The following is a 72,089-nucleotide window of genomic DNA, read 5'->3' as shown; positions in this document are numbered from 1 at the left end:
TATTCCGGTAAAGGTGCTACCAGTTCAGATATAATCATTTTTACTATCGGTTCCTTCTCATAAACTCTAATTTGACTTCTATTTAGCTCATCTACTTTGACATTAGCACTTTCCACAATTCTCTGCAATCTCTTGTTATAACATCTATATGCTTTTCTTTCATTAGAATACCTAAGAAATATGCCTTCATGACATCTAGAATCAAATTTCCCAATGATATCATCTCTCCTAATGTAACATTTACTAACAAAAATTCTAAAATACTTAACTATAGGTGTATTGCCAAACAATAATTCATAAGGTGTCTTATCAATTTCTCCTATGATATGTACTCTATTGAATGTATAAACCATTGTGTTGACTGCTTCTCTCCAGTCAATATGAGGTAGACTAGTTTCCATCATAATTGTTCTAGCAACATCCAAGATAGTTTTGTTCTTCCTTTCGACAACTCCATTTTGCTGAGGTATCCGAGGAGCAGAAAATTGTCTTCTTATACCATGCTTCTCACAAAAGATATTAAACTCACTGGATGTTAATTCTCCACCATGAGATAACCTTAAATATTTATTCTTCAATCCTTTCTCAGTTTCCACTTTAGCCTTAAAGATTTTAAACTTTTCAAATGCTTTAGATTTTTGTTTTAAAAAAGTAACCCACAACATTCTAGAATAATCATCAATGATTAGCATGAAATATCTATCACCTTGAAAACTCTTAACTATAGAAGGGCCACACAAATCAGTATGAATAAGATCAAGAACATCATTAGATTTATCTTGTATACTCCTAAAAGAGGTTCTAACCTTTTTACCCATTTCACATTCTTTACATACCGGATTATAGGGCTTCATAATATTACATATATCCCTAACTGCCTTAGTTTAACCGATCTTCACAATGCAATCAAAATTAATATGACTCAACCTTTTATGCCATAGCCAACTTTCATCAATCTGTGTAATCAAACATGTCTTATCACTGGAGTTCAAATGATATATATTACCTTTTGTATATGTACCAGTTGCAATCTCCAAACCAGATTTGTTAAAGATTTTGCATTTTCCATCCTTGAACTATAATTGAAATCCCTTATCTACCAATTGTCCTACACACAAAATATTATGCCTTAAACATTCAACATAATAAATACTGCTAGTATTGTTTTTACCATCCAATGATATATTTCCTTTTCCTTTGATCATACATGCTTTGTCATCTCCAAATCTAACTAGACCGCCATCAAATTCTTGCAAAGATAGAAACTTCCCTTTTTCTCCAGTCATATGATGTGAACAACCACTATCAATTACCCATTCATCCTTGTCTCCAATTTTAGCAACATGTGCCTTCTCTTCAAGTACATTCTCTTCCAGTACCGGATCATCTTCTTTGATATCCAGGAACACCCATTCCTTCCCATTGCTGAAACCACTAGCAGAGTCTTTTGCTAGTTCATCATTGAAATCAGTAATGCCTTCCTCATTCGATATGTAGCATGATTTGTCTCTATTTTTCTTTTACTTATACTTGTTCTGATATCCAGGGTTAGGCTTAAATGATCTTCTAACTCCTTCAAATCTAGGACATCTAGATGCAAAATGACCAATCTTTTTGCATGCAAAACATTTAAAAGGTTCTTTTCCTTCATATTTACTTCCTACCCGTCCTTTTGGTAGTCTTCTAGCAAATAGTGCTTCAAGTTTTTCAAACTCATCTTCTTTCATCATATCTTCCAATTCCTTTGCATATAAAGCTTTCCAATCTTCCTTACCGGTTGTAGATGTAGATGCATAAAAAGTAGGTTCAGACTTTACAGCTCCTGAAGGTCCAAATTCTTCAAGCTCAAAAGAAGATAGTTTCCCAACCAAAGTATCTATGTCGATAGATGTATTAGCCATTGTTCTCAACTCATTAATAATGATAGCCTTCATTTTTTAAGCCAGTGGTAGGGCTCTCATGACTTTAGAAATAATTTCATCTTTGCTCAGATTTCCAGCACAACATTGAATTTGCTAGGAACCGAGAAGGACAACTAAGAGGGGGGGGGGGGTTGAATCAGTTGTGAACCAATTGTCAATAAATTATAAATCAAAATAGATTATTCCAACTTAAAATTAGTGTCGGTAAACCAAACTTAAGTGTCGGTAAAACATATTAACAGTTATAGCAGTATTGGTTTAACTCAATGCATGAAACATAAAGAGAAACAACATCCACAACACATGAAATAGAGATTTTGATGTGAAACCCAGTAAGGGGAAAAACCACGGTGGGAAACCTTACCCACAATCAGATGATACTATTGTAGATAGTAAGTGTAAACAAATTAGGTCTGCACATCCTGAAAGGCCAACCGCCTAGAGCTCACTACTCAATCACAAAATAGGAGTCACATTGACTACAATTGGATGGTTAAATCCAATGATAATGTAGTGCTCAAAATAGCATCTACAATGTTCGATTCAGTACCAGTTTAAGCTCTGAACATGAGTGCCAAACACCTTCATAACCTTCCTTCAACCTTCAAATAATGTCTGTGTGATTCGCACAAGGATCTACTTATTTTCGCTCTTCAATATTCAAACACACTCATACCATATATGATCTTCAATAATATCTTACAATCATATATACAAAACCTAAGACCAAATGTATAGGTCAACTCACCAAACATATTACAATTAAATCAATTACAAATAAGTCTTTATGTGATACAACATGTCGACTCAATACATTTACCATATTATCCAATCAATAAACCATTTCCAAAACATGTCGTGCTGATCTGAAATAGATATCATGTACCGATCCATAACCTAGACATATCTGTTGGCAAAGGCAAATCTATCAAACCAATTAGACCAATAAGAAAAACAACAAATACAAACTTCCAATACATTTCTTTGACATAACCAAATGATCTCTAGATGATAACAAGGTATCATCATTGTTGGTGAAAATATAACCTGTTGGTGAACATATACCAGTGACTATGCATAAGCCACTAACCATACTGGTGAACATAATGTAGACCTCCAAGAAGAAAAAAGTTGACATCAATGACAAAACCAATGCAACACATGAATAAGTCATCCATAATACCAACAATCTCCCCCTTTGGCATTGATGGCAACAGTAGATGGAAAAACATCTAAGTGCCAAAAACAGAATGCCAAAAACCAATAAACCAACAATCTCCCAAATATAGATCAATACAAATTTCTGTAATAGAAACATAAATCAAAACCAAAAATACATATATCCAAAGAGTATATCTCTCCCTCAAGCTATAATGTTTTTCCATAGACATCTCTCCCCCTTGGACATCAAATGCCAAAGTAGTTAAGAATTAAAAACATAACATTTAGCCAACTACTCCCCCTGAGAAGTGGCTCTCCTCCATCAAAGCCGAAAAAAGATTTTTTTATTAGTCCCTATTAGTTTGATGCCAATATTCAACATCTAAGTCTCTGCCGATGGGGAAATTACCCCAAGCTGCTCTCTGAGATATTCAAATGTTTCCTTAGGCAAAGGCTTTGTAAAGATATATGCAATTTGCTCTTTAGTATTCACATAAACCAATCTCACTTCATTTACTTCAACATTCTCTTTCAGAAAATTGTACCTAATAGAAACATGCTTTGTTTGAGAGTGAAATACCAGATTCTTTGATATATCAATTGCTGCTTAATTATCACAATAAATAATTATTGGTTCTGTTCATTTTACCTTTATATCCTTCTACATTTGTTTGATCCATAATACCTGAGTGCAATTAGTTGCTACTGCAACATATTTTGATTATGTTGTAGATAATGATGTACAAGTTTGCTTCTTGCTTATCCATGAAATCATTCTTCTACCAAGAAAGAATACATCAACAGTGGTACTCTTTATGTCATCTACATTTCCTACCCAATTTGCATCGGTGTATGCACATAAATAAAAATTTTCATTTTTAGGATACCATAAACCAAGGTTTGTTGTACCTTGTAGGTACTGGAAAATCCTTTTAGATGTTGATTCATGAATTTCTTTAGGATTTCTTTGAAATCTTGATACTATACATACTGCATTCATTATATCAGGCCTGGTTTGTGTCAAATACAGTAAACCTCCAATCATAGATTTGTATCTTGTTGGATTAATAGGAGCTGAATCATCCTTCAATGCCAATTTATTAGTTGTAGTCATAGGAGTACCAGTTTGGAATTTTCCATACCAAATTTCTTCAAGAGTTCCTTCAAGTCCTTTGTTTGACATATGAATATACCTTTATTTGTTTCTTAAATCTGCAAACGTAGAAAGTTTTTTATCTCTCCAATCATAGACATTTCAAATTCTTTTTGCATCTGGTTAGCAAAGTCCTTACATAATCCATCTTCACCTCCAAAAATGATATCTATAGACACCTAAAAAATGTCTCATTGATCATGTACAAACTATTCCTCTAATTGATTAAATAATTCTTTAATTATTTAATCAAGCTAATTACATATTCTTCTAGTTTCATGTTTCCTCATCATCTTATTAATTATTCTATTTCCTATTCTATCATCATTTAATCATTTTATAAATATTAATTAAATATTTATTATTTAATTAATTCTTTTTAATTACCCAATTTAAATAATCTTTATTATTTAAATTATTTTGTTCTCAATTTCTATCTCTAACCATCTAATCATTAACCCTTTTCTAAATATTAATTAAATATTTATTATTTAATTAAGTTCCATTTCTAGCATAATTAAATAGTTTCTTTAAAATATTTAATTAGCTAATTAATTCTTCCATTTCCAAATCCCCAGATTCTAATTTCATATTCTTCTAATTTCATTTAATTTCATATTCTTCTAAATTCTTCCAAATTCAAATACATGTGCATGATTTCAAAAATCAAATTGAAAATCAAAGTCAAGTTCTAAATATATTCAAATGCTAATTTGAATTAAATAAATTCAATTATTTGAATAAATTTCATGCAAAGATTAAATTGAAAATCTAAGTTAAAGTGCAAGCACATGCTAAATTAATTAATTAAATCACTTATCTCTCTAGTCTCTATTTTCATCTGTTAGTTCTCTTGGTCATCTTCTTTATTTCTTCCAATCATTCTTTTTCTTCATTCAGATAGCTTTTTCTCAATCAGTTGACTCAATTAATCTATTCAATCTATTATGTTTCACCTCCAAGTCAACAGTTCAACTATCAATCAGCATGTGAGCTCACCTGAGTTCCACCTCTTGATCAATCTGTTCCAGTTTTCAACCAATCTCATCCAAAAATCTCTAAATTGAGCATTCAATCTCCATTTTCACTCCTCCTGAATCCTGGACAATTACTCTAGATGACGAACTTTGAATCTTTGTGTCAATTGCAGGTTGACAGTGCAATATCTGAGAGCCATCATACAACAAAGAGAAGAAGAACAATGGAAGCCATGATGCACAATAGGGAGTTTCATATTGATTAATTAAATTATGTTTTGCATCTATTTCATTGGTTTTATGTTTGAATTGCTTAGATAGCTAAGGAATTCATGATTGTCCTTATTTCCTATTTAGCAATGGTGTATTTGAGCATAGCACATTTTGGTGAACCTGACGTGAACAACAACTAATTAATCTTCTCTATTTTCTGTGTTGTTTTTGTACATACAAATTTTTTCCTTTTTTGCATGTTTTGCACAGATTTCAAGATAGACCTCTTCATCATGCAATCAACCATACATGATCACACAATCACCCTTATAGGATCATGCAATTGATCTGATACTGTCATGCATTCATTTTGGATTGTTTTGTTATGATAATTTTATTTTCACTCTTTTTCTATTCTCTGATTTGTTTAATTCTCCATGAAATTGAGTAAATCTAGAAACAAATTATTTTTATTGCATGTTTTGGTTTTAACAGTTTATGGCACGTAAGGTACAATTCAGGATTTCAGGTGCTAGAAGGACAAAGGAACAAAGAAGACATGCCAAATGCTATCAAAGGGTTCTCCAAGCAAAAAAGAAGTTACAAGATTGGGAAGATCAACTAGCCTTCGATAGATACAACAACTTAGTTCTCTCATATCAAGTTAAATATGATTTAATTAACATTGAATGGATGATGAGAGATCTAGCTAGGGCCTCACAATTGGTTTTGCAGGTTTCTGATCGGATTTAGTTTCATTTTTTATTTTTTTGTGTTATCTGCTTGTTTGTCATGCAATCTTCATGTTATGATTACGCAATCGATCAATTAGTTTCATGCATTCGCTCTGTCAGGATTATGCATTCGCCCTGTCAGGGTCACATAATTGAGTAGGTATTGTCACGCATTCACATCTGTCATTTTTTTTATTCTCTATTTTCTGTTGATTTGATTTTACTGCTAATCATCTGTTTGCAGCCTGTGGTGAATTTACAGATAGGACTGGATTAGTATTAGATCAATTGCACTCATAATCTCACACTTCATCTTTTGGTGCTTAAAATGAACAATGGTTAAAATGGACATGCATGCACAATCTCACACTTCATCTTTTCGTGCTTAAAATTAACATTGGTTAAAATTGACATGCATGTATAACACTTCAATTTGGGCTTAAAATCAACAACGGTTAAAATTGACATGCATGCCTTCACATTTCAATTTGGTGTTTAAAAAGGACATGCACATGCATATTCAACACCTCAATTTGGGCCTTAAAATGAACGTGAATCAGGCTGCATTAGATTAAATCACATTTGATTTTCTTAAGGGAAATAATCTTTTATCGTGTTTGGGGTGGACCTATTGTTGCATTAAATTAACTTTCCACCCACCATCAGGGTCTTGGGAGAAATGAAGGAGGTGACAATGACACCCAATTTTATTTTATTCCACGTAGTGAGTGTTGGCAAATGCACACTCCAATGAGACATTGTAGGTGATTGAAGGTTTTGTCATTGATGGCAACCTTACAATCCTATATCACAGGCAAGGCAATCCACCAACACTAGCAAAGTTAGATTCTACACTGGCACATAGACCACCGACACTGGCAGTAAAAGGAAGCACACCGACACAGAAGCCGACAAGAACTTTGTTGTTAATATATTTTGTTTATTATTTAAAAATCATTGTAAGCTGACTTGGCAAGTTGTAAAATGACTCTTATATAAGAGAGATCATTGTAAAACAAATATGTAAGGATTGAGGAATGTAATTAGGTGAAATAAGGCAGACCTATTATATGAAATATAGGTTAAGGGTTTATGTAAGAAGCGGAGCAGAAATTGGTACTAGATCTGGCATTATAGATGCTATTGTGAAGCAATACAAGACATTAGATTTATATAATCCATTTTGTAAGTCAGTGAGACTTCCTATTTTGTATTTGAGTAGTGAGCTCTAGGCACTTGGCCTTCCTGCATGTGTAGGCCCCTCTTGTAGCAGTAATATTCTCTTATTGGCCAGTAAGTGAATATTGTGGGTCACAAATCCCACCAAGGTTTTTCCCACACCGGGTTTCCTCATTAAAATATTGTGTTATGGTGTGTTTTTCATGTGGTTGTTTTTATCTCTGTTTATTGCATTACTTTCTGTTTACCGGTACATAGTATTAATATTCTCTACATGTTTTAAGTAAGAAAATCTTATTATTGGTTAGATACTGATTCACCCCCCCCTCTCAGTATCTGTGGGAATCCTAACAATTGGTATTAGAGCTTGGTCCTCTATTTTCAGAAGCCTAACTACTTGAGGAAGATCTTGACACCAGTAGAGATGGAAAACTTGATGAAGCAACTTGAAGTAGCTCTCTCAAACTATGATAGAGAAAAATTGAAAAATATCAAACTTGAAGATGACCTAAAAGCAGCTCAGGATATTATTCAAGCACTTCAAGAAAATCTTACTATTTCAAGAAACAAGAGAAGAGAACTTTGTGAAAAGATGCAAAATGAGAATGATGAAAAAGAAACTCTTAATGATATGATAAACAAACTGAAGCAAGAGAACATGACAACAAAGAATGAGATGCAGGATATGACTATGAGATTCTGTAAAGAAATTGAAGATAGAAAGAAGAATGAAGAAGATTTTACTAGAAGACTAAGTGATGCTACAAATGAAAACACAAGACTCAGTTATAAGTCTGGTGCACACCCAGAATGACTCAAATGAACTGATGAGGTAGAAATAAGTCTTACAAAGAGAACTAGATACTACAAATCAGCATAAAGAGAAATTCAATAAAAGCTCAGAAGAACTTGGTAACTTGCTGAAGAAGAAAAACCTAAAGGTGACACTTGTGGAATTGGCTTTGAAGTTGGTGAAAGCTCTGGTACTGCAAACACACAGGATCATAGAAAACTGGTAAGACAACCTACTGCTTATAAATTCAATGGAAAATGCTTTAACTGTAACAAGTATGGTAATAGAGAAAATCAATGTAGATCTAGAAATAATTAGAATACCAATGCACCCACTGGTCAATGTTCAAAATGCAACAAAATTGGTCATAACTATGAAAACAGATCTGGTGCACACCCAAAATGACTCAAATGAACTGATGAGGCAGAAATAAGTCTTACAAAGAGAACTAGATACTACAAATCAGCATAAAGAGAAATTCAAGAAAAGCTCAGAAGAACTTGGTAACTTGCTGAAGAAGAAAAACCTAAAGGTGACACTTGTGGAATTGGCTTTGAAGTTGGTGAAAGCTCTGGTACTGCAAACACACAGGATCATAGAAAACTAGTAAGACAACCTACTGCTTATAAATTCAATGGAAAATGCTTTAACTGTAACAAGTATGGTCATAGAGAAAATCAATGTAGATCTAGAAATAATCAAAATACCAATGCACCCACTGGTCAATGTTCAAAATGCAACAAAATTGGTCATAACTCTGAAAATTGCAGAATAAATGTAAGATGTTATGTTTGTGGAAGATTTGGACACTTATCTAATCAATGTAGAAAACAAATTGGTATAGGTTATGGGAAGGCTATTCAGAAAAATAATGTGACTTGTTATGCTTGTAACAAGATTGGACATATTGCAAAATTTTGTAGAAGGCACCACTGACAGACAACAAAGGTTCTAGTTTGAAAGGAAAAGAAAAGGTTGAAGAAGTTAAGCAAGAATTCTCAAAACAATGGATTAGAAAGTCAAACCTAAATGGTGTTGGGAATACTCCTCCACCAGTAGAACCAATCAACACTCCACCAATAGAAAAAAGTAGCACTCCACCGGTAGGAGTCTCTTCATCTAATTGAAGAAAATTATTTTGAGGGTTTAGCAATCAAATGAGAAATATGCTATTACTCCCTCGGTTGATGGTAAGAAGTTGAAATTACTTCTATACCGACAGATATGTTAAGTAATTACTTAATCGGAAAGCATTAAATGTGGTAGTTGGAAGATTGACATTATAAATTAGTGTTTTTGGCTCCATTTCACTTCACCGAGCATTCAAACATTCAAAGAGCGCGAAATCTCCAGAGCTAAGGCATTTCAAGCAAAGTGGCAAAGCATTTCAGAAATCAATCTTTCCAAAGGCAGAAAAAGGTATTTATAATCATGGCATCCTCTTTTGTACTTCAATTCATAGCAATTTCTACTGTAGTCGAGGTAATCAAATGCCCTAGGCCCGTATTTCAGCTAGTTCCCAAGAAAGCTAAAAAGGATGATAATGTTGGTGCATTTTCCCAAATCCCCAAAGGAGTTGTTTTTGCAGAAGACCCTAGAATATACATCCATTGCCACATAGAAGAATTAGGTTTTGAGGAAATCAAGAACATGTACAAAACTGTTATATGTGATGATTCCTGTAATGTGAAACCTGAACACAAAATAATTGAAACCCTAGGATTCACAGAAATTCTCTGCATTCTGGAATTTCCCTAATGAAGTTATTAGGATAGTATTGAGCAAGGTACATGGTGCTTTCTTTTGGCTAGATTCGATTCATAAAATTACCAAGGAAGCTGTGAAAGCTCTAACAAGGTTACCTTCCATCGGTAACAGACCAAACAAGACAAAGAAGGTCTCAAATGACCTGGTAATGAACCTAACAGGTGCAACATCCGACAAAAGGTCTATAAGGGTGAATGATGTAATTGACATAAATGTGAGATTTATTAGCATGATTTTAGGTTACAAAACAACTTATGCAAATAGACTTAACTCAGTTTCCAGCTTATGCATAAAAAGTGCTCATGATATGGTTAAAGATAATGTGAAAATTGATGTATGTGAATGGTTAAAGGATGAAATTGACAATCTAGGAAAGATCAAGAAGGACACGAAAGGGACATTCAGATTTGGTAACTTACTTGTTTTCTTAATGCTACATATAACCAAACAGGTGCCCGGTATAGGTAACAAGAACCTTGGATTTGACATACCGGTAGGCAAACAGTTATCTGACTTATTGAACAACATGGGGGAAAACAGAGAAAGGAATATTAATGGATACTTTCAAGAATTAAAGGCTAGAATGAACACTAGAGTAAGATTATCACAAGAAATTGAAGATTAATATAAGGATGGCATATGCTTTGTGATTAAGAAGGATGAGATCTGGATGGAAGTAGTTATCCCAAGAACAATTTGGGTTACTGAAATGGGTTATGAGATAGATGATCACATCATTGAAACATATGCTAAAGCCCTTCTAGAAGCACCCAATGAACCTAAGGAAGAGGTATTCAATAGTGCTGAAACCATTGAAAATCAAATTCAATCCAAAAAGAGAGTGGAGAAAGTAGAAGCAACAGTGAGGAGAGGTTCAAGGCAAGTTAAGGCCATAAAAGAAGATGTACTAAAACAAACCAGTATCACTGAAGATGAGTTACAAGCACAACAACCAGAAACTCACCTTTCTTCGGTAGCAACTTCTTCAAAGAGTGATATGCCTACTACATTTAAAAGAGTTGTAAGGAAAAGGGAACCTTCACTAGTATCCACACCTTCACCTAGAAGAACTAGGCAAAAACAATAGGCAGTGAGGTCCCCGGTCAAGAAGTCTACTCCTAAGAAGAAAAAGTTGGTACCAAAGAAAAGGACTCAACAAAATATTGCTCCAATTGACAAAATTTTTGATGAAATAACAGAGGAAGGATAGCTTAAGAACATTAACAAACTATATGATAGATTATCAATTGATGACAAGGAGAAAGTTGAAAATATTGTAATTCTACACTTGGATATCTACAATAAATTTTTGATGCAAATTATAGATGAAGTACCGGTAGAACTATTTAAGACACTTGAAGCTAGAAGGAAAGTTGTTATAGAGATTGACAAGAAAATAAAGATTGAGAAACTACTTGCTATCTACCCAGTTAACTCTCTGAAAGAAATAGATGATCTAATTGCAGAGGCTAACCGATCATTATTCTCTACTGCACACTGACATATTTCACTAATGGTTGGAAGAGTAAATGAGGTTGTAGAGGAAACTGAAAAATGCATGGGATATATTCCTTGTTGAGAACAAAAAATAGGAAGAGTATAGAAACCCTAAACCAATCAAGGTATATCAGAAAGACAAGGATAAGGGAAAAGGAAAGGTTGGTGGACCTCCAAGCATCAAAATAAGAGATAATTTATCCCCACCACCCCAGGTTACTCCACCGGTAACAACAATTGAAGATTAACCGGCTAATGAGAGTATGGATGTATTAGAAGAGGATACAAATCCTAATTCTAAGGTACTATACACAGTTGATGTTGATACTTAGAAAGTCAACATTATGATAGACAAGGACATAACCGGTAAGACAGATATGGCTATTGAGCCACCAATAACTGATAACACAGATAACACTGAAAGTAAACCAGTAGATGGGAAAACAGAACAACAAACAAAACAACAAATAGAGCAACAAGTAGAGCAACATGCTCCAGCACAGGAACATGTTAATACAGAATCAGCGCCACTGACAACTACTGAGCAAAACAAACCATTGCTTAAGGAAATGGAAACATAGACTGACCTACTAGAGGTCACTGCACGTAAGGATATTGCTCCCACCAGTGGAATTCAGAATGTTAGCTCCTCAATTGCAGGATCTAAATCAACAAATGTAATTGAAGTTCTTTTAGATTCTATAAAGAAAATAACAGATTGTAGTTCACAGGCATATAAAGCTATAGATGACACAATTCCAATTTTGAAGATGATAGCTCCAAAATGCAATGTAGATAATAGGAATTCTTTGAGTCAACTTGACACTTTGTCTAAATATATTACTGACAACACAATGACAGTTGAGCAAATAAAGGAAGAAGTATTCAAAGAGAGGTTAGAAAAAGAAAAAGAAAAATTCTTTGAGGAACAAATAAAGAAGTGTACAAGGTAGTTTGACACACTTCTACCAGAACTGTGCAACAGACTTAAGGAGTTCAAAACTTTGTACAGAGATAGTTGTAAGACAAAATTTTTGACAATTGACATAGACAAGAAAATGAGCAAGATACAGGAGGAAATTAATAAGCTAGCTGACAATTTTATTAATTCATCTGATTCATTATCAATTTTTGAGAAAAAGATAACATGTTTTGAGGAAGAGTTACTAAAGCTAGAAAGAGAAAAGGAGAAAATAAAAAGTAAGGCTAAGGATCTGAAATGGAGATTAAGTATAAAGTTGGACTACCTCGCATGTTTAAGGAAAGAAATATCTGATGCATTAGTACAAGGATAGAAAACACCGGCAAAGCAAATGCAACACCTCACTAGTATAGTTCAAAGAATAGAGGCAGCAATAAAAGATAGCAAAAAGTTCATTGAGAACTTGAATTTGGTTCTGGCAAAACTTTTTCAAATTGTAACCAACCGGTTACAAGGTTGAGATAGGAAACTACACTCTATTGACACTTTGACAACCTTTGTCATTGATGCCAAAGGGGGAGTATTGGTATGAGAAAATAATTAGCTAAAGACTCATCTACTCAGGGGGAGTTCACACATTTTTGGTAACATATTTTTGGACTACACTTTTTTAATTTTCTCATGAGTGTTGCCATCAATGCCAAAGGGGGAGATTGTTGGAAAATGCACACTCCAATGAGACATTGTAGGTGATTGAAGGTTTTGTCATTCATGGAAACCTTACAATCCTATGTCACCAACAAGGCAATCCACCGACACCAGCAAAGTTAGATTCTACACCGGCACATAGACCATTGGCACTGGCAGTAAAAGGAAGCATACCGGCACAGAAGCCGACAAGAACTTTGTTGTTAATATATTTTGTTTATTATTGTAAAATAATTGTAAGCCAACTTGGCAAGTTGTAAAATGACTCTTATATAAGAGAGATCATTGCAGAACAATTATGTAAGGATTGAGGAATGTAATTAGGTGAAATAAGGCATACCTATTATATGAAATATAGGTTAAGGGTTTATGTAAGAAGCAGAGTAGAAACCAGTACTGGATCTGGCATTATAGATGCTATTTTGAAGTAGTACAAGACACTAGATTTATATAATCCATTTTGTAAGTCAGTGAGACTTCTTATTTTGTATTTGAGCAGTGAGCTCTAGGCACTTGGCCTTCTTGCATGTGCAGGCCCCTCTTGTAGTAGTAATATTCTCTTATTGGCCAGTAAGTGAATATTGTGGGTCACAAATCCCACTAAGGTTTTTCCCACACCGGGTTTCCTCATTAAAATATTGTGTTATGGTGTGTTTTTTCACGTGGTTGTTTTTATCTCTGTTTATTGCATTACTTTCTGTTTACCGGTACACAGTATTAATATGCTCTACATGTTTTAAGTTAAGAAAATCTTATTACCGGTTAGATACTGATTCACCACCCCCCTCTCAGTATCTGTAGGAATCCTAATAGTGAGGGGTATCTTTGACTAGGGATTTCATCACCCCATAGAGGTACCTCAAATTGGGATGCGTTGGGGATATCATCTCTCCCATTGTACTCTCAAGCGGGTTTTTTGAGCCGCTATATAAATATACTGGTTAGGAGTGTTGAGTGAATTTGACATATGTGGGGGCCTTCCCTATACCGATAAGCTCAACTAAAGTCTTAAGTGGCTTGCTCTGAGAATCCATCGTTGGATCAAGATCCCTCAAAATTTTACAATAAGAACCAACTTAGTAGCCCAAAACCCTACATTTAGTGATTATGGGAGTGCGGATCATACCCCATAGATACCCTTCATGTACCTTGCATTATGATACAAAAATCCCTCAATTATAAGATCTTCGGATCTTCAGGGTAACAGAGACTAGCATGCCCGAAAAGTGTGTGCTATGGAGTGGAGCCAGTGCTGCCACTCTCTATCTGTTCATTTTGTTTTGATATTTCATAAGGGCCTCATTGAATGGTTTCCAATTTCCAGCCTAAGCTTGTCTTCTGTGTCTTTTTATGTATCATTGTATCAGACTAGTATTGAGTCAGTTATTTGGGCTATTTCAGGCCCTATCCTGTGTATCTTTGAATTCTCTGAGATTGTTTGAAAAATGAGTTCAGTCAGCTATATCTACCTCCAAACAATTGTTCTCAGACTTGGAAAACCCAAAAACTTGTCCTACACATAATTACTAAAAATGAAGTTTTTTTTTTTGAAACGTGAAAACTCAAAAGTTTATACACTTGTGACCATTGGTAGTCCTTGCATAGTCCTCATTTACATCCTTACTATCATCCTAATTCCTTGCATAGTCCTCATTTAGATCCTCACTATCGTCCTAAGTCCTTGCATAGTCCTCATTTACATCCTTACTATCATCCTAAGTCCTTATATAGTCCTCATTTACGTCTTTACTATCATCGTAAGTCCTTACACAGTCCTCATTTACGTCCTTACTATCATCCCAAGTCCTTGCATAATCTTCATTTGTGTCCTTATTATCATCCATAGTCCTTGCATAGTCCTCATTTACATCCTCATTATTGTCCTAAGTCCTTGCATAGTCCTCATTTACATCCTCATTATCATCCTAAGTCCTTGCATAATTTTCATTTATGTCCTTATTATCATCCTTAGAAGTTGCATAGTCTTTATTTATGTCCTCATTATCGTCCTCATATATGTCCTTCTCTAGACCTCATATACGTCTATCTTAGTTCATCATCATTTTCATAATCATCCTAGAAAGTCCTACCCCAAATGTCCAAATCACAATCAGAGGATCAATCAAACTTAACCTCAACTCAAACAAGATTGTCAAGTTCAACAAATCAAACATTGTCACATTCAGAGAAATGGAGAAATCATCTTACATGTTGTGATCCTAGGTCCAAGCCAATCAAGAAAACATCATGGATTTGTATTATACATTTCATAGGGAAGGTGGAGGATTCATCCCTTCCATTCCAATTCCATCGCCATCCATAGAAACCTTAGCTCAATAGATCAAAACTTTGCAACAACAAGTGATAGACATGACCAGTCCTGACAACCATAGAGGTTGGTTAGAAAACATGATGAGAGAAATGATGACCATGAGGGGATCAGTATCAAGCCAACCTTCTTCTTCTTGTGAGACCATTCAAACATTCCAACCTTCATTCTTCAACAAAATCATTCCTACCTTAGTTCAACAAACATTAGAGTCATGTAAACCTTCTTTTTTTAACCCACTATATGAATCATACCAATCACACCAACCCAACATTCAAAACTCTTTCAACCAAAATCAAACCTCTTTCACCCAAAATCATACCCCTTTCAACCAAAGTCAAATCCCTTTCAAACAAACCCCAAATCAACCATATCTATCCACCATTTCATCATCCACTGAAGTCACACAAGAGAAGTCCACACCATATTTATCCAATAACACAACTTCCCAAGGACTATCCATAATACCATTCCAATCTAATCCAAGTCATGATTCAGAGAGTCTTGTTCAAGATCCTTTCTCATCAAGTCAAAAGGTTGAAACATTCCTAGAATCTCCCATGCATTTCCAAACTCCTTGCCCATGTCAAGAGGATGATCCAAAATAAGAAGAAATGAGTCTTGAAACAAATAAAGATCAAGAACAACCACTTCCATCCTATCCAATTTTTGGTCAAGATCTCACCAACCAAGAATCTTATGATGATCCCCTCGCTCTTTTCTATTCCATTCATAATGACACCCTTCCATCTCAAGAAAAAAGTATCATTTCAAGTCCCATCCAACATCCACCTCCTAAGAAAGATTAGGACCTCCCTTCTATCCTTCATAATAATCCATTTCCAAGACAAGATCAAAGCATACCTTTACCTTCATGTCCTAAAAAAGAACCCATTATTTCTCCAAATCCTAATCAAGGTCCCTCTATCCCTTCATTTCCATGTCATAATCCTCCATGTTCTTCACAATATTCCCTCTCAAATGAACTTACCATTTCTCCTCACAATCCCAATCCCTCTACACAAGTTGTTCGTGAACCCCTTATCAAAGAAATCACCAATCCAGATCATACTATACAGAGCAACTTGTCAACAATTGTATGTATGCAATCATCAAATGCTAATTTAGTGACAAAAATAAGCATAAAACCAACTAATGATATCGACACCTGGTTGACTTCATTTCCATGTCATAATCCTCCATGTTCTTCACAATATTCCCTCTCAAATGAACTTACCATTTCTACTCATGATCCCAATCCCTCTACACAAGTTATTCGTGAACCCCTTATCAGTGAAATCACCAATCCAGATCATACTATACAGAGCAACTTGTCAACAATTGTATGTATGCCATCATCAAATGCTAATTTAGTGACATAAACAAGCATAAAACCAACTAATGAGATCGACACCTGGTTGACTTCATCATCCTCTTCAAGTACACCAATAGAAACAAGCATAACACCTGCTCATGTCACAACTTCAGAACTAGAATCTATTTGCCTCATATACCCACACTTGAAAGACTGGGGGTAAGAGAATCTACTATAGTTGGATTGCATTGATAATGATAAGGCTATAGCTGAATTCAGAGGTTCCAGAGATGGATTTCCATCCGATGATCCACAAAATCCAAAAACTAAGGAAATCAACATTGGAGATGTTGAACATGTACACTTAGTCGAGTCCTTATATCCTATTGAAAAAGACATCTTTATCCAACTTTTCAAACAAAGGCCAATGAACTACCTACACAAAACTCTCTGACCCTATGAACAACATGCACCTTAAACGATATTATATCTAAGGAATGGGTTAGTTTAGGTTTTATCTTCCACATTGCATATCATTTTATTCAAAGGACTGCATATAGTTTCTACATTGGCATATATTAGCACCAATAAAACAAGACAACTGTCCAATTTAATCATCTATTTGCATTTAAGAGAAGCAAAGGTCATCTCCTTTCTTAGATATTCAGACATGAAGTCTTCGAGGTCCTAAGGTCATTCATTTTCAAAATCACCCCGTGATGATGCTTTACTTATGGTTGGGTAGTGATTTCACTATTTATGACTTGTTAACCAAAAGCTATCAATTGCTATATCTCAAACACAATAAATCTCTAATTCATTCTAGACACATAGTTGATCATATGACTAGTGAAAAACCTAAAATTATACTTTAGCGTTGCTATAATTGTGACACCCAAGTAGGTTTCATTACATATAAGTCAAGGCAAGAAAATAATAAAAGAAAAAGAGCTATGCCCAATTCATCTCAAGGCAAAAGAGCAATGATATATAATTGAAATATCACACATGCAAAGTGCAACAAAAAGCTTGACTATGGGAACATGTGAGTAACTCCATCAAGGCTATGAACGCCTATTGGAAATGGAGCAATATTTTAGAAATTATAGTCTATAACCTCGTCAGAGCTCTAAAAGCTTGCTGGCAGTGAGGCTCTATTCGGGATGCTTTTGAAGTTAGGCTAATCCATGTAGCTAGTCATATATGATGTTAAGGATCTTTAGTGAACACAAGAGCAGGAATTAACTCATTTGCACACACATGGGATAAAGAAGATCAAAGTTTCAAGAACCAATGGGAAATTTTTCTGCATCTCCATTTGTAAATCCTAGTAACTAAGTGTGTTAATTTGGATATTCCAAAGGACCTTAGGGATTGATTGACTGCTTATCTATGAAATGTTTTGCACCTCCATTTCAATTGGTGTATTACAAATGCTAAAACAAACATAGTCAACCTTGTTCGAATAAGAAATGCATCTTCATCATGAATATTGCATTAACATAGGTCATGTGAAAAATCCATTGTCTCCACATGTATTATATAGATCATCATGTCATACAGGTCTGCACACTAGGGGCATAACTGAAAAAATCCAAAAAATCATATAAAGTCGTAAAAAAATCCAAAAAATCATAGTCTTGAAAAAATCCAAAAAATCATATAAAGTCCTAAGAAAAATCCAAAAACAGTGAAAAACTCAAAAATCCAAAAACATTGAAAAACACAAAATACCAAAAACATTGGAAAACTCAAAATCCAAAAACATTGAAAAACTCAAAATCCAAAAAACATTCAAAAACATTCAAATATGATCCTAAAAAATCCAAAACATCGAAAAGCTCAAAATCCAAAAACATTCAAATATGATCCTGAAAAAAATAGAAAAAACATCCATATAATGTCTTGAAAAAATCAATCCAAAAACATTCAAATACGATCCTCAAAAAATCAATTAAAAACATTCAAATACGATCCTGAAAAAATACCAAAAATATCCATATAATGTCCAAAAAAAATCATTCAAAAACATTCAAATATTGATTCACATAATCCAAAAACATCGAAAAAGCTCTTGGAAAAGAACTAAAAATCGAAAATGAACCAAAAAAAAAAAACTTGCAATAAAATGTCTTGCGAGAAACAAATACCCTAGCAAATATCCAGCAAACACTTTGCATGAAGTTAACAAAGGATATGACTATCCAATCAAACATCTGCAATCAACTGATCAAACTATCGTATCAATTGTATCATAACCATATCAAAGTGATCATTATCTTGTCTTAAACAGAAGAGGATACACTCAAAATTAGATAGGTCAGTCTTAAACGTGGTCCGCAACTTTCTGTGATCAGACATTATCTACCATCACATCAAGCAACTGAGAACGAATGCACAAGGTCAGTATAGTTGCTGAATTTTGTCCGGGTCAGTCTTTATCTTTTATCATTTGGCAAGAGATTATGTTTCTATGATGCTCAAGCATGTCCACAAGTGACTAGATGATCAATGATGGGCATTATCTTTTTCTTTGTTTATTGCTTGTCTACTACGTGTTTATTTCTTCAATGAGATATCTTTACATCTTGGTTCCTTATACCCTGATGTGCTAAGCTTCATTGTTCAATAATAAGGCTCAGTGATGAATATATATTGTGCAATAAAATAAATGACACAAGTTCGTGATTCATTCAATTTCATTTTCATCTCATCTGTTTATTGCTAGTTTGCTGATTCTTTTCTCATCATCTCTTTCTAAATAATTTTCTATCATCTTCAATTGCTTCTAATTCTTTTCTAACATTATTCTATTTCATTCTAAGGTTCATTCTCTCATATTCTAGTTCAATATCATCTTCACATCAACTAACCATTTTTCTATCTTTCATCTCACATTATTCTTTTTTCGAGAGATCATTCATGTCTTTAATGCACAAACAATCTCTCGAGGGAGTATTACACCCTAAGTATCACCGAGGCATACTGGGGCAAAATTTTTGTTTTCTTTGAAACAATGTCATTCTGACTTTGTCTCAAAGAGGGGCACATGTAGACACCTAAAAATGTCTCATTGATCATGTACTAATTATTCCTCTAATTGATTAAATAATTCTTTAATTATTTAATTAAGTTAATTAATCATATTCTTCTAATTTCATATTTCCTCATCATCTTACTAATTATTCTATTTCCTATTCTATCATCATTTAATCACTTTAATCATTTTCTAAATATTAATTAAATATTTATTATTTAATTAGTTCTTTTTAATTACCCAATTTAAATAATCTTTATTATTTGAATAATTCTGTTCTCAATTTCTATCTCTAATCATCTAATCATTAACCCTCTTCTAAATATTAATTAAATATTAATTATTTAATTAATTATGATTTAATCCTTTAAATTAAATAATCTTTATTATTTAATTAAGTTTCATTTCTAGCATAATTAAATAGTTTCTTTAAATTATTTAATTAGCTATTTAATTCTTCCATTTCCAAATCCCCAAATTCTGATTTCATTTAATTTCATGTTCTTCTAAATTCTTCCAAATTGAAAATCAAAGTCAAGTTCTAAATATATTCAAATGCTAAATTGATTTAAATAAATTCAATTATTTGAATAAATTTCATGCAAAGATTAAATTAAAAATCTAAGTTAAAGTGCAAGAACATGCTAAATTAATTAATTAAATCAATTAATTAATTAAATCATTTATCTCTCCAGTCTCTATTTTCATCTTTTAGTTCTCTTGGTCATCTTCTTTATTTCTTCCAATCATTCTTTTTCTTCTTTCAGTTAGCTTTTTCTCAATCAGTTGACTCAATTAATCTATTCAATCTATTTTGTTTCACCTCCAAGTTAGCAGTTCAACTATCAATCAACATGTGAGCTCACCTGAGTTCCACCTCTTCATCAATCTTTTCCACTTTTCAACCAATCTTCTGCAAAAATCTATAAATTGAGCATTCAATCTCCATTTTCAATCCTCACAATTACTCTAGATCACGAACTTCGAATCTTTGTGTCAATTGTAGGTTGCCAGTGCAATATCTGAGAGCCATCATACCATAGAGAGGAGAACAACAATGGAAGCCATGATGCACAATATGGAGCTTCATATTGTTTAATTTAATTATGCTTTGCATCTATTTCATTGGTTTTACATTTGGATTGCTTAGATAGTTAAGGAATTCATGATTATCCTTATTTTCTATTTAGCAATGGTGTATTTGAGCATAGCACATTTTGAAGCAACTGAGAACGAAGGTATAGGGTCAATATAGTTGCTGAATTTTGTCCGGATCAGTCTTTATCTTTTATCATTTGGTGATAGATTATGTTCCTATGCTACTCAAGTATGTCCATAAGTGACTAGAGGAGCAATGATGGGCATTATCTTTTTCTTTATTTGTTGCTTGTTTGCTTCGTGTTTGTTTCTTCAATGAGATATATTTACATCTTGGTTCCTTATACCCCGATGTGCTAAGCTTCATTGTTCAATAATAAGGCTTAGTGATGAATATATATTGCACAATAAAGTAAATGACACAAGTTGATGATTCATTCAATTTCATTTTCATCTCATCTATTTATTGCTAGTTTGTTGATTCTTTTCTCATCATCTCTTTCTAAATCATTTTCTATCATCTTCAATTGCTTCTAATTCTTTTCTAACATTATTCTATTTCATTCTAAGGTTCATTCTCTCATATTCAAGTTCAATATCATCTTCACATCACCTATCTCTATCTCTAATCAACTAACCATTCTTCTATCTCTCATCTCACATTCTTTTTTCTTCGAGAGATCATTCATGTCTTTAATGCACAAACAATATCTTGAGGGGGCATTACACCCTAAGTATCACTAGGGCATACTGGGGCAGAATTTTTCATTTTCTTTAAAACAATGTCGTTCTGACTTAGTCTCAAAGAGTGGCAAATGTAGACACCTAAAAATGTCTTATTGATCATGTACTAATTATTCCTCTAATTGATTAAATAATTATTTAATTTAGTTAATTAATCATATTCTTCTAATTTCATATTTCCTCGTCATCTTACTAATTATTCTATTTCCTATTCTATCATCATTTAATCACTTTAATCATTTTTTAAATATTAATTAAATATTAATTTTTTAATTAATTCTTTTTAATTACCCAATTTAAATAATCTTTATTATTTAAATAATTTTGATCTTAATTTCTATCTCTAATCATCTAATCATTAACCCTTTAAATTAAATAATCTTTCTTATTTAATTAAGTTCCATTTCTAGCATAATTAAATAGTTTATTTAAATTATTTAATTAGCTAATTAATTCTTCCATTTCCAAATCCCCAAATTCTAATTTCATAGTCTTCTAAATTCTTCCAAATTCAAATACATGTGCAGGATCTCAGAAATCAAATTGAAAATCAAAATCAAGTTCTAACTATATTCAAATGCTAAATTCAATTAAATAAATTCAATTATTTGAATAAATTTCATGCAAAGATTAAATTGAAAATCTAAGTTAAAGTGCAAGCACATGCTAAATTTTCATCTTTTAGTTCTCTTGGTCATCTTCTTTATTTCTTCCAATCATTGTTTTTCTTTTTTCAGTTAGCTTTTTCTCAATTAGTTGACTCAATTAATCTATTCAATCTATTATGTTTCACCTCCAAGTCAATAGTTCAACTATCAATCAGCATGTGAGCTCACCTGAGTTCCACCTCTTGATCAATTTGTTCCACTTTTCAACCAATCTCATCCAAAATTCTATAAATTGAGCATTCAATCTCCATTTTCAATCCTCCGGAATCCTGGACAATTACTCTAGATCACAAACTTCAAATCTTTGTGTCAATTGTAGGTCGCCAGTGCAATATCTGAGAGCCATCATACCATGGAGAGAAGAAGAACAATGGAATCCATGGTGCACAATAGGGAGTTTCATATCATTTAATTTAATTCCATTTTGCATCTATTTCATTGTTTTTATGTTTGAATTGCTTAGATAGTTAAGGAATTCGTGATTGTGCTTATTTCCTATTTAGCAATGATGTATTTGAGCATAGCACAATATCATCCACAGATACTTCAATAACCAAAATATCATCATTGGTAACTTTGTAATACAAATTGTTGTCAGCATTACCTTTTGTGTAACCAAGCTTCAAAAGATATTTATCCAGTCTAGTAAACCAAGCTTTGGGAGCTTGCTTCAATCCATAAAAAGATTTCCTTAACTTGCAAATCATATCCTTATTATTTGTCAAATAAAATCCATCAGGTTGTTCAATGTAAACTTCCTCCTCAAGATCTCGATTGACAAATGCACATTTTACATCCATTTGATAAACTTTATAGTTCTTATGAGCTGCAAATGCAAGAAATAGTCTAATTGCCTCAATTCTGGCTACCGGTGTAAAGGTTTCATTATAATCAATTCCCATTTTCTGTGAATAACCTTTACAAACTAATCTTGCTTTGTTTCTGATTACTTCACAATTCTCATTAAGTTTATTTCTATATACCCATTTAGTTCCAATTACATTTTTGTCTTTAGGTTGGGGAACTATTGTCCAAGTATTATTCTTTTCAATTTGTTCTAATTCTTATTCCATTTCTTTTATCCAATGTTCATCCTGAGATGCTTCAATAACAAATGTTGGTTCAACTTGAGAAATTAAACATACCTCCTCATTTGCCAATCTTCCTCTAGTCATAATGCCTTGATTCTTATTTCCAATTATCTGATTCTCTGAATGATTCAATCTTACATACCTGGGTTTGTTCTGATTTCCACTTACATGTTGTTGTTCTTCAGTCACAGTTGAGTTTTTTGATGATGCTGGTGTGACTAGGTCTTCACTTTGTACTCGTGCAATCGGTGTCGGTTCATTTATAATCATTTCAACTGCTGGTTCTACAGATCTTGAATCTCCTCTAAAATGTTCATCTATCTTCACATTAGTACTCTCAATGATTTTCTGTAACATTTTATTATAACATCTATATGCCTTGCTTTTAGATGAATAACCAAGAAATATTCCTTCATCACTTCTAGGATCAAATTTGCCAATATACTCCTCTCTTCTAATATAACATTTTCTTTCAAATATTCTGAAGTACTTAAGAGTAGGAATATGACCAAACCTTAGTCATAAGGGGTCTTACCGGTTTCACTTTTGATGTGAACTCTATTGAAAGTATAAACCGTTGTATTCACTACTTCTCTCCAGTACACATGAGGTAGATTTACTTCCATAAACATGGTTCTTGTTGCATCCAGAATAGTTTTGTTTTTCCTTTCTACAACTCCATTCTGCTGGGGTGTTTGGGGTGCTGATAGTTGTCTTTTGATTCCATTCACTTCACTTAATGCATTAAATTCTTTAGATGTAAATTCTCCTCCTTGATCTGATCTTAAACATTTGATTTTCTTGTCGGTTTCATTCTCTACCATTGCCTTGTATATCTTGAATCTTTCAAAAGCTTTTGATTTCTCCCTGAGAAAAGTAACCCAACACATTCTAGAATAATCATCAATTATTAGCATAAATTATCTATCTCCTTGTAGACTTCTTGTTCTTGTTGGACCACATAAATCAGTATGAATTAAATCAAGAATATTATTGGATTTCTCAGTAATTATTTTAAATGTTGTTCTAACATGTTTTCCCATTTGACATTCCTTACATATCGGATTATGAGGTTTCACAATCTTAGGTAAATCCCTTACTGCCTTAGTTAAACTAATCTTTACAATTCAATCAAAATTCGCATGACAGAGTCTCTTATGCCATAACCAACTTTCATCAATGTGTGCAATTAAACATGTCTTATCACTAGTATTCAACTGAAATATATTACGTTTAGTCTGATTATTGGTTGCAATCTCCAATCCAGTCCTATTTATGATTTTGCATTTTCCATTCTTGAATTGTAATTGAAATCCTTTCTCAACTAATTGACCAACACTCAAAAGATTATGCTTTAAACCTTCTATATAATAAACATTGTTAGTATTGTGCTTACCATCCAAAGATTTTGTATACACCTAAAAATGGTCTAAAGATAATTAATTAAATAAAAAATTATTTAATTAATCCCCCTTCCTAATTTAATTGAATTCATTAAGCAATTTGATTAAATTCCCCCTTTCATCTACTTATTAATAAATCTAAGGATTTATTTAATAGGTTCATTTCATAATCCCCTTTGATTAATTCAAATTAATTAATCCTCCCCCCATCTTCAATTAATTCTTCTAATCTCCTAATTAATTGAAACAAATTAGTTTATGAGTTGTTGAGAATTAATTAGTCTTTTCCTATTATTTGAATTATTTAATTCAAATTACCCACATGCCTCCTAACTTCTAACCACCTAACCTAATCATCCCTCTAACCTAACCCATTCCACCTAACCTTGGGTTTGCCTAGCTCTATCCTAACCTCCTTATCCTAACCTCTTATGGTGTGGATATTTTCTTCTTGAGACACTTGGCACTTTGGCCACATGTCTCTTCTCTTGGACACTTGCCCTTTTATGAGAAAAGCTCCTTGAGACTTGTCACCACAGAGATGACAAGTGTCTCTTCTTCCAACATCTTCTTCAACCTCCTCCAATTTCACCCATGATATCTTCAGACTCAACCTTGACCGGTGATTCCTGCCACCTCACCCTTGGCCTTGGAAATCCTATAAATATCCCCCATTTTGGAGCAATAAGGATCCCATCTCATTTTTCATCACTATAGGCATATCCATTCTAGCATATCATTTGAGCATTGTTATTATAGCCAATTGCATCTTAGATCTAGTTTAATTCAATCTCTTTTCTAGCTTAATTGCATCATCATCATAGCTTAAATCATGCATATTATTAACTTAATTAGTCTCTTGGATCAATCTAGCATAATCAATCTCATCTTTGCATATCATTATCATTTCAAATCCTCCATCTAGGTGTAGTCAAGTCACTGGGATTGCTTATCCAGATCTGAGAGCAAATCCATACTCGCATTTCTTAGGAGGCGATAGGTCGCTTTGTCATGGTTTTATCTTTCTTTTGCTTATGATGTTCTAACCATGCTTGTAATGATCTATCGAGTGTTTTATGTTGCAGCTGCAGGTATCACACTTCTCACAGAGCATGACATTTTGGCACCCACCATGGGGTGAGAAATCTAATTTTTGGCCTCCCAAGCATCATCAAATCTTCATTTCTGACCAGGTTGGAATCAAAATTTCATACGAGTTCCTTTTGGGTCTCGTACAAGCTCCTTTGTGCACTGATACGATAATCCATCCTGACTTGTACGAGCTATGTTCTTCACTCATATAGTCCTGGAAGGGTACTCGTACGGTCAGGTAAATTGTGTTGTACAAAATTTTGTTACTATGTTTTTTAAAGAAGCTTGCATTTTAAGGGTTTCATGCTTCAATTTGTTTATTACTATTGCAAACCCTAGTCTATTTTTGAGTTTTTTGGCATCCTAATTGGTTTTTATCGGAGGATTGTCAAAGATAATACTTGTCAAAGCTTTGTTTCAACAAAACACATAATGACTACTAGTGTATCTATTTTGCAAGTTGCCTAGGAGGACTCAACTAAACTCTATGTCTTCTTTAATTTTTCCAGGCACACTTGATTTTGCTAATGGAAATGAACAATCATGTTTTATGTGTTTCAATGATAGGTGAGTATGCTCTCACCTTTCTTAGGTGATCAGAAAGATAGACTCATCCTTTGCTTTCATTAGTGCATTTATTTAGTGGGCCCGCCCTCCCGAGGAGCTAATAACTCTTAGCCATTAAGGTCGGTGAGAGGGGAATGACCTAAGTGGGAACAACTAATGCCAAGTAGTCCAACCCACTATAAAATAAATGTGATTTGATGAAAATCAAGTGAATGACAGTGCTTAGGAATAGCTCTCCTTCGTACCTTTGGGAATATCAAACCTTGGTTTTCAAGCCTGGGAGACCTTTTAATTGAGTATTATACCCCGACACACTGAACAGATCCCTTACTAGTTCTGGTTAAATTGGAAGCTACCTGATTCACCTCCGAAAGGGTGATAATATTTGTGCAAGAGAGATAGTAACTCTCCCAAGACACTTGCCATATCATTCCCCCATTAGTGTTTGGAGTCAGATAATACGGTGTTGAGAATCCATTGTTTGAGACTCAGCGGTCATATTTTGATTAGCTATTGGGTGTGTACCTAAGCTTGCAAGGAAAGGTTTTTTGTCTTAGCCAACTTCCTTAGGTAGTGTAATATGCTTGAAGGTCACTAATTATATCATGTGTTTGTTGTGTATTCATCCCTTAAGTAGGAAATCAAACATTTAAAATTGGAAAACATAAGCAAAAAACATCAAACTTCACTAATCAAAATTATGCTAAACAAACATCTTTATCTTTGTTATGTCGTACGAGTTTGTCTTTTTGTCATACAAAGCATCTACTTTGTCATATGGTCCGGTGGGAATTGTCGTACGAGCCTATGTAGCAGAAAATTTTATGTTATCTTTCATCATCCGGTCCAGTGAGAAGTGTCATATGAGTCATCTTAGTAGAGGATTTTATGCCATCATTTGTCATCTGGTTCTGTGAGAAATCTCATACGAGTTAATTTCTTCTATCGTGCGAGATTTTTGGTTTCTCGTATGAGACTGTATAAATTGTTGTTCAAGTTTGTGTAGTCTATTGTATGAACTTATGTCTCTGTTGGTCTAGAGTTGTCTTCTTCCACATCTTTTTCAGGTCTATCATATTTGCTCAGTCAATTTGCAGTGATCATAAGCACCTATCATCTATCATTTTGTACTTGGATTGTCTTCTTGGTTAGCCTAGTCAAGTTATCATTTGTCAAATCAGACTCTAGAAATAGACACCTCAATATTTTCAAGTATTCACATTCAACAAGTTCAAGATCTAAACATATCAAAGTGCATCATCACCCTCTTTGATAAACTGATCACCCAAAACATAGTTTCTCATCAGGATCTATCATCCTTTATCACAAAACTACTAAGTTTGGTCAGGATAACCTTGTCCTACACCATAGGATATATCATTCCTATTGGACTTGGTTTTTATCAAAATTATCATCATTGCACTCCAAAACCGAAGATCGAAAAACTTGGAAACTTTTAAACACTTGAACCATCTTTTTGTGTCATATCGCTCTATCGCAGTTACATTGATAGTTGATCACTTATCAAAGCAAATTTTAGACAATCAAATCCTAGTGCAATATCTAACACACGTGTATGCTCATTTTAACTAGAGCATAGACACAGAGGATCACTGAAATGGAAACAAAAACTTTTGAGATAACTGAAGATCATAGCAACATGGCATACCAAAGAAAAATACAAGAAGAAGACATAACAAGCCAACATATCACAGAAATCAAACAACTCCAAAATCAAAATCCAACTATGTCAAAACCCCACAAGGATTCAAATACATATTCAAAGAAAGGCGTCTCTTTTATACAACTCTTACAGAGATCCCTGAAGGATTTGGCTAAAGAAGATCAAAATCGTGCACCTATGTCTAGCAAAGGATCATCACCCCATAAGAAAATTGACTCTCCAAAGGCATCTATTCCTACACCTCTTGAAAACTTGCAAGAACCTTTCATAGCATTCTCACCAAACAATATACTCATCAAACCTATTTCAGAGGATCCTATTCAAATCTCATCTCCTTCATATCCAAGCAGTGATTCCTCGCAACATCCCCATAGCGCTTCCTTGCAAATTGAAGTCCTCATTCATAGAATGCTCAATAAACATGTCCTAATAGATGGGGGAGTTAGCTTAAATATTTTCTCATTGAGTCTTGTCCATGCTCTAGGTTATTTAGAAGATGCAGTTGATCTGAAAAATAAGATCACATTCAAAGCATATGATGAAGAAGAGAATTCCTCTAAACAAATTGTGATGTTACCCATCAGAGTGGGACCTTTGCGGAAAGAAATAGCATGCCATGTTCTAGACTTAGATTTATCATATAACATACTCTTGGGGAGACCCTGGATACATGAAATACAAGTTGTGCAGTCAACATATCATCAGTGCTTAAAGTTTCCCTACCATGGGCAAGAAATCATGATCTCAGCAGACTCAAATCCATTGTAGTGTTGTAGTAATCTAAAACCAGCTAAAAAGGTCATTGCACCACATAATAGAGAGGTAGCATCTTCAAGCACACAATCCAAGGAACAATCATTCGCATCAATTTTTTCAAGCATGGAAAAACAAATGCAGCTAAAAGATTGAGGGAATGGAGAATATTTGCTATCATGCAAAAACAAACAAGAGCAACTTGAAATTGAAAGGGAAGAAGAAGATGTAGATGTTGATATAGTTCACACGTATGAAGGACAAATGTTAGGAACTAGCCTACTTGAATCAGAATCACATTCAGTTGACTTGGAATTAATCGAGGACAATCAGGAGCTACTTGCAAGAGGTCATTCTGATGAGAGTATTGTTCTAGAAATGGAAATGCATACTAAAAGCCTTGACATCAATATCATGACCCCTAATATCATTGACATAATTCAACATGAGGATCCTTTATCCTTAATTCATCCTGAACCTATGGACTAGGAAAATGAATGACATACTTCCATTGACACCTTTCCAAATGACCAGGTCATGTCTATATATCTTAATGAAATCAAACCCGCAACAACTTTCACTAGGGATTCCACTAACATATCTTCAAGTCAAGTGAGTGTTAAATCTCCTAGTCGCAAAAATGAACATAAAGAAAACAATATCAGGTTTAATGCTGAAAACCATTTATTGGCAACACTAGACTGTGAAAAAGTAAAAATAAAGGATGCATCTAATGATGAAAACCTCCTCGAGGTGCGGGAAGATGAGAGATTTGACACCTTACCTGAATTCTATCAAGAGAGGTCATCTATCATGATAGCACCAGTAGAGGCAGTTACCATTGGCACAACTGATCTATATCCAGGAACTTCCCTATCAGAACTAGCAAGAAAAAAATATTTGGAACCCTTCAAAAGATGGCAAATCAATTTTACTTGGCCATATACAGACATTCCAGAGTTCGATCCATATCTTACAATACATCATCCAAATATCAGTCTAGGAACAGACATCAATAATGAAACACAACATGGATCGGGAGCAAGTATTCTATTTATCACACCACAAGGTCATACAATCCCAAAAGCATACAAATTAAGGTTTCCATGCACCAAAAACATAGTAGAGTATGACATTTTGGTTACAGTTATCAAAAAGGCTATAAAATGGAATATTACACAACTTCAAGTGTTTGGAGACTCTCAGCTCGTCATCAATCAAATCAATGATGATTATCAAACAAAGGACAAAAAGTTGATGCCTTATAAAAAGATGGTTGATGATATGAAGAAATACTTTGTAGAAATAAATTTCTAGCAAGATCCAAGGAATGATAACAAAGTAGCAGATGCCATGGCTACACTTGCTTCTCTCCTTTAGACACAAGAAAATCAACATCGTAATGAATTCCTGGTAGAAGAGTTGTTTTACCCTGCTCATAATTGTCCTAATTCCAAAACTATTTGTCACCTTGTTGGGCATGATTCCTCCTGCTACGACCAAATTTACACATACCTAAAAGATAACACCCTACCTCCTGACTTATCAAAAAATCAAAAGAGAAACCTTATTTGTCATTCCTCCCATTATACTCTTGTCGTGGATACCCTGTTTAAACGAGGTCTAGATGATACTCTCTTAAGATGTCTCAAACAAGAAGAATCTAAGAAGGCCTTACATGATGTCAATAATGACATTTGTGGAACTCATTCAAGTGGTCTTACCCTTTCGAAAAAACTCATACGCTTGGGCTATTATTGGCCAACTATGGAACGCAATTCTTTTCAGATAGCTAAAACATGCAAACAATGTCAGATCCATGGGAATTTGATTCATGCACCAGCACAAGAACTTCATGCTTTAGCAACATCTTGGCCTTTCTATCAATGGGGTCTTGATCTAGTAGGAAAGATAAATCCTTCTTCATCTAATGGTCACAAATTCATCCTTGTAGCTATAGAATATTTCACAAAATGGATTGAGGTAGTACCTCTCACAAATATCAAAGGAAAACAAATTGCTGCATTTATCTTGAACTACATCATCTGTCGCTATGGAATACCTATGACCATTATCACTAATAATGGGTGACCTTTCAAGAATCAGGATGTACAAGAACTATGTGAAAAATTCAAGATCCAACACAGATTTTCCACACCCTACTATCCATAAGGGAACGGGCAAGCAGAAGCATCAAGAAAAACTATTCAGAAAATCCTCAAAAAGATAGTGAATGATGCTGGAAGAGATTGGCATATTCAATTGAGCCCTTCTCTATGGGCCTAACATACCAGTATTCGCACACCAATAGGGGCCACACCTTTCTCTCTCGTTTATAGATCAGAAGCAATACTGGAGGAGTTAGAATTGATCCATGAACAAAGACAAAATGCCTTTGATCATTTAAAGGTATATCAACAAAGAATGTGCCAAAGTTATAATCACAAGGTCAAACCATGAGTCTTTCAAGTAGGGGAACTAGTACTAAAAGAAAATCCATGCAACTAGGTAGATCGAGAAAAGAAAGGAAAGTTCTAACCAAACTGGTTAGGTCCGTTTGTGGTCACAATAGTATTTGGATCAGGAGCATATCAGCTATCAACACAGGACAAAGATCAACTCAATGAACCCATCAATAGCATGCATCTGAAGAGATTTTATGTCTAAAAAAGCAAAAAAACCAAAAATAGTGAAAAAGCAAAAAAATCCAAAAAAAGTGAAAAAGCAGAAAAATAAAAAACAGTGAAAAAGAAGAAAAACCAAAAACAATGAAAAAGAAAAAAATCAAAAATAGTGAAAAAGCAGAAAAATCCAAAAAAGTGAAAAAGCAGAAAAATTAAAAAAAAATCAAATATGAGAAAAAGTGCAATAAATACAGATGGTGAAAACCTGGCAAACATGCGCTATCTTTCAGCTAGCTCTTCCATCTATTAGTTCATGCATTCTTTTCCATCAGTGTTGTTCATATGCATAATGAAGCCTTTGTACATACACAGGCATCCCGGGTGGCTTCTTGCCATGGTTTGGATCATTGGGTATATCATACTGAATTTGTTTCTAGGCTTGGGGCAAAACCCTACACTTAGCGGGGGGACAAAAGTTTTGATCATTTTGAGCTTAATCAAACAGGTAGAACAAACAGTTAGGCAACTCTTATCAAGCAAAAGCTGAGACATATCCAACATTGAACACGAAATCAAATTATCAACCATCAAACTATCACAAAGTCAGTCTAAATGCATGGATGATATCTTTTGGATAATGATTTTAGCATGCTTGTTCAACTTTGCTATCTTGATTTTTTCTATCATGATTTCTGAGTGATTCCAGGATGTCTTTAACTAGAGAAACAAGGAAGGAACATGATGTTTTTATTGTCTGTTGTCTGCAAATTAATCATTAATATGTGCAAATTTGTCTCAGGACATGATCATCAAAGCATCATCGAAGATATTTATGATTTGCGTATTGAAATGATTAATACTACCTGTTTTATGCAAGCAACACTCGGGTCATCTTGGTTCAATTATACCTCGATTCTTGTGCTAACTTGCCATATCAAAATCCAAGAAAGCAGTGCTCAGGTCATCATGGTTTAATTATACCATTGATGTTTGTACTCGCTTCCCACATTTAAAAAGCTTAATGATGACAAAAACACAATAACCCAGTGACTGATCTAGTCATCACATTGCATTTCATTTGCATTTATCTTGCATTTCATTCTTGCATGGGATCCTGCATGCTCATTCTATCCAAGGTTAAATCTATCGCAAGAATCATCAAGGTATCATCATAAGTGTATACACAATCAGAATGATGAATCATCTCTATCCAAATATTATCGACTCAACGAAAATCTTATATTACTCTGCCCCCAACAGAACCAACATCAACATACCTAAATCCTCTTGCAACTTGATATCAACAAACTATCAGTTTTTAATCCAATAAATCTTATCAATTCTATCAATCAATCACATCTAAATCAATCCTATCATGTCTTATATAGAATGTATCTTTCCTGAAACCAAACATTTTGATCATGCCTTATACAGGATATATTATTTATGAAACCAGATGCTTTGATCATCTTTATCTTATACAGGAGGTGTCATTCCTGAAACAAGACTGAATCTTGATCTTATCAATCTAATCAATCAAGCTTTATCAATAATCAAAAACCACATCACCGTGATCATAGAACTCACATTTTCATCAACCACTGTTGCAGACATCAAATCATTTCTAATCGAGATATCAATTTCGCAAAGATCCAAATGTTCCAAAGATCAATTATCTCAATTGATCTCCCAAGGGGGCATCATCATATCATAATTTATCAATTAATAGCTAGGGTATCCTATCAAAACATTGTCATCATCAAAATGAGATTATTCTTTGAATCAACGTGTCTTCACACCTCACTTCAAAGAGGGGAAAAATGTATACACCTAAAAATGGTCTAAAGATAATGAATTAAATAAATAATTATTTACTTAATCCCCCTTCCTAATTTAATTGAATTCATTAAGCAATTTGATTAAATTCCCCCTTTAATCTACTTATTAATAAATCTAAGGATTTATTTAATAGGGTCATTTCATAATCCCCTTTGATTAATTCAAATTAATTAATCCTCCACCCCATCTTCAATTAATTCTTCTAATCCCCTAATTAATTGAAACAAATCAATTTATGAGTTGTTGAGAATTAATTAGTCTTTTCCTATTATTTGAATTTTTAAATTCAAATTACCCACATGCCTCCTAACTTCTAACCACTTAACCTATCCCATTCCACCTAACCTTGGGTTTGCCTAAGCCTATCCTATCTTGCACATTCTAACCTCCTTATCCTAACCTCCTATGGTGTGGATATTTTCTTACATGGCACTTTGGCCACATGTCTCTTCTCTTGGACACTTGCCCTTTTATGAGCAAAGCTCCTTGACACTTGTCACCACAGAGATGACAAGTGTTTCTTCCTCCAACCTCTTCTTCAACCTCCTCCAATTTCACCCTTGATATCTTCAGACTCAATCTTGACCATTGATTCCTAATACATCGCCCTTGGCCTTGAAAATCCTATAAATATCCCCCATTTTGGAGCAATAAGGATCCCATCTCATTTTTCATCTTATTCATTGTTACTATAGGCATATCCATTCTAGCATATTATTTGAGCATTTTTATTATAGGCAATTGCATCTTAGATCTAGTTTAATTTGATCTCTCTTCTAGCTTAATTGCATCATCATCATAGCTTAAATCATGCATATCATTAGCTTAATTAGTCTCTTGGATCAATATAGCATAATCAATCTCATCTTTGTATATCATTATCATTTCAAATCCTCCATCTAGGTGTAGTCAAGTCACTAGGATTGCTTATCCAGATCTGAGAGCAAATCCATACTCGCATCTTTTAGGAGGCGATAGGTCGCTTTGTCATGGTTTTATGTTTCTTTTGTTTATGATTTGCTAACCATGCTTGTAATGATCTATTGAGTGTTTTGTGTTGCAGCTGCAAGTATCACACTTCTCATAGAGCACGACAAATATAATGCCTTTTCCTTTGATTAAACAAGCTTTATCATCTCCAAACCTTAGTAGACCTTCATGAATTTCCTGAAAAGAAAGAATTTTCTTTTATCACCAGTCATATGATGCAAGCATCTACTATCTATGATCCATTCATCCTTTTCTTCAATTTTTGTTGCCAGTGAATGCTCTACTAGTTTGACAATAGGTGTCGGTTGATCTTCATTTATTGCAACAAAAGCCCATTCGCTATCTGCTAGATCTTCATCTGAAGGTTTATAAGATCTTTTTTCTTCCTCCCTTAGTCTTGCATGTCTATCAGGACATCTAGAAGCTATATGACCAACTTTATTATAATTAAAACATTTGAAAGGTGCTTTACCTTCATACTTACTTCCTGCTGGACCTTTAGGCATCTTCCTTGCAAATAGTGCTTCAAGTTCTTCAAGTTCTTAATTTTCTCTCCTCATATCTTCAAGTTATTTTGCATAAAGTGCTTTCCAATCAGTTTTATCAGATGATGTTGATGCTTTGAAAGCTAAATCAGTCTTTACAGTAGCAACAGGACCAAATTCCTCAAGTTCAAATGCAGAAAGTTTTCCAACCAAGGTATCTCTAGAAACTGAAGTATTAGGCATTGTTCTCAACTCATTAATAGTAGTCACTTTCATTTTGTAAGCTGGTGGCAAAGCTCTTAAAACTTCAGACACAATTTCATCTTCACTTAAGGATCCTCCACAATATTGTATTCCTAAAACAATTTCATTAACTCTTTCCATAAATGCAGAAATTCTTTCATCTTCTTCCATTTTTTAATTTTCATACCTGACCTAGTACCATTCCAATTTTGCAATTTTGATTGTGGCATCTCCTTCATTCAATGTTTCTAGCTTATCCCAAATAGCTTTAGTAGTAGATTAGTCTGATAATCCCATGATTTGTTGATCTAATAATGCGCTCAGAAGTGATTCTCTTGCTTTGCAATCATTCTCCAAGTCCTTACCCAATGTTGGTGGATGAGGTTGATTCGGAGTAGGACCAACATAGAAATTCTTAGTAACATCCCATATATCTCTTCCAATGCAGTTCAGATGTGTTTCCATTTTGATCTTCCATCTACCATAGGTAGTTCCATCAAGTTTCAAACTGTCCTTCCTGAAAACATTTGTTGCCATAGGATCTCCTCAAGCTATTAGGCTTCAAAAAAAAGAGGACTTAGCTTTGATACCAATTGTTAGGAACCAGGAAGGACAACTGAGAGGGGGGGTGAATTAGTTGTGAACCAATTTTCAATAAATTATAAATCAAAATAGATTATTCCAACTTAAACTTAGTGCTGGTAAACCAAACTTAAGTGTCGGTAAAACAAATTAACAGTTATAGAAGTACCAGTTTAACTTAATGCATAAAACAAAAAGAGAAACAACATCCACAACACATGACACAAATATTTTGATGTGGAAACTTGGTAAGGGGAAAAACCATGGTGGGAAACCTTACCCACAATCAAATGATATTACTGTAGATAGTAAGTGTAAAAAAATAGGGTCTGCACATGTAGAAAGGCCAACCGTCTAGAGCTCACTACTCAATCACAAAATAGGAGTCACACTAACTACAATTGGATGGTTAAATCCAATGATAATGTAGTGCTCAGAATAGCATCTGCAATGTTGGATTCAGTACCGGTTTAAGATTTGAACATGAGTTCCAAACACCTTCATAACCTTCCTTCAACCTTCAAATAATGTTTGTGTGATTCACACAAGGATCTGCTTATTTTCACTTTTCAATATTTGACCACACTCATACCATATATGATCTTCAATAGGATCTTACAATCACATATACAAAACCTAAGACCAAATGTATAGGTCAACTCACCAAAGATATTACAATTAAATCAATTACAAATAAGTATTGATGTGATACAACATGTTGGATCAATACATTTACCATATTATCCAATCAATAAACCATTTCCAAAATGTGTTGTGTTAATCTGGAATATATATCATGTACCGGTCCATAACCTAGACCTATCTGCCAGTAAAGGCAAATCTATCAACCTGATTAGACCAATAATAAAAACACCAAATCCAAACTTTCAATCCATGTCTTTAACATAGCCAAATGATCTCTAGATGATAACAAGTCATCATCATTGTCGGTGAACAATATAACCTATTGGTGAACATATACCGGTGACTATGCATAATCCACTAACCATACTGGTGACATCAATGACAAAACCAATGCAGCACATGATGAAGTCATCCATAATACCAACAAATTCCCATTACAATAGCATTTACCCTTTTGATGAATGCAGTAATCCTTTCATCTTCTTCCATCTTCAGGTTTTCATACTTCACTCATTAACCATCAAGTTTAACAATCTCCACTATAGGGTCACCTTCATTAAGAGTCTTCAACTTATCCCAGATATCCTTTCCAGATGATTTGTCAGTTAATCCCATTATTTGCTGATTAGAAAGTGCACATAAGAGGGCTTCTCTTGCTCTACAATCATTCTCAAGCTCCTTGTCTAGGTTTACTGGAGGAGGATTGTTAGATCCAGGAGTATAAGGTGTGACACCATTCTGTGTGATCTCCCAAATCTCCTTGCCAAGACATCTTAGATGAGTCTCCATCTGAATCTTCCATACTGTGTAATTTATTTCATCAAGCCTCAGAATATCACTCCAAAAGATAGCTCCACAAGAATTGGATGAACTTGAATTGTTAGTCACCATAAGATCTTCCTCAAGTGGTTAAGATTTTTGTAGAGAGGACCAAAGCTCTGATACCAATTGTTAGACAGTTCAAATAACTAGAAGACAACTGAGAGGAGGGGGGTGAATCAGTTGTCACTGATTACCATAACTATTAGCAATTTAAAACTTTAATACCAAAACCTAGAACATTAATACCAGAATAGTAGTTAAACCAATTAAGCATAAACAATAATCACAGAATAAGAGCTATCCACATCACACTAAGATTTATACATGAAAAACTCAGTAAAGGGAAAAACCGCGGTGGCAAGCCTACCCATAGTTAGATAATACTTATGTAGTAAGTATGTGAATTACAATTGAGGGGCCTACACTTGCAGGAAGGCCAACAACCTAGAGTGCACTGCTCATCATAAAAGGAGCCTCACTAACTACATAGAAATCCAAATTGCAATGTAGAGAAGTGTTGAACTGCAAAGGATACAATCTCCTATGCCTGAGTACAATTCTAGTTAAGCTCTATATTGGAGGACTGAATCCTCTTACATAAACCTAATTCGATCTCCAATGATCGACCAAATCCTTTGTCTGAATGATATTACATTATTCGTACATTACATTCCTTGACCATGACCTCTAACATAACCATGATGATCTACAATGAGATCTTACATCTATATATACAAACCCTTGACCATAAACAATTAGGTTAGCCACCAGATAATAAACCAATTACATAATTACAAACAATGTTATCCTTAGACCAAACAAATAATATCCAACACATAAGACATTATGGAAATACATCAAGAGGTCCAATCCACATGTTACATTAAAGTTGGTCCATAACCTAGATCAACCGGGACCTAGTATAGGTCCACATGCTGCAACAATGATCTCCATTCATCAAGTCTCAAACATGATAACCAACAAAATCTTGAAACTCCACCAGAAGCTGCACCAACACCACTTATGCAATTCATCAAAAGCTCTGTCGATGAAACCCTCACCAGAACTAGAAACTAAGCTTGTAAGCATGTAGGATAGCATCCGATCACCAGACCATAACCAACTATCTGAATATGAGCATGAGTATCATGAACAAGCCAATTCCATCACCAAACTATACTAGAGCCTACTGGATCATTCCAGATGCAAAACAACCAGAAACCAGTCAACCTATCAAGACCAAAAGGGAGCTGGTAAAACATCCAAACAACTAGTGTTGGCATCAATGACAAAATATCATTGCAACACATAATCAATTCCACCAAATATCCATCATATTGTGGGTTCAAATCCCATCATGATTTTTCCCTTTTCGGGTTTCCACATGAAAATCTTAGTGTTATGGTTGTATGGTTGATTACTTTATGTTTATACATTTTAAGTATTTTACTTTCATTCTTATGTATTTGGTGGTTTAAGGATCAATGTGATAAGTTTGTAAATTATGGAACAATGATTCAGCCCCCCTCTTAGTGTTCATTGACTCCAACAATTGGTATAGGAGGTTAGTTCCTTAGAAGAAGCCTAACAACTTGAGGAAGATTCAGAAGATTGAATCAATGGACTCCGGTTTATAGAAGCAACTTATTGTGGCACTTGAAGATCTTGATGCAATGATGAAGGAAAATAATAGCCTAAGGAGAAGTCTAGATGCTACCTGGGATTTAATTGAATCTCTGAAAGAACAAGTGAGCACATTAAGAGAGAAGAGAAAGGAACTGATGGATAAACTCAAGGAGAAAGAGGAGCAAATCATTGACAATCAAGCCCTACAAGAGAAGACAGATGAATTTAAGAAGCTTGCTAGAGAGAATGTATCCCTAAAGAATGAGATGCAATCCATTGTGATGAAGTTGACAAAGGAGATTGAAGACAAAAAGAAGAATGAGGAAAATTTGACTCATTTATTAAAGGATAGATTTGATGAATGTTATAGACTGAACTATGATAATGATTAGTTGAAACTAGAATTGGTGCAATGCAAGAATGATGGACAAGGACTTTAAAGGCAGATCGCAATTCTGAGAGATGATCTTTCTACTGCTAATGAGTGCAAAGAAAAATTCAAAGCTAGCTTAGCCAAGTTAGATGAGATGCTAGAAAGTCGGAGACATGGGTCAGGTATATCTTGAGTGGAATCCAAAATGTGTTTATATGGTTGGATAGACCTCACAAGATCACGAAGCAAACCATTCAAGTTGTCACTTGTTTGAATACAATCGATGAGATCCCCGGTTTGAGGAAAGTTTAGAACACAATAATAATAGAGGTTACTGGATCCAAGCATGACAACCAGTCGATGACAATTAGTGATATCATTGAACATGATGTAAAATATTCTTCGATGGTGATGGGATATAAAGTGTATTATTCTAGCAAACAAAATTCAATGTTCGATACTGCTATATTTCCATCCTATCAGATGCTTAAGGAGGACATAAGGTATGATCTCTATGGAGTGCTTCTCAATGAGCTAATGAGCAACTTGAAGAAGATAAAACTAGATAAGAAACATGTTTTCAAATTTGGCAATCTGATTGTTTATTTAGCACTTTACTTATTGAATGAAATCTTAGGATTCTGAAAAGTTTAATGGGATTATGATAAACTGGTGGCAGTCAAAATTAAAGAAGGTTTGCATGGATTGGGTGACACTATAGCTCATAAACCTACTTTGTGGGGTCACATCAAATCATTATAGGAAATAATAAAAAGTAGAGAGAGGATCCAAAAGGATATTGTTGAAAAATATAAAGATACAATAGGTTTCATGGTAGACAAAGATCAATGCCACATGGAGGCAAAAAAACCTAGAAGTGTTTGGATCATGTCCATGGGGTATGAGGTAGGTGGAAACACACTTGATGCATATGCTCAACATTTGTTGAGTAAATTGGTAGATGAAAAAGAAGAGAGGTTTGGTACATATAAAGAGAAAGATGTTGACCTACACAAAAGAATTACTGATCCTGTAAGGAAGAGGAAAGTCAGAAAAGAGGTTTAAGAGCTCGCAGAACAAATGGGAATAACAAAAGAAGTTGTGCAAAGGGCTAGGGAGAAAAATACACTAAAGGAGGAGGATATTGTTAGGCCCAATATGGAAAGCTAATGTACTAAGAGGGGAGGGGTGAATCAGTACATCAAAACTTTTCTTCAATAATAACTTTACTGTTATGCATAAACCGGGAATAGTGCAATAACATAATATAAAGCTAAAACAAATAGATAACAATCATACATGATTCACTCCATAACACATATATTTTGGTTACGCAGAAACTCTTGGTTAGAGAGAAAAACTGATGTGGGGATGGCACCCACAACTTCACTACTACAATAATAAAGGGTGCTTAGTTAGAGCTACATGTTTAGCTATTTTGGATAGTTTACGCTATTAGGAGTAACAAGATCTGTTAGATCTACCTTGCTAAAGGATTTTACAACACTTAATCTAAATGCTGCACCTGGTTAGAGGATTTTCAATTTATAGACTTGATTAGAGTCTTTTACCGTGTTAAAGGTTTCTCTTACAACTTCAAAATATTACAATAAATCATTACAAATATCTGCAACTTTACATCTGGAATGTTATAGTAGATTCTATGTGCTCAGAATAGATTGCCTTGCTTAAATAGCATACCTCGGTAACCCATATAGTAACTCGATAAACCCATATGTTTACTCTATTCTTTGACTATTCTCTAAAATCCTTCTCGGTGACCTCTGTGTCTCTGTAATAGTCATAACACTTGGTGCTTTTACATGTCTTGCTTCATATATCTCTATATCTTCCTTTCTGTCATGCTACATGTATATGTCTGTTCTTAATCCATGTTGTATAAATAGATCTCTTATGATGGTGATCCTTTCATTGCTTCGATCTTACAAACATGTTTTATCAAATCAATAACCATGAAAAATATTTCATTGGTTAGATGACCTCAAAATCATACACAATCTTTAAGTGCAATTTCCAATGTGATAATAGTTAGATGTTCCTCGATCTTGTAACACATTTTCATATGTATGTCTAGGTTCAATGAATCTGGTAACATGTTTCACTCGGTGTATATCAACTTGGTGTGTCATCTTTGCTTCTTGGTAGACATGGAATGATACTCGGTAGACAGCTCGTTGTATACTATGCTCTAAGACTACTTTCTTTTGTAATCGACTAGACTATGCATATCGACTGAATATTTCGGTAGAGATAATTGACTAGAGTATATAGAATAACTTTGAACATAAAACTAATGGCAACTTGATAAGTAGTAACTATCTCCCCTTTTGACATTAGTTGAGATGTTTGACAAAAACTACTTTCAAAGTTATAACTCAATAATCTATGTACTTGCAAAATTTGACTATATTGACAGTATATACAATAGTCAATGAAATAGTAAATCTAGATATACTCCCCTTATTGATATACTGTACAAAACTCTGATTTTGCATGCTTGGTGATATGTGCTCGTTCTTTGCTTACTATTTTGTTTACTGCTCAGTTCACTGCTCTTGGATACTTTGCTTACTCAGCTCGGTATACTCCCCCTGTATACTATACTCCTTTTGTTTGATACTTTGAATACTATATCACTCCCCCAATATTGTATTACTCCCCCTTTTTGACAAACATGAAAACTTAATTACCATTCAGGTGTGGTAACTGGTCAAAAATGGATTTGTACTTGGTCCGTGCTTCGGTGAGAGCAAAAGAGAGGGCATCCTTTACACTGTCCATTAAAGAATTATGTGCTTGAATATCAGCTAATAATGATATTAAGCCATCTAGAGTGCTTCCCTCTTGTGTAGTAGATAGGGATGTGGCTCGGTTGATCTGTTCTTGGATGGATGAAAGATGAGGAAGGAATAATGTCTGAAGTGTCATTATGTCCATCCTGATCTTGTGTTCTTCATTTCTTAGGTCCAATTGTTGAGCCATGAGCTATTGTAACCTTGTATAAAAATTCTGAACTGAATTTAGCTTTGTGGTCAACTTATTTGAGAGATCGGTGATCTCTTTCTCAATTGCCTTAGTTTTATTTTTAATGTCTTTAATGAATAAAGAAAATGTGCAGAGTTTTTGAAATAAATAAAGAATGTGCTTGAGTTGAGGAGTCAACTCAACAATAAATTTGACAAGTTTAACTTTGCCAATAGCTATAGCTTTCTGTACATCTTCTATCATTTTTGCAGTGAGCTCTTTGTCTTTTAGCTTGCTCAAATACTCTGATGCATCTACTCTAGATGTCTCTATTTTTGTTAGGAGTTCATCCAGTTGAGTGTGGATGGTTGCATTTGTTGGCACTGTAGCTTCAGGTAGCATATCTATTAAGAGTGCTTTCACCTTCTGAAGTACCTTATTTTTCTTTTGAATGGCCATTTGCTTCTCTTGTTCGGCCTTTGCTTTGCATAGTTCACCAAAATCAATGAGTGCTTGCCCCTTTAATTTTGATATATCTACATTGGGCAACACTATTGGTTTTGACAAATCAACTTTAAAACTATGCTTTTTCATCTTCTTTTCTTTACCTTTCATCGATGGAACTAAGACAATGGCTTGTGAGGCTTAATGACCCTCGGTAGGTTGCTCGGTAGAGGCAACACTTTGATCAATTTCTTTAGCCTCTATAGAGTCCTTTGGTGTCTCAGTACTCGGTGTCTCACTTGCAACATTTTCAGTTCTTGAGATGTCTGTTCTTGAGCAGTACCTTCTCCTATTATAGACTTGTGACCTTCGGTGCCTTGCTCCGTATCCTGAAGGATTTCAGTTGAGACAGGTTGCTTGACTGGTGGATAAGGTTGAACTTGTTCCAAGACTGATTCACTAGATACAAGTTTTGCATATGCATTGCCTTCTATCATTTCTTGTTCCGGTGCCTCTGTATCCATGACATCTTCATCTATTTGAATGGTTTTAGTAGGGTCTTGCTCAGTAACATCAGGATCTTGCTCGGTGACATCAACAATTTCAACTTTAGCTTGCTCACCGGTATCCTTGATTTTAAAGATTTCCTACCACTTTGCTTTTGTCTCATTTTCAACTTCAATATACAACCCATTCATCAGTTTTAAGGCTCTCTATTTGACAAGAAACTTTGAGTTGTAGGTTGTCAGATGTTCTTTTATTTCAGCTACTGACATGTTAGGAAAGAGATGAACCAGACTTCTTTCTCTGATCTATTTCTCTGAGTCTAGTGCATACTTCTACCTATTATCAATATGCAAATAAAGTTCATTTGGAAGTGACTTAGCTAGTTCCAATGGAGCCAACCAGAATTTTAGAAGTGTGCAGATGACAGCTTCTTCAATTTGTCTCTTCTCATCATTATTTCTGGTTTCATACTTTACATATCTAAATGATCCAAATCCACCATATTCTTTTAGATTAACATAGAAGTTTTCAACACTATGTATATTTACCTTCTTGCTCTTGACAATCTAAAATTTGCTTACATCCTCTAATTCGGTATCACTAGACTCTTTTGCCAAAATGAGTCTTTGAGTAGATTTCTTGTAGGTCTTTGTTACCTTGGGAATAGTAACACTCTTTGTTTTCTTACTTGGTGAAGTTGTAGATGCTCTAGTGTTAGGTCGCTTTCGAGGTGGAGTTGGTGAGGCCTTTGATGTGTCCTATTTCTTTCTCTTCAACACTTTTCCCTTAGGCAATTCGGTGCTCAGTGTTATAGTTGCCTCTTGGGCTTCAGATTCTTCTTCGGTAATAATAATGGTGCCTTTGATAGGTGTAGAGGAAGAGTCTTCTCTGAATTTCTCTGATAATGCCTTTATCATCTTTGTTGCCTTTCTTGTAGCTTTGGGTACTACAATGCTCATCTTTACTTTTTTCTTTACTTCTTCATAGGTTCCATACCTTAGCTTGGTAGCATGCCTTGGTAATGTAAGAAATGCATCAATTTGTTGTTGTGTGATGTAAAGATCAATCTCGTATCCCATAGGTGACAAAGATTAAGTTATCAGTTCCACGACATTCACATAACAGTAATCAATGTCTACTTCAAAATATATGTCTATTTGTATTTCTCCACTAGCTGGGGTGGAATCTGGTATCTGTTATGCATTTTGTCTTGAATTTTACTGAAGTAATCATCCATAATATCATTGAAATTATCACCTAACTTCTTGATGAAATCATTGATCTGATGGGTGATTGGTCAGTGTAGTTCCCAAACAACTTTACCGACTGATGGAAAGAATTTTTCAAAATAGAAAAACATGCATATAAGTAATGATCCAAACTTTAGTGTATTAGCTGAATTGTTCTTCTTCGGCTTCCTAATGGTGTTCAGATTCTCAAACAGGTTCTTTAGCAACACCTCACATAGATCAATTTTCATTCCCTTTTTCACATTTTTGTATGCCAGATCTATTGCTACACAGGGTACATTGTTTTCCCTTGCTGACTGGAAGAAACAGTAACCTATTACTCTAATGGAAAATTTTAGTTCTTCATCTATGACATTATTTAGTTTCAATCCTTTGCAATCTAATTCCACTCTGGTTAAACTAATCAATTCCTTCTATGATATCATCTTTTGAGCTCGGGAATGATCATAAATAGGGTAACCGGTAATCAAATGAATGATTTCCTTGGTAATCTTAAATGGTTGCTCTTCTAGCCACATGAAATCATCGTGAACTCTGCTCAGAACAAACTTAACCTATTGGGGTTTGAACCCACGAGGATAGGTTAGAGCTTTAGTTAATCCCTTGATCTTAATGTGTTCATACTTGCTATTCCATTTACCATCTGTACACAGTTCATCATAGGTGTCTTTGATTTCAACATGAACGAGTTCTTCAACATGACATTTGGTGAAGAATCTCACATGCTCGACTAATAACACTCTATCCGGGATGAGTGAAAATGCAGTTTTGTCATCCGGTTCAGATGCAACTTTGGGAGTCAAAGAGTATTTCAATGAGGGCTTCTCTACATTCTTGACAACAATGGGATCTTGGATCTTAGGCACCATTTTAGATTTCAGATAAAAGCTAACAAAGGATCCTTAGGGTTTCAGGATTTCAAATGGCAGATGCTTTATACTTAGTAGATAATAGCAACTTGATAAGATCAGTAAACCAACTTAACAATGCATTGAGATCAATGTAAATACCTTGAATTTGTTTTGTAGGAGGTTTGATCACCTTAGATTCGCTTGCTCTGCTTTCTCAAAAACTTGGTAAGTAAAAATGATCGCGAAAATGCTTTTAAGTACACAATATGCCTTATCAAGTTCTGTGCAGGTTAGGTCAAAAACATTAAATGCACTCGGTTCCACTTAACTTTCTTTCCTTTTTCCACTTTAACTAAGTAACCAAACTTCCTTCATTCACCGACTTGATAGGTTTCCTGTATTCACCGACTTGACAGGTTTCCTATAAAGTGCTCCAAAAGACTTTGATAGAATTTCAATCTTACTAATACATCTTAATTATGTAGATTTGAATTAAGTACATAATAAAATAAGAGCTGCTAAGATTTAACCTTGAGAGAATGCAGTCCCTCCATACCTTTACCGATTAATTTGGAATAGGTGCACCTAACTCGGTAGGTAAGGTGCCTTCTTCATTTGACATAATTTCCTTCTTTTTCCAAATCATCTATAATTTTTCTTTTATTTCTTCAGTGTCTTTTCTAGGTTGATCTCTGCAATCTCCAGCTAAGTGTCCAACTTTGTGACAATGAAAACATTCCATACCAGGATTTCTCCATGATCTTCGGTTGTTCATGTAGACGTCTAAAAATGGTCAACGCTTGTGGAGTCATACTTTAACATTAGTGCATTGCCTTATTTTAGGGTTCTTGCGTCGCATTAACATTTCTTCTATGTTGCACACTTGGTCTTTATCATTTGCGAGCATCAAGTCCTTCTTCTGCATTCCTCATTTTTATCACTTTCGAATTAGGTCTTGTCGAAAGCAATCTTCAATCATGATTTTGGTTGACCTTATTCTGTCGCATCATGGTGTGTGCTCATTTATCATCATTTTGGACATCGTCAATCCTAATTGATGATAGAATTAGGGTTTTGTCCTCTTGTCAATCTTTCAATCATCTTTAGCTTGTTAGTAATCATTTGTGATTATCAGCTTGTCAATCTTGTCATTTTGCAATCGATTCGTCATCGATTCTTGTCCTTGTCAATCTCATCATTTTGCAATTGATTCGTCATCGATCCTTGTCCTTGTCAATCTTGTCATTTTGCGATCAATTTGGATCGATTAGTCATTGTTCCTCGTCAATTGGCGCCTATCAATTTGATCTCCTTGTCAATCTTGGTCAATTTGTCATTGATTTTTGTCAACCAATCTCAATCATTTATTAACATTGGTCCTTTGTCAATTAGAATCATGATCGAACCTACATTAATTTCTTGTTGTCTTGACCTAATTCCTTGTCCTCTTATTTCTAGGGTTTTATGATTTGTTCATTTAATCCTTTTCTTCTTCTTTGTGGGTTAAATAAATCTATTTATTTAGTCCTAGGTCTCTTTCATGAATTAATTAATGGATGAAAACCTATTAATTAATTCACCTAATTTCTATTTCATCTTTTTCCTCAATTTTCTAATTTGCTAATTTCTCCTAATTCCTAATTTCTATTTCTCCTATTTTCTTTAATTTTTCTAATATTTCCCCTAATTTTATTCCCTCATTTTCTCCTATGTTTATGCTTCCATTTGTTGCAATCATGGAGGCTATTTTCTCTCTTCCCTTTTCTCATGGGAATGGAATTTCAATCTTGTCATAATTTGTCATACATCTTGCATAGCAACTTGCCACAATTTGTGCATAATTTGTCATACATCTTGCATAGCAACTTGCCATAATTTGTGCTTAATTTGTCATACACCTTGCATAGAAATTGTCACACATTTGTCATAATTTTGCCATTCTTTATTTGAATTTCCTTTCAAGTCTCTTCATGCTAATCTTTTCCTCTCTCCAATTTGTCTATAAATTGGATGATTTTCTTCAATGAAAGGGGGAATCAATCACATTTTCAAGTAACCTTATGCAGCGAATTTCATCTCTCAACAACTTGCTTTCCACTTGCATTTTGCACTTGTAGGTGAGATCCACATCAAATTTGAAGGTGAAAGAAGAACAATGGAGCCACATGAAGGAGATATCTGCGTCGATTTGCTTCGATTTCTTATGATTTGAATATCTTATCTTTATGTCTTCATTGATTGGATTAGGATTGCTTTCATAGAAGCTTTAGGTTTTGTGGTTGTCCTAATTGCTATTGTTTTGATGATTTTCAATTTCCTGATCTACATTTTTGGTGAACCCGATGTGAACTAACCCCTTAACCATGTTTTGAGTGTTTTTGAGCTGTTTGCAGGTGAAAAACTCAAGAAATAGGGCGACGCGAAGCTCTCTGGACACTTTTGCTCCTGTGTTGACATTTTCTGCGCTTGTATTTGAGTTATCTGTGCTGGTGTTGAAGTTTTTTGTGCCTGTGTTAACAATTTTGTGCCTGTGTTGAAGTTTAATGCGCCTATGTTGATTGGTTATGCGCCTGTGTTGAGGCATTCTGCGCTTGTGCAAGGCCAGAAATAGAGGTGAAATCAGTTGTTTTTACTTGCAAATTTGTTTGTTTTCATTCTGTTTCTTGCATTCTAGTTTTTCTTTGGTGCTAATTCTCTGTGCAGCATCTTGGCGTTATGTGTGACGAAGACTAAAAATGCAACTACTAACGAATCTTATGTAGGACATGGTCAAAGACTCTCATTAAAACATCTTGCTTGCAATTTTTAAAGTAGTTGCACATTTCATTTCTTAAAGGTTAATGAACACCATGCATGCTTTGTCTGTTTTTAATTTGATTGCATGTTTTAACCCTTAGAACTAGGCCTACCTCCCGATTTTCCTGGCATTTTGCACAGGCATTGGTGAGAGGGAATGACCCAAAGTGGTGATGGGCTAAAGCCAAGATCTTCCGAACCACACTAAATAACTATGGATGCAACGAAAGTTGTAGACAATGGGTGTTGGAATGGTATTGCGATGATTTATTCACCAGATCAATACCCACCCGAACGGATGCCCTTACTATAATCTCTTATTTTTAGATGCCAAAATCCTTCTATTTGTTGGCTCAGGCATTGTGATATGCGCATGCTGAAGACACCTCTCATGTACTCCTTAGTTAGAGATAGCAAGTTCTCGGGAAGTGATGCCCCTTGAACTCGAAGCTTGGTATGCCCGAGAAGTGAGTGCACTATAAGGGGGAGCCAGTGCTACCAAGCGTCTAGCTATCTGACTGAGTGTTGTATTTTATGGTTAGAGGATTCAACAGGTATTGCCCTTGCCAGCAATAGGATTTGTTGTGAATGTGCTTGATTGTCTTGAGTCAAAGTCAAACAAACATTTTGTCTTCCGTGATTGTCAAAGGTTAAATCAAAAACAAACTTTCAAAAGTGCTCATAATCAACTTGGGTTTTCAAAATCAACAACCTTTAATTCAAAACAAAATCTAAACAAAAGTCCAAATTTGTCCAAGTATTCATCCAACATTTGAACATGGCTTGTCAAAACATTGAATATCTTTGATTCAAAATTCATGTCACTTTAGGCTAGGTTTTGCATAGTCCAACTTAGGTCCTAGGGCATATTGTCATCTCCCTTCATTTTAGTCCTTTTCATTCCAAGCGTCCTCATTTTGCACTTAGGTTCAAAATCATTTCCCTAACTTTGCATTTCATTGTCATATCCAAGCTAGATTTCCATTTAGGTGACATTCATGCATTATCCTTGTCATGCTAAAATTAGGTCTTGCCTAGGTTGCATTTTGCATATTCCCAGTCCTTGGTCTTTGCATATCCTTATCATTGTATTGTCATCTTGTCTTGGCTTCATCTTGTCATATCATATCCTTAGACCATTTTCATGTCATATCCTAAGTCATTGTCATAATCATTGCCTTCTTGCATTTAGTCTCAAAAATTTGGTTTGTCAAACTTGAAAAATCAAAACTTTGGATGATACCCTAAGTTGTTGTTAGGGAGTCTTGACCTTGTCTAAAATTTGTCCTTTCACTAATATCATTTTTGTCAAACCTAGCTTAGTATCCAAGCATATAGGTGAGACATTGTCAATTTGTCCTATTGTCATTTGGTCCTTTGTCCTTTAAGGTCTTGGCTTCATTTCAACTTCCCAAGGTTGAGTCTTTAGGTTTGCATTCTAAAAGGTTTGTCCAAATCATGAAAAACAACAAAAACATAGGTTGCATTCTTGCCATAGATTGCATTTTCATCTATTTAGGTTGCATTTAGTTGCATATCATACATCATCCTTTTAAAATAAAAATAAAAATCCCAAAAATATTGCATTTGCATAGTGACATGCCTGTTGAAACAAGGTCAAAATCTAAGAAGATGGGCGAACCAACATATCAACCCATTGGCAACGCATCAAACTCACAATTTCAACCTAGTCAAACATTACAAATTGAAGGTTCGTCAAACACATCATTACCACAATATGGAATGGTTCAACTTGGACCACCTCCATTATATGAGCCAGTGTTTGTACCCATGAAACTGGGATATGGGAGTGTTCCACCAATGCCAAGGGAAAATGCACCTTTTGATTGGAATCAACTAAACCTGCAACATGAAATTCAAACTCAAACATTACATGAGGAACAAACTCTTTCACAAGGATTTGGTTCAGATCAAGGCATTCAACAAGAAATAAATCCAAATGTTTTACTAGATTCTTCATCAAATTATGATGCTTCCGATGATGTTGATATGCTCCTTAAAGATCCGAAGTTGACAAAAAAGATGGATAAATTCTTGAACAAGGTCTTTAAGATGTTTCCACAAAAATATCTTGATATGATGAGTAATGTGACCTCCTCAAATGAGCAAACTAATGTGCAAAAACAACAAGGCAGTGATCTATTAAGTTTCTCTCCACATCCAAATGAAGAAAATGTGCAAGAAGAACCTCAACACACGTTGTTGAGTAAGCATGCTTCACAAACTTTGACAGTGACTATTCCACAAAAGTCAACATTCGAAACAATAAACAATCCATTATTTAATGCAACACCTTTAACACAAGATCAAATGATGGCCACATAAATGTTGACAGGTGTCCCTCAACAAGAAGTGATTCCTTGAATACCTAAAAGTGGATCCAAAACTAAGATGCAAGAAATCTTTACGACTGGATGCCTGATCTTACGAATGTTCAAAACAATTCTACAATGCAACAAAGTTCATATGTCCCATCAAGTTCAATACATTTGGCAAATACTCTAGTACCCGTTAAGCAAAATATTGTGACAGATCCTTTGATATTAGTAACACAAAGAGCCACAAATAGTGGTGTGCACCAACAACAAGTGTTGCAACAATTGAGGAATGCACAAAAGGCACAATCGAATGTGCAAACAAGCAATGCACAATAACAACAATATCGCATTCAACAACAAGTTGCAGTGTCTTCTGCACCATTACAAGTCAATTCAAACTTGCAACCACCACAATGGATTGGACAAACAACACAACAAGTCAATGCAAGTGCCATACCCCATCTAAAGGAGAAACAACAGAAACCTCCCAAACAAAGTTTTTTGCAAATGATGGGATTTACATCAGGACAACAACAATTGGCACAAAGTCAACAAATTCCAATTCATCAGCATCAACATCAACATGTGCCTTAATATGTGCTAGGAACAACAAGATATCATACATCACAACCACAACTGATGTCCATGCAATATCAACAACACCCTCAATTGCAATATCAACCAAGGCTACAAATGATGATCCCATCACAAGAAGCACAACAAAAGGGTCAATGTCAAGGCATGGCACAACCACAACAACAAGAGATGTATCAAGAACTTTATATGCCAGAGACACCAAAGACGGTAATTTCAGAGCATCAACAACCAATGGAGAGCACGATGTATCGACAAAGAGTACACCCAAGAATGAATGATGAACTTCCAAAATCTTCGCTATCTGACACAATTGCACAACAGCTTGAGAAATTGCAATGACAAATCGATGCATTGCAAACCAAAGGGACAAAGAAATTATACACAGATCAAGATTTATGTCCTAATCCATTTGACAAGAGCTTGTACATGCCTCCCTTTCCTAAGCAATTTGAGGAACCTAATTTTGAGAAATATAAAGGGAAAGGCAATCCAAAAGGCCATATTCGAGCATTTTTTGCAGCATGTACTAAAGTGAGCTATGAGGAAACATATTTGATGCACTTATTTGCACGAAGTCTCAAAAGACAAGCCATGGATTGGTATTCGCATTTGCTAGGGAACATAAAGACATGGCAGGAATTGGCTCAAAAGTTTATATCCCACTTCACATTCAACATTGACAATGAAGTAACCATGTCAGATTTATGCAACACAAAGAAAAAGCAAGGTGAACCATTAGTGACTTTCTTACAAAGATGGTGAAGCTTGTACAATCTTTCTTCCCTAGATATACCTGAAGAACAACAAGTGAACTTATTTATTCAAAATTTGGTCCCAGAAATGATGTATGAGCTCAAACTGAAAAGTCCTAGTACCATTGAGAAGCTCATTAAGAAAGGGATGAACATTGAAAATCCTCTTGTAGCTAAGGGACTCATTAAGCTCAACAAAGACAGTGACAACACAAACAATTCACGGGACCAAAATAGATTTTGGTACAAAAACAAGAATGTCACTAATGATGGAGTTGTCGATGCAAGAGCAGTGAATGCAAATCAACCCAAGTTCATGATAAAGAAATTGAGTGCTCCTAATATGTCGGCTATGCAACAAAATCAGGCACAAACAAGCAATGTTATTCAATAGCCGCAATACCAATAGTATAATCAACAACAAGGTTAGTAACAAAACTAGCAATGAAAACCTTTCAGATCAAGGGATGGGCCTCCTCGACAATTTACGCCATTGGGAGAGCCTATTGAATCAGTAATGAAACAATTGATACAAGCAAATTTTATCAAGTTACGAAATGTCAAGGAAGAACCATTGGTAAAGCCGTATTGGTGGAATGATAATGCATATTGTGAATACCATCAGTCAAAAGGACATAAAACCGCATCGTGTTTTCAATTGAAACATATGATTCAAGACTTGTTAGATCAAGGAGTAATTGAGGTAGACCCACCCAATGCGACCTCTAACACTGATCATACAATTTTCAATACTCCTTTGCTTGATCATGACAAGGGAAAAGCATCTTCTTCAAACTCTACCCAAACAACAAATCTTAATTATGCAAATACTAGTTATAACAATGTCATCAATTGTTTTCGAGCATCAAATGAGTATGTTTCCACCATAAGAATAAAGGGACAAGGTCCTTCTTGCGTAGTCACTACTCGTCAATCCAAAATAGTCCTGAAAGGAGCTCCTGCAATTCCTCCCAAATCAACTCCTACGAGTCAGTATAATCTCCTAGATCATCTGGGAAAGACATCTGCACAAATATCAATTCTTGAGTTGTTGAAAATGTCCCCTATGCATCGTGCAGTCCTAGATAAAGATTTAATTGAGTCCACCGTCTTGACAGACATTGATGTTGACCAGTTTCAAGCCCAAATTGGACATCTTGCTATTTCCCAACACGTTGCCTTTTTTGATAACGATATTTCCCCTGATAAGCTCCCTCATAATGATCCTTTACATCTTGAAGTCTTTGTCCATAATTGCAAGATTCGATGAGTCTTGATAGATGGCGGAGCAGATCTTAACATCTGTACCTTGAGAGTAGTCATTGGTCTTGGTTATACAGAAAATGACATTGATTCTTCTAGAAGAATAACAATCAACGCATATGATGATGTCGAGTGCCCATCTATAAGGGTAATATCATTGCCTATCAGAGTAGGTCCAATGATAGAAAACACTTTCCTGCATGTCCTAGACCTCGATCTCCCTTACAATATGATTCTTGGCCATCCGTGGATCCACACAATGAAAGCAGTTCCATCTACTTATCATCAGTGTTTAAAATATCCTTACAATGGGACTGAGATAACAATTCCAGGAGATCATAACCCATTTCAATTTTGTGCTAATCTAAAGGATTCCTCGCAGCAACAAGTCCCAGTCAATAGAGAGGCCCACTCACATAATTATGTGGATCCTAATAAGTTGTTAGATGCTGTCAAAGGAAAATTGAAGATACAGGACCAAGGATGCAGAGAGTATTCAATGGCTCAAACATTCCTCATTGGGAATTTACCAATATCTCCAAAATCACATGGCAAACCACATTTGTTGCAAAAGGATCCTAAGATAGTCATTCAATATCAGCCCCCCCACTACATTTATAGAATGGGGTGAACTTAACAAAGAAACTTTGGATGATGATGTAATGGATTAGCTTTATAAGGATCAAACTGATACACCACCTATCAAATTGCTAGTGGAGCGGTATGGAAAAGGGTTTACTATAATGCAGAAAAAGGGATACGATGGCTGCAGTGGTTTGGGCCCTGACAAGAAAGGAAGACTAGAACCTATTATACCTAAGATGCAACATCCAACTTTAGGGTTAGGTTTTGTACCATTGCAAATTGGAACCTCATCTACCAAAGTGACCACGTGTGGAAAGGGGTGTGACTCTGACGATGAAACAACACCTGAGGATATCCAACCTGAAACTGATTCCAATGAATGGGAGTGGAGTTCCTTTTCTTCTAGCTCCTATGCACTTGAAAATGTTTTCCTTGACCCTGATGATTTGCCCATGGAAGACAAACATGCCCCCTCCCAAAACGTGTCATAATGCTTGGATAGAGTCATTCTGGGACCCAAGCTCCGAATTAGATACGAGTAGTTTAGATAGTGATACTATGGACATTTTTATCCTTACCATCTCGGCCCTAACTCTCCTTGAAACCAATGATGACATACCCCTTGTCTATCCACAACTTATCCAACATGACCAACTAGAACTACTCAAATTGGATTGTTTTCAAAATGACGAAGCAATTGCAGAATTCCTTGGACTACGGGAAGGCATACCACAAGGCGATCATAAGGTAGGGTTTTCTATTGATTTAGATTCCACAACATATTTTGGGGAGTCAACTCCATCTTCTAGTCATAAAAATGAAAAAGAAAAAGTAAAAAATCAAAAAAATGCATCTTTGAGTGAAAACCGTAAGGCACTCTCTGACTGTGGAAAAGTAAAAATAAGAGACATACCTACGAGTGAAAACCTCTTTGAGGCACCCAAAGGTGGAAGATTGGACATACCCTCGTCAAGTCAAGATAAATCAACATTGCTTGTGGAAATAACCAAAGAGATAAATTTGGGTACACCTGACAACCCTAAAGTCATTCATTTTGCTGGTTCTCTATCAAAACAAGAAAAGATAGATTTTGTCAATTTCTTTCTCGAGAAGAAGATCAGTTTTGCATGGTCTTATGCAGATATGCCCGACCTTGATCCAGAATTAGTCCTTCATCACTTGCCATTAAAACCAGATGCCAAGCCCATCAAACAAAAACTCAGAAAGATGCATCCCCAGGTGGCTCTCTTAGTCAAAGTAGAACTCAAAAAATTATTAGATGTGGGCTTTATTAGACCAATTGATTATGTAGATTGGATTTCAAATTTGGTACTAGTTAGCAAAGTAACTGGGGGCATCCAAATCTATATGGATTTTAGGGATCTCAATAAAGCATGCCCTAAAGATGACTTTCCACTGCTGAATATAGACATCATAGTTGACATGACTGTCAGATATGAGATGCTATCATTGATGGATGGTTTTTCCAGATACAATCAAATCTGCATTGCTCCTGAAGATCAACATAAGACTGCATTCACATGTGCTTGGGGCACCTACTGCTGGAATATAATGCCCTTTGGCCTTAAAAATGCTGGAGCAACATATCAAAGAGCTATGACAACAATTTTCCATGATTTTATGCATACTTTGATGGAAGACTATGTTGATGACCTATTATGCAAATCCATCACAAGAGATAGTCATCTAGCCATCCTTGGCCCAATCTTTGATCGAATGGAAACCTACAAGCTCAGACTCAACCCAAAGAAATGTGTCTTTGGTGTCACAGCCGACAAATTATTAGGGTACATTGTTTCTCACAGAGGCATAGAAGTAGACCCAGAAAAAGTTAAAGCAATAATAGATATACCTCCTCCTTCCAATCTCCATCAACTAAGAAGTTTGCAAGGGAAGTTACAGTCAATCCATCGGTTTATAGCTCACTTGGCAGACAAATGTCATCCCTTCCAACATTTATTGCATAAAGGTGTCACTTTTAAATGGACTGAGCAATGTCAATCAGCATTTCAAACTCTCAAGGATTATCTGATGTTGCCACCTATTCTAATGCCTCCTATAGTAGGGAAGCCATTCATATTGTATATCTCTGCAACTGAAATAGCACTGGGAGCTCTCTTAGCCCAACAAGATGAGAAAAGCAAAGAACGGGCTATTTATTATATCAGTTGGACACTAGTGGGCTATGAATTGAATTATTCAACTATTGAACGGGAATGTTTAGCAGTGGTATTTGCAACATAGAAGCTTCGACACTATATGTTAAATCATCAGAAATTGCTAGTTGCAAAAATTGATCCCTTGAAATACTTGCTTAGGAGGGCAGCTTTGACAGGTTGCCTAGCAAAGTGGGTTATGATCCTAAGTGGGTTTGATATTGAGTACATTGAGAGAAAGGCAATAAAAGGACAAATCATAGCAGATCAACTTGCAAAGGCACCTATCATGATGATCATCCAATGTTGATAGATTTCCCTGATGAATCAGTATTTGCTCTTACTTCTTCTAAGGAATGGCAATTATACTTTGATGGATCTCACACAAAGTATGTCTCAGGAGCAGGTATATTGTTTGTCACCCCTTAAGGAGATGCTATCCCAAAGTCATATAGGATCACTTTCCATTGCACCAATAATATTGCAGAATACAAAGCTTTGGTCATAGGACTCAGAATAGCAATCCAATGGAACTTTACACATTTGCAAGTCTATGGAGATTCCCAGTTAGTCATCTATCAAGTGAATGATGACTATGAAACAAAAGATGAAAAGCTTCTTCCCTACAAGCATATGGTGGATTTCTTCAAGACAAAATTTATTGATATCCATTTCAATCAAGTTCCAAGAATTCAAAACAAGTCAATAGATGCTATGGCAACTATTTCTTCCATGTTAAATATGCCCCACAATATGGACTGATGTGAATTTTTGGTTGAACAATTGCTAGTGCCTTCTTTTGAAATTTTGACAGCAGATGTGATGTGTGTTCTTATTGGTCCTAATTCCTCATGGTACAATGACATCTATCGGTATTTGAAATCCCAAACCTTACCACCTAACCTTTCCTCTAACCAACGGCGAGCCTTCATACGCCAAACTGCCAAATATGTCATCATCGTAGACACCCTTTACCGTCATTCCTTTGACCACACCCTCCTTAGGTGTTTGGATTCTGATGAGGCACAAATGGCTTTATGTGAGGTTCATAATGGTATATGTGGGAGTCATTTCAATGGTCTAAGTCTAGCTAAAAAGTTGGTTCGTGCTAGATATTATTGGCCCACCATGGAAAAGGATGCTCATGATTTTGTCAAGAAATGCTACAAATGTGAAATACACAAAAATTACATTCATGCACCAGCTCAAGAACTTCACTCTATCATATCTTCATGGCCCTTTTCTCAATGGGGATTGGATCTTATTGGCAAGATTCACCCAACATTTGCAAACAGACACAAATTCATCATCACAACCAAAGAATACTTTACAAAATGGATCGAGGCTATCCCTATGACCTATATCACTGGTGTTCAAATTTCAAAGCTTCTACTGAATTATATCATATGTAGATATGGGGTTCCCCTTGCAATAGTCACAGATAATGGCCATCCATTCAAAAATAAAGATGTCAAGGAACTCTGTGAAAAGTTTCGCATCCAACACCGTTTCTCCAGTCCTTACTATCCACAAAGTAATGGTCAAGCTGAAGCATCAAATAAAACCATCATTAAGATCTTGAAAAAGGTTGTCAATGACACTGGTCGAGATTGGCATGTACAGTTGAATACAACACTATGGGCTTATCGCACTTCCATCCGCACACCTACTGGCGCAACACCTTATTCCTTGTTGTATGGTGCGGAAGCCATTTTACCCTTGGAAGTGGAAATTCCCTCTTTGTGTGTTTCCCTGCAACATTTGATTGATGATGAGATGCACAAAGTCTCTAGGCTGCATTAGCTTGAGATGTTAGATGAGAAATGTCAGACAGCCCTGACACATTTGCAAGCGTATCAAAACCATCTTCATTGCTCTTATAATAAGAAGGTCAAAGGGTGACACTTCGAAGTGGGAGATTTGGTCCTAAAGGTGAACCCGAAGAATACACAATCTACTGACATCATCAAAGGAAAATTTGAGTCTAATTGGGTTGGGCCTTTCATAGTTACTATAGCCTATGGTTCAGGGGCATATCAGCTTGCAACCCCAGATGGTGAACCTTTGTCAGATCCTGTAAATAGCATGCACCTTCGAAAGTACTGGGCATAGTTTTTTTGTCAGCAGTTCTTCAATATGATCCTTAAAAAAACAAAAAAAAAATCATCAAAAGCTCAAAAATACAAAAAAATAAAAAAAGTGAAAAATTGAAAAGAAGAAAAAAAAAAGTATAAGTAAAGAAAAATAATTCACCCTCTAGTGAAAACCTGGCAAACAGGCACTTTGGGCAAGTACCATGGTGAAAACCTAGCAAATAGGCGCCATGTGTAAAAGACTATTACTCTGTTATCTATCATGACTCCTAGCTGTACTTTCCCCCCCGCAGGTTTATCATGATTATCCTTGCCCTGACCCAATGTTCTATTCTAGGCCTATGATTGGTCAACATCATTGTCTTGCATACTCAGGTTTCAAGTCCTTGTGCATATGTTTTGGTCTTGGTCGCTGTATAAGTCTTTCAAATTTTCATTGGGTGCGTGCCCCTTGTCATGATCAATTACTAGAGTTATTGCTGCATGCGGACTAGAGCTTTCTTATCATATAATATCCCAAAAAAATCCCTAAAAATCAAATAATGTCCTGAAAAAATCCCTAAAAAACAAATAATGTCCTAAAAAAATCCCTAAAAAGTCAAATAAAGTCCTGAAAAACGAACAAAAAAATTGTAAAAAACTCAAAATTCCTACAAAGTGAAAAACATCAAAATCCAAAACAATTTCTTTGGCATTTTGCATTTTGTCAATAAATGGTCCCCTTTGTGCATAGATAGGTCATTGAGCATACATCCAACGACAATCAATCAAACATTGTGCTTTAATGAAATCATGCACTAACAGATAAACTATTCGACCAAGCAAGCATTCAACCTGATCACAGTTGTCAGATCAATCAAAATAGCATCAACATTACCATTGGTCCTTGTCAACATTATCATGGGTCTTATACAGGGTGTGGTATACTCGAAACCAGACCGTGTCTTGTCTTTGATGGGGTACTGCATTCCCTGAAACTAGATAGCATGATCATTCTTATATTCCATTTTTGACAATGACGATTAGATTGTTTGTTTGACTTGGTTGAATTTGTGCATCTTATCTTTTACTGATTTATCTTTGACTTTGATCATGTTCCTATGTTGCTCAATGATGTCACTAAGTGATTTAGAGTGACTAGGATGGTTCATGGTCCCTTTCTTTTTTTTGTTGTGTTTGCTGTTTGTGGAATGTTTGTCACAAACTGGGGCAACTATATCATTGGGTGTCTGTGATAAGTACGTTCGCTTTGTGAATGCCACACATACCTCGACCCTTGATGTATGCACCCTAGGATGCTTCACTCATTCCTTGTGTGCGATGTGTCTGTCTTTTGCAAAAGGGGTTGCGTTCTAGCTCTGGCCTTCAATGCCATGATGCTCTACATCCGCTTTGCTACAATAAATAAAGGTTCTCACCTACTTATGTGCATTTGTGAAAGCAAGTTTTCCTTCATCTCTAACTTTCCTCTGTCTAATTTCTTCTTACTAACATTTCTTCCATCAGTCTTGGTAGTTCGTTCGATCTAGTTCGATCATAAGTGCACAATTGCACTTGTGCACACTATCTTGTGCTTGTGCAGCATCAAGCTATGCTTGTGTACCTTACAGAGGCACAGAACATCTCTACACAGGCGCAGATCTGCATTTTTCCCTCCCCTGTGGGCCCTGCAATGTCCCACAATCAAGCAAAATTCATGAAATTGAACATATGGGTTTTTGAGCTACATACTGCTGCTCCCACATTGTCCGGTCATCTGTAGATGCATACATGTTCCCCAAGGTAATTTTCCATTAGAATGTTCACCTTCTCTCTGCAAGGGTCCTTTTTCCTGAGCAACAACTCCTCCACTTTGGCCAGTGCAAATAAACTCTTTTCCTTCTCCTGGTCTCCTATATAGATCTTTGTCAGTACCTAGATGGACATGCATTCTCTCCATCCTATGATGGTCGCTATCTTTTAAGCCTTCCACTGCTTGTCCTTTGTGCATCCGACCTTCGATTTTTGATCCATTCGAACCTATCGTCTTCTGTCATTCTTATCGATCACTTGGCCTCTTTTCTAGATTTTTTCAGCCAATTCCTTGAGGGGGCATGCATATGTCATTGTTATTGTCTGGGGCATTTTCATTATTGTTCTTTGAAACAACGCTTAGAATCACATTGTCTCAAAGAGGGGCAAAATGTAGACATCTAAAAATGGTCAACGCTTGTGGAGTCATACTTTAACATTTGCGCATTGCCTTATTTTAGGGTTCTTGCATCGCATTAACATTTCTTCTATGTTACACACTTGGTCTTTATCATTTGCGAGCATCAAGTCCTTCTTCTGTATTCCTCATTTTTATCGCTTTCAAATTAGGTCTTGTCGATAGCAATCTTCAGTCATGATTTTGGTCGATCTTATCCTGTCGCATCATGGTGCGTGCTCATTTATCATCATTTTGGACATTGTCAATCCTAATCGATGATAGAATTAGGGTTTTGTCCTCTTGTCAATCTTTCAATCATCTTTAGCTTGTTAGTAATCATTTGCGATTATCAACTTGTCAATCTCATCATTTTGCAATTGATTCGTCATCGATCCTTGTCCTTGTCGATCTCGTCATTTTGCGATCGATTCATTGTCGATCCTTGTCATTTTGCAATCGATTCATCATCGATCCTTGTCCTTTTCAATCATGTCAATTTGGATCGATTAGTCATTGTTCCTCGTCAATTGGTGCCTATCAATTTGATCTCCTTGTCAATCTTGGTCGATTTGTCATTGATTTTTGTCAACCAATCTCAATCATTTATCAACATTGGTCCTTTGTCAATTAGAATCATGATCGAACCTACATTAATTTCTTGTTGTCTTGACCTAATTCCTTGTCCTCTTATTTCTAGGGTTTTATGATTTGTTCATTTAATCCTTCTTCTTTGTGGGTTAAATAAATCTATTTATTTAGTCCTAGGTCTCTTTCATGAATTAATTAATGGATGAAAACCTATTAATTAATTCACCTAATTTCTATTTCATCTTTTTCCTCAATTTTCTAATTTGCTAATTTCTCCTAATTCCTAATTTCTATTTCTCCTATTTTCTTTAATTTTTCTAATATTTCCCCTAATTTCATTCCCTCATTTTCTCCTATGTTTATGCTTCCATTTTTTGCAATCATGGAGGCTATTTTCTCTCTTCCCTTTTGTCATGGGAATGGCATTTCAATCTTGTCATAACTTTTCATACATATTGCATAGCAACTTGCCATAATTTGTGCATAAGTTGTCATACATCTTGCATAGCAACTTGCCATAATTTATGCATAATTTGTCATACACCTTGCATAGAAATTGTCATACATTTGTCATAATTTTGCCATTCTTGATTTGAATTTCCTTTCAAATCTCTTCATGCTAATCTTTTCCTCTCTCCAATTTGTCTATAAATTGGATGATTTTCTTCAATGAAAGGGGGAATCAATCACATTTTCAAGTAACCTTATGCTACGAATTTCATCTCTCAACAACTTGCTTTCCACTTGCATTTTACACTTGTAGGTGAGATCCACATCACATTTGAAGGTGAAAGAAGAACAATGGAGCCACATGAGGGAGATATCTATGTCGGTTTGCTTTTGATTTCATTTGATTTGAATATCTTGTGTTTATGTCTTCATTGATTGGATTAGGATTGCTTTCATAGTAGCTTTAGGTTTTGTGGTTGTCCTAATTGCTATTTTTTTGATGATTTTCAATTTCCTGATCTACAGTTCATTCCAAACCTTATAAAACAATTGGCACTTATATGTCCATATCTTCCACATTATTTACACCATATCCTTGTATTGTAATCCCATGGTACTACAAAATACTATTTGAAAGGATTTGTGTGAGTTCGGTAACCTCTAGCATTTGTTTGGCGTGCATACCACATATAGTTCTTTTGCTTAAACCAGTACTTCTTGGTACTATGTCCATATCTATTGTAGTTTTTACAAAACCCTTTGAATTTTGCCTTATGATAATTGTTTACAGACTTTGTCCTACATTGTTTAGATGTGTGACCTTATTTATTGCAGTTGTAACAATAACCATTGGACTTACTGAGATTTGGTTGCTTACCTTTTCTGATTTGGCACATGTTGGCAGTGTGACCTTGATTTCCACAGTAGTTGCAAATAGGCTTCTTTCTTTTGATGTTATTCTTGTTTCCAGATTGCTTTGATGATTCTCCTCTCTCGATAGTATGAATTCCCTTCTCGGCAGAGTCTTTTCCTTTGTAACTGAGTCCTACATATTTGTTGGGTCTTCTTGTATTCAGTTGCTCATCCAACATCTTTGATGCTTTATAACTCTTCTTCAGCGTTTCTTTTGATTTCTTCTCTATTTCAAGTTCATCAGTCAACCTTGATACTTCAAGTTTCAATGCTTGATTCTCACCATCCTTCAGAATTGCTTCATGATGTGCATAACCTAGTTGATCTGACAAATTTTGTTGAATTCCAGTCAACCTTGTGATTTTATCATTCTTATCAGATACTAAGACTTCAAGTTGTTGTTTCTCTCTTTCTAGATCTCTTACTTTATCATCACCTATCCTTAATGCATCAAGATTTTCAGTCATCTATGTGCTGAAATGTTCATGTTCTCTTTTCATTGCTTTTAGTTGATCAGCCAGTGCTTTGTTCTTTTCTCTCAATACTCCAATCATTTCTTCAGTCTCTTCAGATATACTATTCTCAGATGATGTCTCAATTTGTTCCACTAACTCTTGAGAGTCTTGCAAATCATCAGATGATCTTCTTCTCACTTTCAGAGATTTTTGCATTTGTCTTTGCATGTCTGCAATCACTTGATTAGCATGATCTAGCTCTTCTTGCAGATACACAATCCTCCAAGATTGTTTATAGCCTTCCATTGATAAGATCTTTCTCTTTAGGCAGTTAAACCCCTTTCCAAGATTTAGGCTCTGATACCAATTGTTAGGCCCAATATGGAAAGCTAATGTACTGAGAGGGGAGGGGTGAATCAGTACTTCAAAACTTTTCTTCAATAATAACTTTACTATTATGCATAAACCGAATGGTGCAGTAACATAATATAAAGCTAAAACAAATAGATAACAATCATACATGATTCACTCCATAACACATATATTTTGGTTATGCAGGAACTCTTGGTTAGAGAGAAAAACTGCGGTGGGGATGGCACCCACAACTTCACTACTGCAATAATAAAGGGTGCTCAGTTAGAGCTACATGTTTAGCTATTTCTTATAGCTTACCTTGTTAGGAGTAACAAGATCTGTTAGATCTACCTTGCTAAAGGATTTTACAACACTTAATCTAAATGTTGCACCTAGTTAGAGGCTTTTCAATTTATAGAATTGATTAGAGTCTTTTACTCTGTTAAAGGTTTCTCTTACAACTTCAAAATATTACAATAAATCATTACAAATATCTACAACTTTACATCTGGAATGTTATAGCAGATTTTATGTGCTCAGAATAGATTACCTTGCTTATAGCATACCTCGGTAACCCATATAGTAACTCGATAAACCCTTCTATTTACTCTGTTCTTTGACTGTTCTCTGAAATCCTTCTCGGTGACCTTTGTGTCTCTGTAACAGTCATAACACTTGGTACTTTCACATGTCTTGCTTCATATATCTCTATATCTTCCTTTTTGTCATGCTACATGTATATTTCTGATCTTAATCCATGTTGTATAAATAGATCTCTTATGACGGTGATCCTTTCATTGCTTCGATCTTACAAACATGTTTTATCAAATGAATAACCATGCAAAATATTTCATTGGTTAGATGACCTCAAAATCATACACAATCTTTAAGTGCAATTTCCAATGTGATAACGGTTAGATGTTCCTCGATCTTGTAACACATTTTCATATGTATGTCTAGGTTCAATGAATCTGGTAACATGTTTCACTTGGTGTATATCAACTTGGCGTGTCATCTTTGCTGCTCGATAGACATGGAATGATACTTGGTAGACAGCTCGGTGTATACTACGCTCTGAGACTACTTTCTTCTATAACCAACTAGACTGTGCATACTGACTGAATATTTCAGTAGAGATAATTGACTAGAGTATATAGAATAACTTTGAACATAAAACTAATGGCAACTTGATAAGTAGTAATAGATATGGTGAAGCCTAAAAAGTCAAAATTGATCTCCACTCCTCCCAAGCAATCCAAAACAAGAAAATCCCTGTTTGCACCTACCTTTGGTATTCAAAAGCCTATCCTTCCACCTAAGACACAAGCCAAGTCATCTAGTGAAGCAGAGAAAAGGAAGAAGTAGAATCCTCAAAGAGAATATGTTGCAGCCATTGCTAGGGATATAGAAACTAAATCTGATGAAGTGGTGAAAAGGGTGAAGAAGACAACTACCTATGCCAAAGTAGTAAAGAAGCCCCAATTCGGTGGAACCTATCTGAAAAGGAAGCCAAGAGAAGAAGTTGAGCCATTTGGTAGAGCTAGAGCAAGCAATAAACATAAGTTTGAATTTGATGAAGCATTGAAATTTGATAAAGTTGAAGGTACTTATGATTTTGTTGTTACCAAATTTCTCTACAACTAAAATTGGTGGTCGGTTGCAGGCCTAAATATTGAATTGTGCATACCATGTGATAATTCAAATGATAGTATACAGAGAACAAAGATGAGTCTTTTAAAAAAGAGCAGCATATAGATCACTTCCAATAGAAGCACAATAACTTCATGAGGGATATGAGCATATTGTCACAAATAATAAGAAATCAACTGTATGTAATAGAGAACTCATATCATAGCCATAAACTAAAAATAAGTAATGATACTTCCAAATTACAAAGAGATAGAAAGAATAGTGTATGGACAACTCCAAATGGTCATACTTTGATGGTTAACTGCAATTAGTAATGAAAAATATGATCTTGGTTTCTGTGAGTTTTTTTATAGAAATTAGAAATCGAAAAGGTGAAAAAACCCAATAAATTTTACGATAACCCAGTTCGTATTTTTCCAAACTTTTCATCACTCTGAAACATAGAAATAAAGCTCAAAATAGTCATGAAAGCCTCTACATGGTCATCAATGGCAGCCAAAAGACTTCATGCAAAGGAGTAAGGGTAGTATACAATCCCCTCATGGTACAAAAGAAAAATAGATAAAAAAGTATAAGCTACAGTCATCTACAACATCAAGCCAAAATAGAAGAAACAAGCTTCATTGCCACATTCATAGCCTATTTATAAGCATAGTAGATCCTCTGGCATAATACTTAGGAAGGTACAATGACCAAGGAATCTTATTCATTATTACAAAGTAATCTCAGTTACCTCTTACACCAGTAAGCACAACACCATCATATTCATTAGATGCTATATTTTAACTAGAGAATAGTAAAAAGACATTGTCTTTAACTTGAAAATCAGGCTTCAAAGGTTTTGCTGATCATATGCTTATTATTAGATAAGGAAAGATAAAATTTTACACTGAGCTTAGATCAACTAAAGGAAAAATCCATATGAACATATGCAGTCACATGGCAAGGATAACACTTGGCCAAGAAGTGGAGGTAAGCTGTAAAATACACAACAATAATGATAATTGCAAGTCCTCACAGAGATAGTACAAGTAGATATAGAAGTTAGAAACTCCATCACATTGTTAGTATGAAAGGAGGTCATCTACCAGAGAAGTGAAGTTAGCTTATGATCACCATAAAATACCAAGCCACATGACATAGTAAGAAGATCAAGTCAGCCTTCATCATGGAGCAAAAATCACATCACAAAGAACAGTCTTATATAACACTCATTGAATGACATGACAAAGGTTTGCGACAATGGACCAAGAACATTGAATGCATGATCTTTTTCCAATCTTCCAAAAGGTAAGGTAACAATGAGAACAAAGATGAGAAGTTTTAGAATAATAAAACAACAATACTCCAGATTTAGAGCATAATTCCTACATGACCTTGCATGGTCATCTCACGGAGGTCACAATAAAAAGAAGACAATAGACAAAAGCAAAGATTCTCAATCATTATCAAAGAACAAAGACACAAATCATACATCTCAACACAGGGGTGAAAGTATTATACAGTCAAAGAATGATACAAAATATAGTCATGGCAAGATGCATCATCACTACCATAGAGCCCAAGAACATATAGACTGTAACACAATTTAAGTTGACTTTGTGGAAGCATAAATATCATAGAAAACGCTAAGCTCAAGGGTCTCCATGAAGTTTTTTTTAGGTCTGCATTTGCAAAGACAATAGCATTGATTTATGGATGCATGATAGTGATGTATAGATAGCTATGCTTATCAGAAAGACATTCATACAATAATAGTAGAAGAGCAAGTAAGGAGACAACCATGATAACTGTTATTTAAGAGCTTTGAAGAATAGCAATAATGAGCTTATTTACTTATAGATATTAATCATTAAAGAATGGAGCAACATAGAGGAGCCCTTAAAAATACAATGGTAATATATTTGATTAACCTAAGATCACTATTAAAACTTACCATTTCCAGTCACATGCATGTGATGAAAAGATCCAAAGTTTCCAAAGATCAAGAGAAAGTAGTCACTATCACAATTTCTCAGAGCTAGACTTGTATAAAGTCACAGTGCAATAAGATTAAATGTCCATAAGCTACAGGAATGGGAAAGATTCAAGCTATAGTGATAGTGATTAAAGATACAATAAATAGTGTCATTGATAGGGCTTTTAGAGTTTACACACAAATAAGCATATTTAACAGTTAATAATGGCCTATACATTGTCAAAGCAATAGAGGACACACCGCTCAAGAAGAATGTAGGGTAATCACAGAAATGATGATTGTACCAGTCATAGAAATAACAACATGACATAATACCAAAGCTTCATGACAAAGTGAGATAACCAAAAGGAAAACACAATGATTAAATGACAAAGTGAGTAATTAAAACAAAATTATAGGACTGCCATTATCACAAAAAGGACAATCTCCAACCATACAATACCAAAGAATGATCATCATCACAGTCAAGGTACAAACATTCAAGGATTTTCAATACAGTCACAGTGAGCCTAGAACAACAAGAGAATACATGGAAAATACAAACCAAGATGTAGTCATAGTGCAGTCCGTCGGTTCATGTGCATAGAAACTTCCATAGCTTAAAAGGCTTTTTTTTTATAATACCAAGAATTGTTATGATAAAACAATCCATTATTAGCTTAGGCCAATTCATCAAAGACATTAGAGATACTCCTTATCTCCATTATATCGGCCACACAAATCAATGGTTCATAACTATACAAAAAGCAGAGATTATACCAAGCCAGAGAGATTTCATCACACTGCCTGAGCCATGAAGTTCACAAATCATTAAGTTTTAAAACAACATTAGTGTTGTGAGGAAGATTCAAAGCAATAGATATATAGCTCAGTCACACCCATAATTTTTATATACTCATGCATATATAAAATATTTCAAAACAAAACCCTAAATATACGCATGAGTATAAACAAATAATTTTGAGAAGTTTTTTTTTACTATTGGAACACTTAGAAATAACAAAAGAACAATCATAGCACTATTATTTACTATGTCTAGTGATAGCACGATGGTCATGATAAGTAGTAAAGATCATAAAGGAGCAACCATATGATTTTGCACAAGTTCTTGTCAACACCTTACAGAAACAACGTAGTTTCAGATCTTCCATACAGAATAAAGGAGTCTTTGCCATCATAGACCTCCATGTAGGGTTTCATGGCATGATAATACTAAAATATTATACCATTAAATACAAATATCCAGTCCCAAAATTTTCATAATTCAAAGGGAAATACAATGAGCTACATAGAGAGTATAGGTAAAATAAAGCTTTCATGTCAAAACCTTAAATTCGAGCAAGATTCCATGCTTATTTCTTTCCAAATAAATAATAGAGGAAGAAAGAACAAACACTTACCATGCAAGATTTGATCCCATGCAAAGCAGATGAAGCCCTCTATTGCAGACTCAGCTCATCAAAACTCTAGTTCCAGCAAAATGCATGGCGGCCACATAGTGAGAGTCTTCTTCAAGAAGACGAAGTGAAAGAATGAAATCTATTAGGGTTCGAAGCTTATTTTGTCTGCATGCCCTATAATTAAAGGATTTCCTTTATTTTATTTTTAAGAAACAAAATTATTGCATGTAATATGAATTGTGGTCATGAATTGGATAGTCATCGACCTAAATGTTTTTTGTGACCCTTATGAAAAAAGGGACAAAAGCTTATAAAGGTTTTTAATTTTGTTTTATTTTATAATTATTATAACTTAATTACAAGTTTTATTGTTATTCTAAAAGCCTTAACTAAGTTATATTAAGTTGTAAAAAAAGAATTATTAGATATAACATTTTATTTTATTATTTATTGAAATTGACATGAGCAACTTATTTCAATAAATATTAAAATAAAATTATTATGAAGAAAAGGATTTATTTCCTTTTTAACACTTAATTAAAACGATTTGTTTTAAACTAAGAGTTAAAATTAAATTATTTTTAAGATAAAAGAAAAGGTAATATATCTTTCATGTAGAAATCAAATGAAGGGGACATTTTTTTCTTTTCTTAAGCTATATTTGGCAGTTCAGTCAGCATGCAAATTTCAGAGGGAGAGGTGCTTTTTTCTACTATATTTAGTAGCTCATGGCATGCAGGATTTTTAGATGACATAGTGCTTTTTAAGGGAGCTATTTTTAGCAGTGTGGAAGTTCTATCTACAACAGAGAGGGGTTTTTCATGCACTATCAGTTGGGGACCTATTTTTGGTAGCATATGCTATTTTTAGTAGGGTTACACATGATTTTTTATGCTATTTTGGGCAAATCCGCCCAAGGATTTTTGTCATGCAATTTTTCATATTAGGGTTTATTGAAGGAGAGTTTTCTATATATTATTTTCTCCTTCATTTTTCCCTATGGTTCTTTCATTTCTGCTACACACATAGCAGAAAAAGCGTTATATCTCAGCACTTATCAGTTTTTTGAGTTATTGTAATAGAGTTATTTTATTTAGTTTGCAATACAAAGTTAGTTTTCTTATCAGTATTTCTTTCTTTTTCATTGTCAGGTGAGTGATTTGATAGAGTTATTGTGATTTTTACAATCCTTTGCTCCATCTCGATTTTCCTTTGCAGAAGTAGGATAATTTCATTGAAAATTCAGGTTGTGGATTGTGTTCATTTGGTTTCCAATTCTTTACATGTTGTGAAAAATCACTTTTCCTATATGTAGAAGTTGGATAAATTTGAACCTTTTCACAAAATATTTATGAATTTGGTGATCTATTTGATTTGTGAAGCATATTTCATTCTTCATTGCAATTGTCATAGTTTTAGTATAGTAGGTAAAAACTCCATAATATCGATGTATCACCTCCATTAGGATAAGTGTTATTGTGCATGCAAGCCTTTTAACCCTTTTCTCACAAAAAAGTAAGTTGTAGGAGAGTCATCAAGATAGAAAGTTGACCTAGTCTCTGGAGGTCTACTTTCAAGATAGGCAACCCACAGGCTTGAAAGTATTCCCATATTTCATAGGATTGTTGAGATTTTATTTTAGCATCACGAGTGCAATCCTTTGTGACAACAGTTGTGACCCTAATGACTTTGAAATAAATAATTGATGAAGTACGTAAGGATGGTAATTTGAAGAATATTCTTGTATATTATGATAATTTTCATGATAAAGATCAAATATCTATAGAGGAAGTAGTTGTATAGTACATGGATATTTATGGTAAAGCACTAATAGAATTATCATCCATGATACCTGATAGTCTATATGACATTTTGGATGAAAGGAGGCATACAACTAGTTTGGAAGATGAAAAAATATAGGAATATGTATTAGTGAACTTCAGTTCTATAATTTCTAAAGAAGAGGTTGTTAGACTGCTTAAGTTTACAAAGGAAATATTCAGAAGCAAGAAGAGAGTTAATAAAATCATGCTCGGGAAGATAGATGAAGTAACTAAAGAGACCAAAGTAATTCAAAGATAATTCTTAATAGATCATAGATATGATGTGAATCTGGCACATGATGATACTCAACCGAGAGAGAAATCACTTGACACATCTGTTCTCGAAGTGCATGAAGTTGTTCCCAATGTGCAAAACAATCAATCTTCTAAGAAGACCATTCTAACTAATCAGACCAATGTGCATGCAACAATTGGTGTTGATTAAAGGGTTGATAACTCTGATGAAGCTGAATAGGATCCTCCGGTGATAGAAGTTGTTTTAGAAAATGTAGCTGAGGACATAGTTTATGCTAAAAAGGGTGAAGATAATGGTAAATATGTGAGTATAGAGGTAGAAAGAAAGCAAAAAGGAGAGGAGAAGGATGATCAAACTCCAGTGATAGTGGCAAGATACACTCTAGCTGACAAAGGAAAATAGGTTGCTACTAATTTAGATGATTTTGCTCAAGGGCCTATTGATCTTAATTCACTCTCTTCGATTCAAGTATTGAAGCTAGCCACTCTTGCACAAGCAAAGCCAGTTAGGAATTACTCAAGTCCCATACCACATATAAAGAGTTAATAACATTGGCGGGAGATGTGTTAGAGAAAATTTTGCCATCATTTAAACTAGACACATCTGATGAGCCATCCAGTAAGCTTAGAAGTATGTTGAATGTTGTAGAATCTCATTTTGTATCTTTGGAGAAGGAAAAAGATACTAGAGTTTTGAATATGTTTAATGCTATGAGGCTGAAAACATTTTTGAAAATGATTGAGGATGATAGGGCAAGTTTAGTAACCGTTATTAAGAGTATACAAGATGCATTAGATGAAGGCAACCAAATATACAAGTCATGTCTAATTTTGCCACAGTTTACTATTGAAATTGACAAAAAAATAAGGGAATGTGAAGACCAACTTGCTAGCATATCTCAGTCATTTGCACCTCAATCAATCACGACTAGCAATTTCAAACCACATGTTATGAGTATATTGGATAAGATTAAGAGTTTAAACCAAGAAAAGAACAAAATTTTAGGTAGAGTGGGAGAACTAAGGAGCCTTATCACTCTTCGAATAGACTCACTGATGAGTAGTATGCAAGATGCAGACTATGCTCTAACTAAGAGTGTTCTAATAGATAGAAGAGGAGAAGATATGCATGCCTATCTTTTCAGTGGGATGATGAACATTTTGGAGAGTCTAGAGAAAGCTTGGGATAATCACTTGTTGAGTTTAAGGACATTTTTTCGCATATATTTTCTATTTTTTGTAAGCAACTATATATAGATTTTGGTGGATTTTTATCTTTGGAATTGTTGTCCAAGGGGGAGAGAGCAAAGTGAAAAATGGTTCAAATTCTCAGGAAGAGCTTGTAGAACCTTTTAGAGTTTTGGAAGAGTTTGAAATTTTGAAACTTTGCAGTCTTGAGTGTACAAATCATTTTTCACAATGTTGCCATCAATGCCAAAGGGGGAGATTGTTGGCAAGAGACACTTTTCCGGTGAATATTGATGTATGAGAAATGATTAGGGATTGACATTGGTGGAAACTCAGTTCAGAAATCATATCCAGTGTATGCAGATTTAATTTACCAGAAGTCATGAGGCATAAGTCTGGAAGGTGGAACATAGTAATTGACAAAACATGTGTACAGTGTGAATATCTTGATTTGATTAGGTAATTTTGGTTGTGGTGATAAAAGAAGATGATTTGAGGTTTGAAGAAGATTATTTTGTAATCTTGATATCTAGTGTTAATTTATGAGCGAGATTGAAGGTTCGATATCCAGTAATTTAGTAAAAATAGAGCTATTTTGGTGTGACATTTGGTGAGAAATCTTTGGGTTGATTTTGGTGATTGGTTGTGTGTTCGAGGAAATTGGGTTGACTTTTGTGAAGCTTATTTTCATCTTTTTTTGGTCTACATATGGATTTGTGGGTAGATTGAGCCGACTTAAGATTACACATTTCATGTTGTGTGTTCTGTGGTTTTTAGAAGCTGACATGGTTATTGATTCATTTTATTGATGCAGATATATAAGATGGATTTGGTTAAATATTTTGGTGATTGTAATGAGTGCAAGAAGTCTGTGTGAGAGAATGTGCAAAGTTTGGTGAATGTGATTGAAGGTTTTAGTGGTCTAGTGTATGACAGTACTGTAAAGTGGAAAATTGGATCCTAGTGGCTCCCCACCTATGAGAGAGAAAGGAAACCACTAGGTTGATTTTTACTTGAGAGATAATTTACATTCAAAAGAAGGGCTGAATCCACTAGATCCAAATCCAAGGGAAAGAAGGATGTGATTACCAAGTGGATTGCAAGTTGTTGGAATGTGATTTACCCTCTTTTGTAAATAGATATGTTGACTTGTTCACTATGTAGAAAAGG

This window comes from Cryptomeria japonica, chromosome 5 (genome assembly GCF_030272615.1).
Source record: "Cryptomeria japonica chromosome 5, Sugi_1.0, whole genome shotgun sequence".
In the NCBI taxonomy this organism is placed as follows: Eukaryota; Viridiplantae; Streptophyta; class Pinopsida; order Cupressales; family Cupressaceae; genus Cryptomeria; species Cryptomeria japonica.
Note: the sequence above shows the minus strand (reverse complement) of the source record.